Source organism: Lynx rufus, unplaced genomic scaffold (assembly GCF_022079265.1).
Source record: "Lynx rufus isolate CCGP_SWC_20201006 ecotype Redwood Valley unplaced genomic scaffold, mLynRuf1.p SCAF_9, whole genome shotgun sequence".
Classification (NCBI taxonomy): domain Eukaryota; kingdom Metazoa; phylum Chordata; class Mammalia; order Carnivora; family Felidae; genus Lynx; species Lynx rufus.
The window spans coordinates 107,201,611-107,257,164 of record NW_025814897.1 but is presented as its reverse complement, the minus strand read 5'-3'; the positions used below and the strand labels follow the sequence as shown (position 1 = coordinate 107,257,164).

The following is a 55,554-nucleotide window of genomic DNA, read 5'->3' as shown; positions in this document are numbered from 1 at the left end:
TTCGGTGCTGCCTCCAGCTCCCCCTGCGTGCTGGGTCTCCCAACTTTCTTTTTTTTTTAATTTTTTTTTTCAACATTTATTTATTTTTGGGACAGAGAGAGACAGAGCATGAACAGGGGAGGGGCAGAGAGAGAGGGAGACACAGAATCGGAAACAGGCTCCAGTCTCTGAGCCATCAGCCCAGAGCCCGACGCGGGGCTCGAACTCACGGACCGCGAGATCGTGACCTGGCTGAAGTCGGACGCTTAACCGACTGCGCCACCCAGGCGCCCCTGCCTGTAAAAATATTAAATAAATTTGTGTGTATTTCTCCTGCTAATCTGTCTTATGTCAGTTTGATTCTTTTTTAAAAAATTGTTTTCAATTTATTTTTGAGAGAGTGAGCGAGAGCTAGCACAAGCGGGGGGGGGGGGGGCGGAGGGCAGAGAGACAGCGGGGACACAGAATCCAAAGCAGGCTCCAGGCTCTGAGCTGTCAGCACAGAGCCCAATGCGGGGCTCGAATCCATAAACTGTGAGATCATGACCTGAGCCGAAATCCCACGCTTAACCGACTGAGCCACCCAAGTGCCCCATGTCAGTTTAATTCTCAGGCCATCCACAGAACCCAACAGGGCAGAGGGAAGTTTTCTTCCCCTGAAGATACATGCCCTTCCCCTCCCATCTAGTACCCACTCCTGTTCAGTTATACCAGAAAATATTTAATCTACTTCCTCTTGTTCCATAACTAGGAAAATCCCATGCAATGTACCTTCACTGCTTGGAATACAGACTTGGAATCATATCGGCTCCCCTTTTTTTCGGGGGAAGTACCAAATTTAGCAAATGTAAGTACAGCGTATTTGTATTTGTATTCAAAAAAAAAATTTTTTAGACGTTTATTCATTTTTGAGAGACAAAGAGCGAGAGGGGGTGGGGCAAAGAGGGAGAGGGAGACACAGAATCTGAAGCAGTCTCCAGGCTGCGAGCTATCGGCACAGAGCCCGACATGGGGCTTCAACCCACGAACCGTGAGATCATGACCTGAGCCGAAGTCAGATGCTCAACCGACTGAGCCACCCAGGCGCCCTGTATTTGTATTCAAATAAACGGGGAATAACTTTAGTATAACTACGGTCTATGCCATATTTTGGACATACTTATCCTAAAATATTATTTGTTATGTATCAGAAATTTGAACTTAATGGGACATCCTGTATTTTTTTCCAGGTTGCACATAAAAATACAAACCCTCAAGTAAGTAGAAATGTCACACAAACAAATAATTTTCAAACTATGTGCCATGCCACATTTGGGATATTATTATACAAAAATACTTGCTGTTTATCTGAAATTCAACGTTAATTTAGCGTCCAAGATATTATCTGGCAACCCTGTTTGTTTAGCTTCTGGAATCACCCGGAGTAGGGGAGCACATGCCCAAGGGTTGACCAAGGAACACACAGAATTCATGTATCCCGGTTCCATGCCTCTTGCACCCCAGGATCCTCTAAGACTGAGCGAGAGCTTATATCTTAAAGACAGAAAGATGACCAAACAATGCACAGAAACCACCAGCTGGAGGTGACGCCACCCTTGAATGGCCAAAAACAGACCTCCTAAGATGAAATGTCTGGAACTCCTGACATGGGTGGCCAGAGTCGTTCCCATGGCGCTGTCCACTCTGAAAAAATACACAGATGGGATTTGGAGTTCAAACAAAGGTGGGATGTCAATGTCAGAGTCAAGGCTTGGAAAAGTGTACGTACAAGGCCAGAAGTGTTGACTTACTGAGCATACAACTATTTGCAAAGGTGGTCAGGATAGAAAGTCCAGCCAAGAACCCAGAGAGCAGGAAATGAGAGCCACACAGGTGTCAGTCACGGCGAGCTGGCAGAAACCCCATCTGAGAAATAACCTCCTCCCAAACCTGAAGAATAAGTATATAGGTTCGATGACGGGAATGACAGCAGTTTATGGTAAAAATAAGTGTGAAAAGAAAGGCATGGCCATTTGGGTGATGTGTTATCAAATGAAACTTGAGGCTTGAAACAAAGAATCAACAGAGGGGCGCCTGGGTGGCTCAGTCGGTTAAGCATCTGACTTCGGCTCAGGTCATGATCCCATGGTTTGTGAGTTCGCGCCCCCCATCGGCCTCTGCGCTGACAGTTTGGAGCTGGGAGCCTGCTTCGGATTCCGCAGCTCCCTCTCTCTCTGCCCTTCCACTGCTCACACTGTCTCTCCCTCTCTCTCTCTCAAAAATAAACGTTACAAAAAATTTTAATAAAGAAAATAATCAACAGAGATCATCGGCAACAGATCTTTCCAGAAGCAACCCGCCTGTTTGCAAAGAGGTACCGAGTGTCACAGTTTCTTCCCCCATCTGTTACCAGTAGATCTTTGACACCAGTTGAAACTCAAACAAGGCACGTTGCAATATTGGGACTGTTAGCACATCATAAATATTCCTTGTATGAAGAGATGCCTTTGGCGCAGGAGAGAGTCTGTGTGGTGGCCAGAACTCAGTGGACCCATATCTGTTCTGGGGTCTCAGGGGCCCTGAAAGCTAAGGCTAAGCTGATGCAAAGGTTCCCTTCTGTTATTGATCTCCAGTTTCACGCCATAGTGGCCAGAAAAGATACTTGATAGGATTTCGATCTTCTAAAATTTTCTAATACTTGTTTTGTACCCTAACATGAAGTCCAATATTTCCTTATTGATTTTCTATCTGGATGACCTATCCATTGTTGAAAACGAGGTATTTAAGCTTTTTAATTAATTAATTAAAAAAAATTTTTTTTCAACGTTTATTTATTTTTCGGACAGAGAGAGACAGAGCATGAACGGGGGAGGGGCAGAGAGAGAGGGAGACACAGAATCGGAAACAGGCTCCAGGCTCTGAGCCATCAGCCCAGAGCCTGACGCGGGGCTCGAACTCACGGACCGCGAGATCGTGACCTGGCTGAAGTTGGACGCTTAACCGACTGCGCCACCCAGGCGCCCCTAATTAATTAATTTCTTTCTTTCTTTCTTTCTTTCTTTCTTTTTTTTAGAGAGAGAGAGTGCACAGACGTGACAAAAGGGGTAGAAGGAAAGAGAGAGAGAATTTGAAGCAGGCTCCACGCTCAGCACAGAGCCCAACATGGGGCTCGATCCCATGACCTCGAGATCATGACCTGAGCTGAAATCAGGAGTTGGTCGCTCAACCGACTAAGCCACCCATGTGCCCGAAAGCGGGTGTTTAAATCCCCTACTATTATTGTTGTTGTCTTCTTCTCCCTTTATATCTGTTAGTATGTGCTTAATATATTTTGTATAAGTTTAAGGCATAGAGCATAAAGACTTGAATTACATATATTATGAAATGATTACCATGATAAAGTCAGTTAACAGTAATCCTTTCATAAGTACACAAAAAGAAAAAAAATTTTTCTTGTGATGAGAACTTTTAGAATCTACTTTCTTAGCGACTTTCACATATATCATACAGCAGTGTTAACTATAGTCAGCATGTTATACTTTTTTTATCCCCAGTACTTATTTATCTAATAACTGGAAATTGTTCCTTTTGACCACCTTCATCCAATCCCTCCCACTGCCTCACATCTGGTAATCACAAATCTGATCTCTTTTTCTACGATTTTTTTCGCAGTCCACATTAAGTGAGATGTTATATAGTATTTGTCTTACCCTGTCTGACGTATTTCACTTTAAAAAATGCCCTCAGGGTCCATTTATGATGTTGCAAATGTCGGATTTCCTTCCTTTTTATGGTTGAGTGATATTCCATTCAACTTCTTTATGCATTCACCCATCAATAGACACTTAGGTTGTTTCCATGTCTCGGCTATTGTAAATAATGCTGCAATGAACGTAGGAGTATAGATACCTCTTCAACACAGTGTTTTTGCTTCCTTCAGATATGTACACCATTTGGATCATACGGTGGTTTTATTTTTAATTTTTGGAGGAACCCCCATACTGTTTTCCACAGTGGTTATACCAACTTACATTCCCACTAATAGTGTATGAAGGTTCCCTTTCTTCTATATCATCACCAGCATTTGTTATTTCTTGGGTTTTTTGTTTTTTTGTGTGTGTTTTTTTTATGATGGCCACTCTAAATAGGCATGAGGTAATCTTGATTTACGTTTCTCTAATGATTAGTCAGGTTGAGCACCTTTTCATGTACCTGTTGGCCATACTTAGTTCTGTAGGAAACCATGCAGTTTTCTAAGTCTTTCATGGTGGCTAAACCATTTTGCATCTCCTCTAACAATGAAACAGAATTTTTGTTGTTCTATGTCCTCACCAGGGTTTGGTGTTGATAATGTCCTGGATTTTGGCTTTTCTAACACATAGGTAGTGATATCTCATTGTTGTTTTAGTTTGCATTTCCATGATGACCCACAATGTGGAACATCTTTTCATTTGCTGATTAGCCATCTGTATATCTTTCGTGATGTGTCTGTTAAGGTCTTTGGCCTATTTTGAAATCAGGTTATTTGGGTTTTTTTCATTGCTGAGTTTTAAGATTTCTTTGTCTATTTTTAGCTAATAATCTTTTAGCAGATGTGGGTTTTTTTTCTTCCAAATGTTTTCTCCCAGTTCTGTCGTCTGTCCTTTCATTCTCCTGCCAGTGTATTTCGCAGAGCAGAAATTGTGAATTTTAATAAAATTCACTCTTCGTTTCTTTCTTTCATGGAGCACACCTTTTGTGCCGTATTTAAAAACTTATAATCAAACCCAAGTTTGTTTAGATTTTCTCCTATGTTATCTTCCTGTAGTTTGACAGGGTTGTGTTTTGCATTTCAGCCTGTGGTCCTGGGTTTTTTTTTTTATGTTTTAAGAAAAATTTTCATGTTTATTCATTTTTGAGACAGAGAGACAGAGTGCGAGTGGGAGAGGGTCAGAGAGAGAGGGAGACACAGAATCTGAAGCAGGCTCCAGGCTCCGAGCTGCCAACACAGAGCCCGATGTCGGGCTTAGACTCACGAACCATGAGATCATGACCTGAGCTGAAGTCAGACACTCATATCTTTGTTTCAGCTTGCTCCTTTGTCAGAGATCAATTGCTTGTATTTATACGGGTCTATTTCTGGGCTCTCTATACTATTCCATTTATCAATTTGTCTATTTTTTCACCAGTACTATGCTGTCTTGATTACTGCAACTTTATTGTAAGCCTTGAAGTCAGGTACAGTCCCCCAACTTTATTCTCTTGAAATCTGAAATTGTGGTAGCTCCCGCTTTGTTCTTTGTCAAAATTCCTTTGGCTCTTTGAGGTCTTCTGTGGTTCTACACAAATTTTAGGATTATTTTTTCTAGTTCCATCCATCAATGGATGAATGGTTAAAGACGTGGTATTTATACACAATGGACTATTACTCAGCCATAAAAAAAGAGCAAAATATTTCCATTTGTGACAATACGGAGGACCTCGGGGGTATTATGCTATGTGAAATAAGTCGGATGGAGAAAGACAAATATCATGTTGACTTCACTTATTTTTTTAAAATTTTGTAAATGTTTATTTTTGAGAGAGAGAGACAGACAGACAGAGCATGAGCAGGGGAGGGGCAGAGAGAGAAGGAGACGCAGATCTGAAACTGACTTCAGGCTCTGAGCTGTCAGCACAGAGCCCGATGCAGGGCTCACGCCCACGAGCTGTGAGATCGTGACCTGAGCCGAAGTCCAACCCACTCAACCAACTGAGCCACCCACGCGCCCCATCGTGGGATTTCGCTTATATGTGAAATTAAAACAAGACAAAACACACGAACAAACAGCGAAAACAAGCAGACTCTTAAACACAGAGAACAAATTGGTGGTTGCCACAGGGGACATCAGTGGGCGAAAGAGAAAAAGGGGATAAAAAGGTACAAAGTTCCAGTTGTAAAATAAATGAGTCATGGAGATGGAAAGTACAACGTAGGAAATAATAGCCAATGGCATTATTTTAATGTTGCACGGTGGCAGATGGTGACGACCCTTACTGGGTTGAGCACTGAGTAACGTATAGAGTTGTTGAATCCCTATGTCTATGCCTGAAAGTATCATTTTATATCAAGTATGCTTCAGTTAAAACAAGGCAAAGGGTGGCAGTAGAGTGGTGGGGGGAGGTGTGGAGGTGGCACTTGGGTCTTCCAGTGTGCCCACCGCCAGACAAGGGCTCCTCCAACTGGGGGGAGTCCCAGGAGTCCATGGGTGGTCTTCTTGCCTCCTGGGGCAGACAGCAGGAGATGCTTTCCTGTAGTTCTCTTGGCCTACTTCCCCTTTATTTCCCTCCTCACCCTCGTCACTGCTGTCCTTCTCCAGAGCAAACAACGGTTCTTCTAGCTACCGCCAGACCCCCACGGCTGCAGTCACCGTCCTCCTGCAGTTGCCAGGAGGGTCACGCTGGATTGCTGCCAGACCAGTCACCACCTTCTCTGCTGTCACCGTGTCTGCTGCTGCCAGCTCCATTACCACTTCTCTCGTTCTGTCGTCTCCTGGGCAGTCCAGTCCACCCACCTTGAGGTGCTCAGACAGATGGGTCTCACGGGTGTCCTGGTATGCTGTGCAGAGGCACTCTTTATTTATTTTATTTTTAAAAAAAAACATTTACTTATTTTTGAGAGAGAGAGAGAGATAGAGGAGAGAGAGAGAGAGAGAGAGAGAGCACAGCAGGGGAGGGGCAGAGAGAGAGGGAGACACAGAATCTGAAGCAGGCTCCAGGCTCCGAGCTGTCAGCACAGAGCCCGATGCCGGGCTTGAACTCACGAACTGTGAGATCATGACCTGAGCCAAAGTCCAACACTTAACTGAACCACCCAGGCGCCCCCCCCCCACCAAAGCACTCTTTAGAAAGGGTATGGTTGTTTGATTAGTTGCAAATCAAAAGGGAGAGGAAAAAGGAATGATGCTGATGGCCCACTACTTAATATTTGTCATAGCAAGGATACAGTTCAAAATCTCCTGATTGGTGAAGGACCATAGAAAATGGAGCCCTTTACCAAGGATGTGGAAATCTTTCAAGTCTTCTCAGATGAGACAAACTTTGGAGTTAACCAGTAAGTGTTTTAAAGTGGTAGCATAAGTATATCCTCAAAGACGGAAAACAAAAAGTGCTTTAATGCCGTATGAAAATCGCAGCTGAGAAACCGGCACTCATGGGGGAGAAACTGACACACACAGACCAAAATAGTTGAAATTCTAGAACTGAAAAAGTATAGTTACTTTTCAGTAGGAAAAAAACTACCGTATAGACTTAGCCATGGGGACACAAGGGAGAAGACAGAGCAAAAGAAGTTATAGAAAATGATGAACAGAAACATGCTTTTAAGAAAAATCAACACAGAGCCCCAGAGTGCTGTACGCCAAGAGCCAGCAAATATTTCCTGCAAAGGACCAGATAATTCTTATTGGATGTTTTGTCAGCCATATACCATATTTATCAATGTTCTTACTTGTTCTCTCTTTTTTCTTTTAATATTAATTTTTGTGTCTCTTTTTTACTACAGGAAAATATCCGTAAGATAAACTTTGCTACTTTAATCACGATTCAATGTGCAAACCAGTGGTGTTAATTACATTCTCAGTGCCGTGCAACCACCATGATTATCTACTTCTAAAACTTCTGTCACTCCCAACAAAAATTCTGTGCTCACGAGATAGTAACTCCCCATTTCTCCTTTCTCCCTGGTTGTTGGTCGCCTCTATTCTTTTTCTCTATGAATTTGCCTCTTTTGTATATTTCATATAAGTGGCATTATATTTGTCCTCTCGTGTTCGTCTTATTTCACTTGAGATTTGTTTGTAATCTAAATGTGAATATTCACATGGCATATCTTTTCCCCTCCTTTCTCTTTCTGTTTATTTGGGCCTTTAGAACCCAAATGTATCTATCTCTCAGGGCGCCTGGATGGCTCAGTCAGTTAAGCGTCCAACTCTTGATCTTGGCTCAGGTCACGATCTCATGGTTCATGAGATCAAGTGCCGCATGGGGCTCCGCACTGAGCGTGGAACCTGCTTGGGATTCTCTCTCTCCTTCTCTCTCTGCCCCTCCCCCGCTCACATCTTTTTCTCTCTCTCAAAATAAATAAACATTAAAAACACACAAAAAGACCAAAATATGTCTCTTGCAGACAGTATATGTAGTTTTCAGCATTCAAGTCTTACACGCCTTTTATTAAAATTAAACATATATTCTTTCTGATGTGATCGCAAATGTTACGATTTATTCTGTTTCACTTTGGGTCCATCTATTGCTAGTATATAGAAACATCATGATTTTTTGTATTCGGCACCCTGCAACGTTGAAGAATTCATTTATTTGTTCTTGTAAATTTTAGTGGATTCTTATTGTGTGCGTCTCAGCCAGGTAATGGTAATGGTATTATCTTGGAACGCCAGGGCACTTGCCTGGTCCCATATTACTTGTGGCAAGCCCCCCTCCCTGGACATTTCCTTGACAAGGGCCAATGTTCTGGACAGACTGGACCTTATGACTGTTACTATGATTGCAAGGTGCACATAGGGCTTCTCTAGGAACCAATACCATTCTTATCAGAAGAAACATTTTAAAAAGGAAAAGTTATTTGAAGACTAGTCTTATGAAAAAGCATTACAATCTCCCCCACAGGGGCGCCTGGGTGGCTCAGTTGAGCATCCGACTTTGGCTCAGGTCATGATCTCACAGTTTGTGGGTTCAAGCCCCGCACCGGGCTCTGTGCTGACCGTGTGCTCAGAGCCTACAGCCTGCTTCGGATTCTGCGTCTCCTTCTCTCTCTCTGCCCCTCCCCGCTCATGCTCTGTCTCTCTCTGTCTCTCAAAAATAAATAAATGTTAAAAAAAAAAAATCTTCCCCACAAATAATTAGTGAAAAGTTTAAGCCATCCGAGCAGGTGACCTTAACTTATTCCATCAGCCAGAAACATGATTTGGACCCAATGTGTCTTTTATAAACTAGTGGGTTTTGCATTATCATACCTGGACCATGGCTCAAACTTGAAAATGAAAGCCGTAAGATCTCTCTGCATCTGGGGGTGTGTGTATGGATGTCTACGTATGTGTGTTATAAATGTGGGATTTTTTTTTTCCTATTTCCAGATCTGTTGGCAAAATTAATTTTTGGTTGAAGGACAGACAAGCGCGTACATGAATCAAGTACATTCTTTTTTTTTTTTTCTTTTCCATATTTGGTTTGTTTTTTGGTTTTTATTTATTTATTTTTTAAATTTTTTTCAATATATGAAATTTATTGTCAAATTGGTTTCCATTCAAGTATATTCTTAGATATGCAGAAACTAACCTAAGTGTTTTTCAAATTCACATGATCTAGAATAATCTTCAGTAAATAGAAGGTAGTTTACATGTGTAGGTTTAATTAAAACAGGTCTTTCTTTAGCATTATTAGCATTAAGCATGACGCAGATGAACAATTCTTATTCCACCTAGGTTTTACTAAAGGTCACATAAGCTCCTGTTATCTGTTACAGGATTTGTTAGCAAGAAAATAACTTAAGACCACAGCTGTTTAATGTCTCGTGAAATCTTCATGAGTGATCTGAACATAACTGTGGAAACAAATAGCGAATTCAATAGGTGTGAGATAAAAGCTTATAAATGACCTTTGCAACAATAATTATGCATTATGGTATGTCTACTTAAAAATAGTTTCCAAATTTCCTATTTTGTAACTTGAAGTCTTGAAGATATATGGAGACAAGTTAAATGATGGTGATTCACTGAATATCTAAATCATTTCCAAATAATATAAAATACAGAAACATTACCGGACATTGGTTTATCCTTTTTTTTTTTTTTTGGCTTCCTTTTACAGAAGAGCTAAAGATATTGGGGTCTATTGTTAAACGTGCTTTGTGCCACACTGAAAATTTTCCTGCGAGGAAAAGTAAACTGCTAGAAATTAGGAAATGTATTTATAAATCTGCCAACCCACAGAACACCAGTGTAATAGGCATTCCACAACTGCCTACTTATTTTCACTAGGAATTAAAGATTATAGGTGTGCTCGCCCAAAAAGCCAGAGGTTGGGCCACAGTGGCCTTGGCGCCCCTGCGTCTGAGGGCGGGGCGGGGGCGGGGTTGCTGCTTTTTACTCAGGCGCTCCCCCTGGTGTTTATTTTTGGTATTGTGGCCTAGCTGGTGCTGTAGTAAATCACCACCCTTGGTCTCCATCTAGTGTCTATCTATGGTACTGCATATTCTGGTGACTTCTCAGAAACCCCCTAAAATTGGGCATACAATTTTCTGATTTTCCTCCCCAGAAAGAATACGGGAGTTAGTGGTTTCCTAGCCCATGCACCCCAGTGTTAAGTGTGGGGAGAGACCCTGACCAGCCAGAGTGGAGACCGTGAGGAATGCCCTACTGGTTGATGCAGTTGGCCTCATGGTCATGCGGGGTGAAGGAATCTTCTAGCTGGCTTTTGAATTCTCATGGGAGGAATTTTGTCATTTGGTCGCTGTTAACTCTGTGAGGAAGGCAGGTCTAGGGCTCCTTATTCTGTCATCTAGTTGATGTCACTCCCAGAATTCATAGAATTTTCACTTTGACTTGGTTGCTAGCGAGTTCCTAAAGAAAAGCGAGAAAAATCTTATTGGAAACTGGAAGAACGAGCCTTCTTATTATCTAGGGCAGAAAGCTTAGCAACACTGTCCCTACTGACACATGGAAAGCAGACAATGGGCTTCATGAGCTGGGTGACATAGCTAAGATCATTTTCAAGCGAAACATTGAAGAAGCCATTTGATTTCTTCTTGCTGATTTTAGGAAAAAGTGAAGGGAGAGAAACAAATTGAATCAAGAAATACTAAAGTAAGAAGATCCAGGACATGACAGTTTTCTAGGCAGCAAGTGAGCTACAATTTAGGATTGGGTTCTAAAGAAATACCAAATCCAGGATACTACCAGAAAAACATCTTTATACACCAAGTGGGGATGTAAGTATGAAACCATCTGAAAAGACCTCGGAAGGATCCAGGTGTGGCCACAGAGTAGGATTCAGCCACACAAAGTCCCTTTAAAGAGACTGAATTGTGCCTGACAGATCCTCTTGATAAAAATAAAATGATTTTATGAAGCTTCTTCATGTTGAACTCGGCTGATGATGCGAACATGGAAAGAACACGTACACAGCAACTGAGGATTGTTTCGGTGGTCTTTAAATCTATAATAAAACGCTTCCCTTCCTGGGATGAATTTATGTCACCTGCTAAGCAGCTAGGGATAGAAATATGGGGAGCTATCACTTCTATTAAGGGCCTTGTACCTTGAGCCTGGATTTATCATTGAAATAAGATAATGAGACACTCACCCAGGTTCAGATGGACCAGTTTGTGCAATCTGCAGAACCAGGCTACTGGGGACGATTATATTTTTCTCCTACTCCCCAGACAGTTACATATGCTCTTGTGTTTCTGGAAAGTGATTCCGTTCCTGGGCAACAAAACTCACAGAAGCATAGACACAAGCTAAGGTAAAGGCTCTTTAGGTTATGGGACAGTTAAACAGGCCAATTAAAGATCCACGCCATAGGATCATATGTATCTGATCATTCCATCAGGGGTTACCCACAGGAGCGATTGAGAGTTTACTCATCAGGGATATTCTCTCTGGGTTTCAGTCCAGGGGATGGCAGTACAGTTTTAAGAGCCAGACTGAAGATCATCAGTGACCTCTCACATTTACAGCACACAGTCTAGCTCCCCTCGGTAAGGTCAATGCCGTGTGGCCTAGTATTGATCCAAACGCTTTGATGTGGCGTCTCTGGTCAAACTTTATTCCCTTCAGCAACAAACAGAACTGGGGCAAAGTCCAAAATCCAGCAGCTTCTGAGGAGCACCGGAGACATTACGCACTGATCAAGGTGTATTGGGAGAATTTACGGCAACCAAGGAATTTTGTTCATATTTTGGGGATATCGAGGAACCATCCGCTGTGCTACCAGGGGGTATTGCATCGGAAACTGACTTTGATGGGATTTGGAAATAACTTTCAGATTGCACAATGGACCGATGCAATTTTGTAGGTGGGACTTTGGGGACCAATACACATTCAAGCAGTGGTGATTAATACTGCTGAGTGTATTGTGCGAATAGATGTGTTCTCTATGGGTGGTACTTCTCGCGATTGCCGGGGACGTGCCCCGTGGGAAAATGTCATAATTCGAAGTGTGTTAGTAAGATGAGTGTACTCCAGGAACCACCTGTCTTCCCCAGGATTGTCCTGTAGTCCCTTCGTATTAGTAGAGGATACCATGGTAGAGGGAAGCAGGTGACTGCAGTGATCGTGGAGATAGTGGAGAAAGAGAAGCTTCGTAAAAATATCCCATTATCACAAAAGCTTGGTGTGGTAAATCAAAAAGTCCGTTGAGGGGCACCTGGGTGGCTCAGATCGTGATCTCATGGTTCACGAGTTCGAGCCCCACATGGGGCTCGCTGCTGTCAGCACGGAGCCTGCTTTGGATCCCCTGTCCCCCTCTCTCTCTGCGCCTCCCCCGCTTGTGCTCTCTCTCTCAAAAATAAATAAAACATTAAAAATATTTATTTTGGGGTGCCTGGGTGGCTCAGTCAGTTAAGCGGCCGACTTCGGCTCGGGTCATGATCTCGCAGTTTATGGGTTCGAGCCCTGCATCGGCTCTGTGCTGACAGCTCGGAGCCTGGAGCCTGTTTCGGATTCTGTGTCTCCCTCTCTCTGGCCCTCCCCTGTTCATGCTCTGTCTCTCCCTGTCTCAAAAATAAATAAACGTTAAAAAAAAAAAAAAAGATTTACTTTAAAAAACTTTTTAAAATGTTTTTATTTTATTTTTGAGAGAGAGAGAGACAGAGTGTGAGTGGGGGAGGGATAGAGGGAGAGGGAGACACAGAATCCGAAGTAGGCTCCGGGCTCTGAGCTGTCAGTGCAGAGCCTGACGTGGGGCCTGAACTCAAAGACTGCGAGATCATGACCTGAGTGGAAGGGACGCCCAACCAACTGAGCCACCAAGGCACCCCCCCCCCAAAATTTTTTTCCAGTCCAATGATACTTGGTGCCCCACTGTGGACTGCTAAAATTTCCAACTGTGGTTGTGGATATTATAAAGTCATGGAGTCCATTGTGCAGACTGAAGACACGTGGTACGTGAGGATGACATTGCAGGGGTGCGTGGGTGGTTCAGTAGGCTGAGGGTCCGACTTCGGCTCCAGTCATGATCTCGAGGAGGTTCATGGGTTGGAGTCCCCGCCGTGGGGCTCTGTGCTGACAGCTCAGAGCCTGGAGCCTGCTTGGGATCCTCTGTCCCCCTTGCTCTCTCTGCCCCTCCCCTGCTTGCGCTCTCTCTCTTTGTCTCTCTCTCTTCCTCTCTCAAAAATGAAAAGAAACATTAAGAATTTTTTTTAGGGGCGCCTGGGTGGCGCAGTCGGTTAAGCGTCCGACTTCAGCGAGGTCACGATCTCGCGGTCCGTGAGTTCGAGCCCCGCGTCAGGCTCTGGGCTGATGGCTCGGAGCCTGGAGCCTGTTTCCGATTCTGTGTCTCCCTCTCTCTCTGCCCCTCCCCCGTTCATGCTCTGTCTCTCTCTCTGTCCCAAAAATAAATAAACGTTGAAAAAAAAAAATTTAAAAAAAAAAAAAAAGAATTTTTTTTAAAAAGTGGTGATGACATTGCCTGTTATAAGACAGTTTCTCATTGCCTTTGGGGTTCTGGTGAGGTCTGAGCCTTCCTGGCCCACCTCCCTGGGAATAGAGCTGCGGACTCTAGACCACATCTTGCTGGTTGTCATTCCTGTGCCTCTTGATCTCCTGGAAGGCATTTGGCAGGAGAAAGGCAAAAAAATCCAAGCCTGATTGACTTCGTTTCAAGTTCTGAGGCCCACGGGATACCTAGAGGCCTTGCAAGACAGCTAGTAAGAGAAGAGCTTGTGGAGTTGAGGGTCTAGGAAGCCTAAAGACGGAGGCTAGATGGCTCCGATGTGGAGGATTTGGGAAAATAACGAACGGATTTGCGCTTTTCCACCAGCCCGGAGGGACTGAGCGCGGTACCATTTCGTTGCGGGTAGAAGATAAAAGCGTGATGTCGCACGTGCACACGTGGACTGAGAACCCTACATCGGCTTTTACGTTTTTCTTTTTCTCATTTCCTCTTTGTATCCCGGGTTCCCAGCATATTGCTGGGGAGCTGTTATATGCTGCATAAATGATTACTGAATCAATTAAAGACTTTTAAAGCTCTTCATAATGACACCATCCTGTGTGTTGAATGTTCAATAGCATGTGTTATTTTATAGGTTGGCAGATCTCTATTTACAAACCTTTGGTCTTTTGGAAAGACCAAAGGATGCTACTTTAGTTTGACTGTCTTTAAATTCCAGTGGCTTTGTAGACTTTTTCATAGCTTTATGATTAGGAGACTTTTTTTTCTTTTGAAAAGTATATGCTCCTGGCTGTTAACTACCTAATACTAAATTATGTATTTTTTATGCATATTTTTTAGATATACATATTAATATATAGTCATTTTGAAAAATTTTCATTTCTCTTGCAATTTACTTTTGATGATACGTTAGAATATTTTTAAATGTTGCATTATCCTTTTTAAACTTAGAATACAAAAAATTTAAATCTCATAAAAGTACAGCACTAAAAGTGAATAGCTTTTATCACTTTTATGAATATTATTTTAAATTTTGCCTATTTCTCTAGGACTTGTCAATGGAGGTTTTAAATGAGTTTTCAGTCCAATTTACCTCTGCTTACATTCCTGGCGTTTGCTTGACTATTCAGAACATTTTTTTCAATCCCAAGAGCTCGTAGGCAGGTTTTGTACTGAATAACATGGCTTAATTGTTCCACTTATCTCTTTATTTATTTACTTATTTATTTTTAATAAAAATTATTATTTTTATTTTTAATTTTTATTTAAAATCTTTATTTTTAATTTTTTAATGTTTATTTATTTTTGAGAGAGAGAGAGAGACAGAGCGTGAGCAGGGGAGGAGCAGCGAGAGAGGGAAACACAGGATCCGAGGTAGGGTCCAGGCTCCGAGCTGTCAGCACAGAGCCCAATGCGGGGCTCGAACTCACAAACTGTGAGATCATGACCTGAGCTGAAGTCAGAGGCTTAACTGACTGAGCCACCCAGGCTCCCCCTCCACTTATCTTTTTAATTGCATGGAATATATTTTTTTGGCTTAGAGAATAAAATGAAATTATTAAGCATTTATTTATAAAGTGAGTTAATGGCACTTATGTAATCATTGATTTCTACTAGTGATTTACGATGCCCAAATCATCAGGTTTTAAGTATTATACGTGCTACCATATCGTTCTGGACTTCTTTTCATTTTTCTTTTTAAAGTTTATTTTTTATTTTTGAGAGAGAGAGCGAGTGCAGGAGGGACAGAGAGAGAGCGGGACAGAGGATCTGAAGCAGGTTCTGTGCTGACACCACAAGAGCCCAATGCGGGGCCTCAAACTCAAGAACTGTGAGGTCATGGCCTGAACTGAGTAAGGGGCTGAGCCACCCAGGCACCCCGTGGTCTTCTTTTGATTTGCAAATGCATCTGCTGTTGGTGTTTAGACACTCGCATCTCATTCTGGCAAACGCTGCCCCCCAAACCTGCCCCACCCTCCCTCTATGAGCCTCATTTTCCTGAATCAGCTTGTTTAGTATTAATTTGCAGTTACCCTTGGAACTCTTTTCTGAGCTGTTCCAAAAGAATGGAGTTTTCCATGGTAATTACTCCATCAACTACTCTACCATTAATTGAAGCAGAAGCAATGTCTTTTTTTTTTTTTTTTTAATTTACCTCCAAGTTAGTTAGCATGTTGTGCAATAATGATTTCAGGAGTAGAATCCCGTGATTCATCCCCTACATATAACACCCAGTGCTTGTCCCAAGTGTCTTCCTCAATGCCTCTTGCCCATTTAGCCCACCCCCCCAGCCACAACCCCTCCATCAGTGCTCATTTGTTCTCTATATTTAAGAGTCTCTTAGGGTCTGTCCCCCTCCCTGTTTTTATATTATATTTGCTTCCCTCCCTTATGTCCATCTGTTTTGTACCTTAAGTTCCACATATGAGTGAAGTCATATGATATTTGCCTTTCTCTGACTGACTAATTTGGTTTAGCATAATAGCCTCTAGTTCCATCCACGTTGTTGCCAATGGTGAGATTTCATTCTTTTTTTTTTTTTTCAACGTTTATTTATTTTTTGGGGGACAGAAAGAGACAGAGCATGAACGGGGGAGGGGCAGAGAGAGGGAGACACAGAATCGGAAACAGGCTCCAGGCTCTGAGCCATCAGCCCAGAGCCTGACGCGGGGCTCAAACTCACGGACCACGAGATCGTGACCTGGCTGAAGTCGGACGCTCAACCGACTGCGCCACCCAGGCGCCCCTAGATTTCATTCTTTTTGATCGCCCAGTAATACTCCATTGTATGTGTATGCCACATCTTCTTTATCCATTCTTCCGTCGATGGTCATTTGGGCTCTTTCCATACTTTGGCTATTGTCGATTGTGCTGCTATAAACATGGGGGTGCGTGTGCCTCTTTGAAACAGCACACCTGCATCCCTTGGATAAATACCTAGTAGTACAATTGCTGGGTCGTAGGTTAGTTCTATTTTTAATTTTCTGAGGAAGCTCCATACTGTTTTCCAGAATGGCCGCACCAGTTTGCATTCCCATCAGCAGTGCAAAAGGGTTTCTCTTTCTCCTCATCTTTGCCAACATCTGTTGTTGCCTGAGTTGTTCCTGTTAGCCATTCTGACAGGTGTGAGGTGGTATCTCATTGTGCTTTTGATTTGTATTTCCCTGATGTTGAGTGACGTTGGGTATTTTTTCACGTGTCTGTTAACCATCTGGATGTCTTCTTTGAAGAAGTGTCGATTCGTGTCTTTTGCCCATTTCTTCACTGGATTATGTTTTTTGGGTGTTGAGTTTGAGAAGTTCTTTGTAGACTTTGGATACGAACCCTTTAACTGATATGTCATTTGCAAATATCTTCTCCCATTCTGATGGTTACCTTTTAGTTTTGCTGAATGTTTCCTTCACTGTGCAGAAGCTTTTTATTTTGATGAGGTTCCCAATAGTTCATTTTTGCTTTTGTTTCCCTTGCCTCCGGAGACGCGTTGAGTAAGAAGTTGCTGCGGCCAGGGTCAAAGAGGTTTTTGCCTGCTTTCTCCTCGAGGATTTTGATGGTTTCCTGTCTTATGTTTAGGTTTTTCAACCATTTTGAGTTTATTTTTGTGTCTGGTGTAGGAAAGGGGTCCAGATTCATTCTTCTGCGTGCCGCTGTCCAGTTTTCCCGACACCACTGGCTGAAGAGACTGTCTTTTTTCCATGGGATATTCTTTCCTGCTTTGTCAAAGACTGAGTCCTTGATTTCTCTTTCTGTTGCTTCATTATTGGTGTCTAGGAATGCAACCAATTTCTGGGTATTGATTTTATTTCCTACGACTTTGCTGAATTCATGGATCAGTTCTAGCAGTCTTTGGTGGATTTTTTTGGGTTTTTCATAGAGTATCACGTCATCCGCGAGGAACGAAAGTTTGACTTCCTCCCGGCCGATTTGGATGCCTTTTACTTCTTTGTGTTGTCTGATTGCTGAGGCTAGGACTTCCAACACTATGTTGAATAACAGTGCCAAGAGAGGGCATCCCTGTCATGTTCCTGACTTTAGGGAGAAAGCTCTCAGTTTTTCCCCATTGAGGATAATACTAGTGGTGGGTCTCTCATATATGGTTTTTATGATCTTGAGGTATGATCCTTCTATCCCTACTTTCTTGAGGGTTTTCATCAAGACAGTATGCTGTATTTTGTCAAATGCTTTCCCTGCATCTATTGAGAGGACCACGTGGTTCTTGTCCTTTCTTTTATTGATGTGATGTATCACATTGATTCACTTGTGGATATTGAACCAGCCCTGCATCCCAGGTATAAATCCCACCTAATCGTGGTGAATAATTCTTTTGATGTATTACTGGATCCGGCTGGCTAGTATCTTGTTGAGAATTTTTGCATCCATGTTCATCAGGGATCTTGGTCTGTCGTTCTCCTTTTTAGTGGGGTCTTTGTCTGGTTTTGGAATCAAGAATCAGTGTCTTTAATACTATCCCATCTTTCTATCCAGAAACATGCTGGAGGTCTACAATTTTACATATTTTTTACTATGATTCCTTTAAAAATATTATGACTTTTAATATACAGAATTGTATCACTATGTGGTGTACCTGAAATTAATATAACGTTGTATGTCAACTAGACTTGGATAATAAAATCTTTTTTCAAAAGTATTACGACTTTTCTCAAACTTCTTATTTTGATGGATTGTAGATATTTTATCCATAGTTACTTAGTCCTGCAATTGTAAATGGGATCTGTTATTCCATTCTATCTTTTTCTTTTATTTTACAAACTTTTCCAATTTCTGGGAACGGTCCTGATTTTCCTTCTCCTATCTTACTCTTTGAGTAGCAGTTATTTCCTGGAATTCCTTAAAACTGTGTCACTTTCATGAAGGGATCTTCCTGCTTTACTTTTCTTGAGGCTTTTCTCCTGGTAAAAACACAATGAGACCGACAAACAAGCACAAAAGTGAGAAGACCTCAAGTCAGCGTACATGTCCTGCATTCTCCAGAGCAAGCTGATTCTTGACCCACCAGTTTTGATAAAATCCGTGACCCCTGCCCCAAGGGTTTGAATAAATTTTCTGAAGACCAAGTTTCCGGGGCAGGATCTGGGAGGGCAGCTTTGGTAGTTTCGATTCTCACTTTTGGACGACAGGGGATCCGGACGCCAAAGGGATTTGGAAAAGGCAAGGGCAGTATGCAAAGTTTTAAAATCCTCTCCAATTCTTGATCACTTAAAAATACCTAGGTTTACTACTTTCCTTCTTTTCTTAACAGGTGCATTCCTAGTGGACCCAGATGGTCTGAATGTCACAGACCACATAACAGGACTTCTCTGAGATGTACTGTCATCTGTGGGAGGGGCTCAGGTCCTCTCCCTGATCTCGCTCAGATTTCTTCAGTGGCCAGGACAGTCCACAGGCCTACAGGGACCGGCAGCCCCGGGGAGCTGACTGCACTCCCCGGGCTGGGGGCTGCCAGGGTCTGAGGGATGAGAGTCTGGTGTTTGGATGTGGGCATGCTTGTGAAATGCCTTCAGGCGTGTGTATGTCACACAAGGTCACCTAATGTTGGCCCCTGCAACCACTAAACCTACTGATCTAGGGAGCCATGGGGGAGTCTGCGGTGAGTGGCAGGAATGATGAGGCTGTAGCTAAACCAGAGGCACTGGCCACATGGAACAGTCCAGGTCTAAATCTTTCCCTGGGAGGGGCAGCTGGCTGGCTCAGTCAGTATGAGCAGGCAACTCTCGATCTTGGGGTCATGAGTTCAAGTCCCACGTTGGGCATTTGGCTTACTTAAAAAAGAAATGTTCATAAATCTTTCCCCGGGGACAGTGACCCCGAATGATGGCTTGCCTTCCTCACTACAGACCTAGAGCACACAGCTCCCCTCAGGGACAGCCGGGGGGTTTACTCACTCCTTTTCCACATCCTGGATGGAGTCAGGCAGAGGTTGATTCCTGGTTTCAGGAAGGAGTGAGACAATAAGACTGGCGAGGATGGAGAAGATTCCAAACATGATCCAGGGCAGGTGGGGAGAATACACATTCAGGATCATTAAGAGGGGAGACAGCGCTGCCCCAACATAAGCAGCAATCCCCAGGATTCCCGTGACAGTTGCCCTTGGGGTGCAAACAATACAAAAATAATTTGGTATAAATCCACACGTGTAGTTTGCGGTTTATTATTTTGCTTTGATTATGGGAGATACCACAACAGTGCTTAGATACATGAAGGTTGACAATATACTCTTACATTTCAAATATGCTCTGTCATTTGCTGGCAACTTTTTTCAAGTGCCATTAGGACAGATTTTCCTTATTTAAAAACTACTCTTAGCCGTAGTTCAGTGGATTTAGTGGTTCAATAGATTAGGTGAGGGATATGTTAAAAAAACTTAACACGGTGCCTTGCCAAAGCAGATTTTAATAATTTCCGGCTGCAATTTTTGTTACTGCCAATGCTATTATAACTGATGCTTTAGGGGCGCCTGGGTGGCGCGGTCGGTTAAGCGTCCGACTTCAGCCAGGTCACGATCTCGCGGTCCGTGGGTTCGAGCCCCGCGTCAGGCTCTGGGCTGATGGCTCAGAGCCTGGAGCCTGTTTCCGATTCTGTGTCTCCCTCTCTCTCTGCCCCTCCCCCATTCATGCTCTGTCTCTCTCTGTCCCAAAAATAAATGAATGTTGAAAAAAAAATTAAAAAAAAATAACTGAGATGCTTTGGATAATGACTCAGTTTTCTTCCTGCTATAAATGTTCACTAGCCGGGAATGGTCTGTGTTGCCCCTACGGGACCTTCCATGAGATTTGTACCTGATTATGGTAGGGATTAGTTCGTTTCCATGGGTAGAAGAACTCACAACAGCTGCTGCAGAAACTCCGACTCCCAGGGATGACAAAGAAAGACGCAGGGTCTGCATTTCTGGAGAGGAAGACCAGTGAGACTCGGGAAGAAAATTAGAGCCAAAGGAACCACCATCCACCAAGTGATAAATGAAAAAGACACAATTAGAATATTCGCATGTGTTAGACGCATCGCAGGGAAAGCACACAGGGCAGAGAATGTCTAGTGACCAGTAGCTGAGAAATGTGACCGATCTGTATGTTACAACTTCAACAGAGATGAAAAAACCTGAGTTATTTTCATTACCTCTCTCTTATATGGCAGAGATTTGCCAAAGGTGGAGAGGGGAACGTGAGTTTGCTTTCATTAATTCTGCCCAGTGTCTCCCTCTGCCTTGCATGTACAAAGTAGGACTGTGATATGAATAATTACTGAAGGATGTGAAACTTATCCACATCCTTGAGAAGTTTAAGCCCTGGGTACGCAATATTGACGTAGGGCTAGTACTGCAGTAGAATAATAAAGGAACAGGAGTTTCAGGGCACCTGGGTGGCTCGGTCGGTTAAGCGTCTGACTTCGGCTCAGGTCATGATCTCATGGTTCGTGGGTTCGCGCCCCGTGTCAAGCTCTGTACAGACAGCTCAAGAGCCTGGAACCCCCTTTGGATTCTGTGTCTCCCTCTCCCACTGCCCTCCCCCTCTCACTCACTCTCTTTCTGTCTCTCTCTCAAAAACAAATAAACATTAAAAAAAAAATAAGAACGGGAGTTTTATGGTATGGATAAGCTGGAGTGGAACTCGATCTAGAGTGCTATGTGTTAAAATCTTTTTTAATGTGTATTTATTTGTGAGAGTGAGAGACAGAGCATAAGCAGGGGAGGGGAAGAGAGAGAGGGTGACACAGAATCCGAAGCAGGCACCAGGCTCTGAGCTGTCAGCACAGAGCCCGACGCGGGGCTCGAACTCACCAACCGTGAGATCATGACCGGAGCCGAAGTCGGACAGTTAACCGACTGAGCCACCCAGGCATCCTGATCTAGAGTAATATTTGAAGATTTAAGAATAAAGATCCGTATTAGGGAAAAAATAGTTGGACTTTGGAGACCTCTGGAAGAAAATTTCAGGGTTCAGTTTTGTATTCGATAATTTTAAAAAATTTCATGAAACCGTCATATAACATTGGAGTAAGCTGTGTAGTCCAGCAGCAAACATGTATCATTGCTGACATCCAGGATCAGGGCACAGCTGTCCATTTGGGATCCTGTAAAGTGCACAACTTTGCTGGGAGTTGAAGCGTGGAGACCACCTGGGTTCCCCTATTCATTACATATGATCATTTCATTTAGCGAAATTGATTCTAAGAGAGGCTTTAACTCCTTAACTGCATATTCCTATGGTATACTTCTCCACCTGAAGACAAGATACTTTGATTTCCTTGAAGTCAAAAAGTTCCCAACACCAGGATGGCAGTGATGGTGACCTAATACAAGACTAGACATCAGGGAGTAAATTGTCACTGAAGCTGTAGTAACCAGAAAGCAACCAGGCAGAGGAAGTGATGGTAAATTGTGTCCTCATATGGGACACAATTATATATAATGGACACAATACCATCATTTAGAATTACAAGCGTGATTGGTCATAGCCAAAGGGCAAGTGGTCCACTGCTCTCCTAGAGAAACTTTTAGGAAGAAATGGCACCAATTACCAGATACTTCTCACATGTGATGAGGATAGCCATATGTCCGAGCCAACGTGTACTGACCTTTGACTCTTTCCCAGCCACCACGTTAATGGTAGAATCTGTCCTAAATCCTCAGATTGGTTTTAGGGGATCATTAGAAACATATTCTCCCTTTCCTTGTGTGAGCACAGTCCCTGAGTCCCTGAGCTATTTCCTTTCTTCAACCTGTGCTCTTTTCTCACCTTTGGGCAGAAATGTGGTGATCAGAATGGAGATTCCAAGGAAGGAAAAGAAAATCATCTGGCATATTCGACGGCCTATATGATTCAGTGCCAAAACCGCAATATAACTGGATACGATGTTGACTAGGCCAAAGAGAACCTGGGACAGGAAAACATTGCTTCCAATGTGCTGGATGTGGAGAATCAGGCCATAAAAAGACATGTAGACTGAAAACCTGTGGAACCAAAGAAAAAGATAGACGTCATGAAGTTTAGACCTTATTCTACAAATGACAATCGTAAATATTGTCAGACAGGCAGCCAGTGGTTGGTGGTAAAAAGGCACGGTCTGTTTTATAGAATATTCTACATGGTAATGATTTAAAGACTGTCATAAAATGCTGCATGATGATGGAGGTCATAATTGTTACCCTTTTTTGGTGGGTGAGGGTACCGTTATTAAGAATACATAATGAGGTTTTCTAGGGTTTTAGATTTCTTTTTCTGTATCCTCATTTGGGCGATTGTTGCATGTACGCATATGTAAATATTCATCGAAAAGAACAAGAGACATCAGGCCAAAGTCTTCACTGTGATTGAAGTTCGCAGCCTCAGTTTCCAGCTGATGAGCCTTGCAGGTGATGTAATAAATAAAACTCATTGTACAATTAGCTCTGGGTCAGTCTTTCCTTAACTAAAAGATGCAATTATCTTTTTTTTTAATGTTTATTTATTTGAGAGAGAGAGAGAGAGAGAGAGTAGGGGGAAGGGCAGAGAGAGAGGGAGGGAGAATCCCAAGCAGGCTCCACATCGTCATTGCAGAGCCCGACATGGGGCTCGATCCCACTACTGTGAGATCATGACCCCGGCCGAAACCAAGAATCAGATGCTTAACCAACTGGGCCACACAGGTGCCCCTAAAAATGCAGCTATCTTTATAGCATCCTCATGTTTTATCTCAAAATCTGTCCCCGCAACGGGTTGTACCCTTTGACAGGAATAGATTCACGTCTCCACCATTTGAATATTCTTCATGCACAACGTGAAACCCACCTCACAAAGGACATCAAACAGATCCTTCTGCGCAGCGTAGGCATGCGGAATATATCACGCAGAGAAATTTTTTTCTGTGCTGCCTCTAGCTCCTCTTGCATGCTGGATCTCAAAACCTTTAAGAACGATGGCAACAAGAAACTGTTCAGTTGTCACAAAATGTGGGCACCAGGAGGCCCGTCACGGAGGATAAGCTAGGCCATTTGCTATTATATTTAGTAGGAGATAGAGACACCGAAGATGTCCTTGCATGTGAAAGGTGAATTCAGGAGTGAAAGGAGCTTTAGGATAATTATGTAGCAACAAGGACTTTTTTAAAAAAAAATTTGTTTTAAACGTTTATTTATTTTTGAGACACAAGAGAGACAGAGCACGAGGAGGGGGAGGGGCAGAGAGAGAGGGAGACACAGAATCTGAAGAAGGCTCCAGGCGCTGAGCCATCAGCACAGAGCCCGACGTGGTGCTTGAACCCATGAACCGTGAGATCATGACCTGAGCTGAAGTCAGTTGCTTAACCGAGGGAGCCACCCAGGCGCCCCACAACAAGGACTTTTTAAACACTAGATCTGAGTGGGCTGCAGGGCATGAAAATGGATGAGTATGTTAGATATTCAGACCAGAAAGGGAATCAAATGCAAGTCACTTGGATTAAGGTCCAAAGCTCTATTTATGCTAAATGGGCACGAAAGACTTGGGAGCTAAGCTGGATTCCCGGCTGTCCTTGCAGAGAAACTGTTTATCTCAGGAACAATGACATTTCCTGAGAATCTTTATTCTGGTTCTTCAAGTCTTTTTGAGTGGCCCCTGAGTGGCTCAGTCTGTTGAGTTCCAACCTCAGCTCAGGTCACGATCTCATGGTTTGTGGGTTCGAGCCCCACGTCAGGCTCTGCGCTGACAGCTCAGGGCCTGGAGCCTGCTTCAGATTCTGTGTCTCCTCTCTTTGACCCTCCCCCACTCACACTCTGTCTCTGTCTCTCAAAAATCAATAAACATTGAAAAAAAATTTTTTTAAGTCTTTTTGAGGGAAATCCTGGAATATCGTGTCTCCATGAATGAGATGCCTAGAATTAAACTTGAGGATGAAACCAGGGTGGGGTCTTGGTGTAGAATAATTTATACCTGAGCTGGTGATAATTTGGAGTTATTTAATGGTCCTGCAACATGCTGGGTATATACCGTGCCCAAGGTGATTAAATATTTCCAAACCCCAATGTCCCTGTCATCAGGAAAATGAAGGAGGAGGAGGAGGAGAACGAGAAGAATGAGAAGCATAAGAAGAACAAGAAGAAATAGGTGAAGAAAGATAATAGCACCCTTTTCATGAGGCCTTCTTTTCTTTAAAAAATTTTTTTTAAATGTTTATTTATTTTTGAGACAGAGACAGAGTGTGAGCAGGGGAGGGGCACAGAGGGAGAGGGAGACACAGAATCCGGAACAGGCTCCAGGCTCTGTGCTGTCAGCACAGAGCCCAACACGGGGCTCGAACCCACAAACCGTGAGATCATGACCTGAGCTGAAGTCAGACGCTCAACTGACTGAGCCACCCAGGCGCCCCTCATGAGGATTTTCTAGCCATATGTGAGGTTGCAAACATGCATATGGAATTCTACCCAACACGCCTCGGGTACTTAATTATTTCTTAAATATTCAGATACTATCAACTTAATTCTCATCTCACTTTTACACACGAAACAATACTGGGGCACCTGGGTGGCTCCGTCGGTTGAGTGACCGAACCTTGATTTTGGCTCAGGTCATGATCTCATGGGTTCGTGAGTTCAAGCCTGGCATCAGGCTTTGCACTGACAGTTCGGAACCTGCTTGGGATTCTCTCTCTCTGCCCCTTCCCTGTTTGCTCATTCTCTCTCTCTCTCTCAAAATAAACTTTAAAAAAATGAAGCAATACCATGAAGTCCACTGGAAGAATTCCATGAGGAAGGGACTTGGGAGAAATACCCCCCCTCCCTCCCCATCAAATGAAGAACCAACCAGATCAAGAATGTCTTCGAGTTGCAGAGCTCGCTCAAGCAGCAAAATGCTGGACTTACCCTCTTGGAAGAGAAGAGTCATGATAGCATCTCCTTCCTGCATCTAACACTCAGAAACCCAGGACCACCGACCACTATCACAGGGGCATTCTAGGAATGGGCTCCAAGGACACCTTAAACTTGGGCCAGATGAGGCCTGTTGTACCTGTAAGGCTGGCCTCAAATCACAGCCGATATCGGAGTAAAAGTTTGGGAGACACTGACGTTACCTCACCAAGGCCATTCATTTTTAGTGAGAAAAGCAGAGATGTTTCCAGAAGACTTGAGGGAGGCAATGCGAAGTCATTTGTGGGCACTAAAGGAGCTACTCCTACCTGGTAAAAAATTCTTATTCAAGGAAGAGGAAGCCTCTATTCAAACGGAGAGCCCGCTGGATCTTTGTTTTTTAAACGCATCTGTTTCTCTGATTTTCCTTTGCTAGTAAATAAAAAAAACTGTGCCAATCATAACACCACGCTGGGGTGGAAAGCATGCAGTAGCCTCCTGTCTGAAGTCTTGCCCATTGGTGTCCTGGAATCAGTGGGTACAAATTCACAAAAGCCCCTTGCTAAATTTTTAGATAGTTTGTGAAGCAGTTGCCATGATGCTCGTGGCTTTGACTGACAGTGGTGGTGGTGTTCCTACTATAGAAGTTGACAATCACCAGAAATTTGAGATCTATGGATTTTTTATTCCTCCTATAATGTTAGGTGCTAAACATTTACCAGCACACCTCTGGCTCGGCCCCTCTGCAGTCATCTGGACTCCTCTAAATTGCAAAATTTTTTATAATATTTATTTATTTTTGAGAGAGAGGGAGGGAGGGGCAGAGAGTGAGGGAGACACAGAATCCGAAGCAGGCTCCAGGCTCCGAGCAGTCAGCACAGAGCCTGATGCAGGGTTTTGAACTCACAGACTGCGAGAGATCATGACCTGAGCTGAAGTCGGCTGCTTAACCGACTGAGCCACCCAGGTGCCCCTATCCCTGCCTGGTTTAAACCTGGCTAGTTCTACCTTAACCTGTAAGACGCATTTCAAATGTAACTACCCTCAAGTAACATTAAGTTCCTACACATCTGTGATCCAGGTTATGTCTCCCTCTTCGGTATTCACATACCACCCTTGCTTTATTTCAAAGAGGCTTTATCAAGCCCATAACCTTACCTATCTATTCATGAACTAGCAGTGGACCCACCTGCAGATTCTGGCAAATGGTCCACACACCCATGGACCCAGACAGCAGGCTCGCTGATGAACCCTGCTCACTGGTCTCCCCAGAATCCCACCCATGGTGACTGGTGGAGGGTTTATGTTTCCTGCCAAAGCCAGACTGTAAAGACTGGAGGAGGTGACTCCTTCTTCAAATGCACAAACACGAATTAGGGGGGGGAAAAAAACAAAACAAAAATATCGATAAGAGAGTTGATTCTTTTAAAAAAAAAAGATGAACAAAATTGACACACTTTTAGCTAGACTAACCATAAAAAAAGAGAGAAGACTCAAACAAATAAAATCAGAAATGAAAGAGGAGACATCACAACTGATGCCACAGAAATTAAAAAAAGATCATAAGGGACTATAATAAAAAATTACATGCCAAAACGTGGATGACCTAGAAGAAATGGATAAATTCCTGGAAGTGTACAAGCTACCAAAATGGAATCAAGAAGAATAGAAAACCTGAAGAAACCAATAACTAATAAGGAGATTGAAACAGTAATAAAAAGTATCCTAGAAATAAAAGCCTAACACCAGATAGCTTCACAGGTGAATTCTAACAAACATGTAAATTATCAACACCGATCCCTCTCAAACTTTTCCAAAAATAGAATAAGAGGAAACACTAACAAATTTGTTTCATGAGGGCAGTATGACTCTGATACCAAAGTCAGACAAAGACACCAGAAGAAAAGAAAACTACAGGCCAATATCCCTGATGAACAAAGGTAAAAAAAAATTATCAGCAACATATTAGTAAACCAACTTCAACAGCACACTGCATACCATGACGCCGTGGAATTTACTCCTGGGATGCAAGGATAATTCAACATAAGCAAATTTTAAAAATGTGATACACCACATTAGCAGAATGAAGGTTAAAAATCACATGATCATTTCGGGACGCCATGGTGGCTCAGTCAGTTAAGCATCTGACTTCAGCTCAGGTCATGATATTATAAATCGTGGGTTTGGGCTCTGCATCGGGCTCTCTGCTGTCAGCACAGAGACTGCTTCAGATCCTCTGTCTCTCTCTCAAAAATAAATAAACATTAAAAAAAAATCATAGGGTCACCCCAATACATGTAAAAAAGCATTTGACAAAATTCAACACACATCCACGATAAAAAAAATTAAAAAAAAAAAACTCTCAAGAAACAAGGTATTGAAGGAACTTACCTTAAAGGCCATCTATGAGAAGCCCACAGCTCATATTATACTCAATGGTGAAAAACTGAAAGCTTTTCCTAGACAAGAATGCCGCTTTAAATCAACATAGGGTTGGGAGGTCCTAGCCAGAGCAATTAGGTAAGAAAAAGAAACATGAGGCGCCCAAATCAGAAGGGAAGAAGTAATTATCTCCACTGGTGGATGACATCGTCTTATATGTAGAAAACCCTAAAGACACCTCCAAAATACTGTTAGAACTAATAAATGAATTCAGTAAAGTTTCAGGATACAAAATCAAAATATAAAAACCAGTTGCATTTCTATACATGAGCAACAAACTATCTGAAAATGAAATTAAGAAAACATCTGTTTACAATAGCTTCAAAAATAATAAAGTCCTGGGGTGCCTGGGTGGCTCACTAGGTTAAGTGTTCGATTTCGGCTCAGGTCATGATCTCATGACTCGTGAGTTCAAGCCTCGCATCCGGTTCTGTGCTGACAGCTCAGAGCCTGGAGTTTGCTTTGGATTCTGTGTCTCCCTCTCTCTCTGTCCCTCCCCCACTCGTGCACTCTGTCTCGCTCTCTCTCTCTCAAAAATAAATAAAACATTAAAAAAACCAAAGTCCTTAGGAATAAATTTAGCCAGGGAACAAAAGACTTGTATACTGAAAATTATAAGCACTGAAGAAAGAAATTAAAGCAGACATAGGAAAAAAAGGAATACATCCCATGTCCATGGATTGAAAAAGTTCATATTATTTTTTTAAAAAAAATTTTTTTTTTCAACGTTTATTTATTTTTGGGACAGAGAGAGACAGAGCATGAACGGGGGAGGGGCAGAGAGAGAGGGAGACACAGAATCGGAAACAGGCTCCAGGCTCTGAGCCATCAGCCCAGAGCCCGACGCGGGGCTCAAACTCACGGACCGCGAGATCGTGACCTGGCTGAAGTCGGACGCTTAACCGACTGCGCCACCCAGGCGCCCCGAAAAAGTTCATATTATTAAAACACCCAGGGGTGCTTGGCTGGGTCAGTCAGGTAAGCATCTGACTCTTGGTTATGGCTCAGGTCATGATCTCTCAGGTCATGATCTCGCAGTTTCATAAGTTCAAGCCCTGTATTGGGCTCTGTGCTGGCAGTATGGCACCTGCCTATGATTCTCTGTCTCCCTGTCTCTCTGTCCGTCTCCCATTCACACTGTTTCTCTCTCAAAATAAATAAGTAAACTGAAAAAAAAAAACACCCATTGTACCCAAAGTAACCTACAGATTTATTACAATGCCTATCAAAATCTTAATGGCATTCCTTACAGAAATAGAGAAAACAATCCTGAATTGATGGAAAGGCTTCCAAATAGGTAGGATTTGGGAATCTACAAAGTGCTAGGGAGCAGGAAGTCCAGGAAGAGTCTTGTAGTAAGAATGGCCAGGTCTGGGTGCTTGCCCCTTGGATGTCAACTTTCACCAACGTTCACATTCTTGGACCATCAATTGGCCTTGCCCTTAAGACATGCTTGCAAAAAAAAAAAAAAAATTCTTGCCCCATGCCTAGAAAAAAACATGGCACCTGACTGACGGTTCCACCAGACAGTGTCCAACGGGAAAGAGATGATTCCCTAAAAGAAAACCAGGTTGCAATTTGGAAGTACAAATGGATACTGGGCAGCTCAAAATCAACAACGGCCACTGGAGGTTGTCAGCACCAGACCACAAAAAGCTTAGTGGGCCATATTTAAGGACATGACTTTAATCCTAAATGCAAGAGGGAGTCTGTAGAGGCCGTTAAGCAGGAGCGAGGTGGTTAACAGGATCAGGCTTACATTTCTGAAGGATCCTATGGCTTCTTTCTAAACAATGGATGAGAATGGGGCAACAATGGAGGTGGGAGAGAAGCTAGCCAGAGGGAAGAAGGATTTGGAGTGCAGTGATAAAAATGGAGTTGAGAAATGGTTGGACACATTCAGAATATATTAGAGAATATACATATTTTTTTGTCTATGTGTTAGTGTTATTCTTTCTACAGTCTTAATGGTTTTTTTTTTAAATTTTGATTTCTATTTCCCTCACAAATGGTTCACATATGTGAATGTTGTAAATTGCATCAAATCCTTTGCATGATGAAGTGTCAACTTTTTAAAAAAAATTTTAACGTTTGTGTATGTATGTATGTATGTGTTTGTTTATCTTTGAGAGAGAGAGAGTGGGAGGCAGAGAGAGAGAGAGAGGGACAGAGGATCCGAAGCAGGCTCTGCACTGACAGCAGAGAGTCTGATGTGGGGCGTGAACCCACCAGCCGCAAGATCATGACCCCAGCTGAAGCCGGTTGCTTAACCGACCAAGCCACCCAGGTAGCCCTCAAATAAATGTTTTTAAAAGAAGAAGGAGGGGAGGGGGAGAAGGAAGAAAACAATCCTGAGTTCCAGTCCAAGGTGGCAACATAGGAAGACCCTGAACTCACTTTCCTCCACAGGGCACACTCATCTATACCTATTTTTAGAGAAATTGATCCTGAAGAAGAACTGAGGGTTGACTGAACAGCTTCTGCACAACAAATGACAGAAAGACCACACAGAGAATGGAAAGACAGATGGAGACACGGTAGCTAAGGGAACCCCCATCTCGGTCACACTGCAAACTGGAGCGAGGAGGGATAGTGCTGAAGGACTATGAACAGACTTGTCTGCCCTAGGGCTCAGGGGGAAAAAAAAGGCCAAAGTTGAAAAGAGCACCTAAAATAAAGTATAAAAGATTAAGATTATGTTTATTAAAAATAAAAGATTAAGCCCTACATCTCTGCCAAATGGCAGGGTTGCTGTTAGAACACTCTCCAGGTCAGAGGTGCTGGTGAACGCCAGGGTTTACATTTCCCCTCCACCTTGATAGCATAGATGGGAGCAGGGTCCAGGCGCCTAAGCCAGCTTACTGCCTCAGTGAGCCCTGGGCCCCTAGCCCATACCAGCTCCAGTGATCCCACCAAGGTGGCCCCAGTGTGGTGCACACCAGGACACCCCTGGCCAATGCTCACTACAGCTCGGGCTGTCTCTCCTACATGACACAGGTGTAAAGCACCTTGGAACACTCCAGGCCTGCACCACTTTGGCTCCAGATGACTTTCAAGGGTGCTTCCTGTGTGGAGTACCCTTGGACCCTCCCTGGACTGCACCCACCTCAGCTCCAACCACCTGCTGCGGTGTCCCCTGTACAGAGTGCCCCAGCATACCCTAGCTTGCACTCACTTCAATTTCAGCTGTCCTTCCAAGGACCAAGGTGGGACCACCCTGGCCCATGCCCACTTCAGCTCCAGGCATCCCACCAGGACAGCCCTAGCACGGAGTGCCCCAGGATCCCCAGCCACAGCTCCAGCCAGCCAGCCAGCAAAAGGCACCAGGTACACAGAGTCTACACAGGGGCTAACCATACACAAGATGATTCTTTCAAGTTTCAGAGAAATGGCTGTTCCAGCTCATTCATAAAAACAAACACAAAAAGTCAAGCAAAGTTAGAAGACAGGGAAACATGCTCCAAATGAAAGGCCAAGACAAAACCTCAGACAAAGAACTAAAGGAAAGGACATAAGCAATCTATCTGATGAGTTCAAAGTAGTGGTCATAAGAATGCTCATCAGACTGAAAAGAAGAGTGGATGAACTCACTAAGAACTTCAACGAGGAGACAGAAAATATAAGAAAGAACCAATCAGAGAAAAAAAAATACAATAACTGAAATGGAAAAAGACACTAGAGGGAATCAACAGCAGTATAGAGGATGCAGAAGAACATATCAGTGATCTGGAAGACAGGGTAATGGAAAACACTCAAGCTGAAGAGCAAAAATAAAAAAGCATTTTAAAAAATGAGGATCGGTTATGGGAGCTCTTAGATAACATCAAGGGAACAAACATTCACATTATAGAGATCCTAGAAGAAGAGAGAAAGAGAAAGGGGTAGAAAACTTATTTGGAGAAACAATAGATGAAAAATTGCCTATCCCGGGCAGAGAAAAACACACCTAAATTTAGGAAGCACAGAGAGCCCCCAAAAAAGATGAACCGAAGGAGTTCCACTTCACAACACATGACAATTAAAATGCCAAAGATTAAAGATAAAGAGAGAATTTTATTTTTTTAATTTTTTTTTTCAACGTTTATTTTTATTTTTGGGACAGAGAGAGACAGAGCATGAACGGGGGAGGGGCAGAGAGAGAGGGAGACACAGAATCGGAAACAGGCTCCAGGCTCTGAGCCATCAGCCCAGAGCCCGACGCGGGGCTCGAACCCACGGACCGCGAGATCGTGACCTGGCTGAAGTCGGACGCTTAACCGACTGCGCCACCCAGGCGCCCCCTGAACCACACTGCTGGTCAAGATCCAGCACTGCGCCTAGCACATTATGATATTTTGATAAATAATTTATACGTTCGTGACATGATGAACGGTTTACTTTATGACCCACATCAATATCTGCCTTCCAAGCCCAGGGTGAAAAAAAAAAAAAAAGGCTTCTCTGAGGCATTTCCACTGAGTCATGCTCTTGGAACTTGTAATAAGTCGAATGTAAACTCCAAAAAAGCAGAGATTTGGATTGTTGTGGCCAATGCCATATTTCCTGGAGAGAACAGAAGTGGCCCAGGGAGGCACTCAGTCATACACCATTAATGAAAGAGTGTATGACCTAATTAACAAATAAGTGATCCTCCTTATGCTCTATTCTGCATGGTCCCTAAGCCTCCCTTCTACTGATCTTACTATCTTGAACAAAGGCCGTCAGAATATTAGTGGAAAGAAATGGATTAGTCTTTGTTACTTTTTCTCTAACATAGAGACAAATACACAATCTTTACAACCATAAACACTAAGAGCTATCTGGTCCTGTTGAGTAAAATATACATGTCTCGTTCTCAGCAACAGGATACTCTCTCTTTATATTAACTCCAACAATGTTGACAGCCATTGAGAACCAGGACAATGAGGAGAGAAGACCCCAAACCAGACTTGTGTTCCCGCCCTTTTTTCACCTCATGGACACCACCTAGTGCATATGTCAGGTTGTGTCTCCCCTACATCCCATAACTAACTCTCTTTCCTATTCACCTCTATGGTTAGGGTGTCTCCAACATTCTTCCTTCCGTTCCAGAGTGCAGCTTTTCTAAGTGCCTTTAAGGCCTCCTCGGGTTTGTTGGTCATAATCAGCCACCGAGCAGACTCCATCAGCCACCTGATCAAAGAAGACAGACAGGTGCAGTCAATTCTCATGTGCCCATTTTTCACACATTCTTTGGCCTGAAACGCCTCTACCCTCCCATCTGATACCTACCTCTTGTTTTGTTGTGCCAGCCAATAGAAAAGCAGCTGATTCTGTAACTAGGAAACTGTAAGGATAACCTCTCCACGCAGTACACTTTCACTAATGGCAACATTGAGTAGGTGTCATATTGCCCCCCCATCTTATTCAGGGGGATGTTACCAGGTTTGGCAAATCAAAACAACGTACCTTGTTAAATCCGAACTTAGATAAACAGTGACTATGAGTAACTCTTGAGTATCACTATGTCCCATGCAATATTTTGGACACACTCACACTGAAAAGTATTTGTTGACTTGAAATTTTACTTTAATGAGATGCCCTGTATTTTATCAGGTTAGTAAATAAAAGCACAGAAATCTCAAATAAACAGAAATTTCATATAAACAGTGGATAATTTTTAGCGTAGCTATGCTTCCTGCAGTATTTGGAAGGTTACACACACACACAAATGTATTATCTATCTGAATTTCAAATTTAACGGAGTGTCCTTGATATTATCTGACAACCGTACGTGTTCAGCTTCTTGACCTGTACACTGGACGCTTATTAGGAGAGCGTGTGCTCAAGTGTTAACTAAGGATCAAACAGAATTCTTATGTCATCATTCCATGTATCTTGCATCCAGTACCCTCTAAGACAAAGGGAAGAAGAAAGCTTATACCTTGAGAAAAGAAAAAGGACAAATAATGGTACAGAAGACACCAGCTGAAGGGTATGCCAGTCTCGAATGGCAAAAGCCAGTCCTCCCAGGATCATCTGTCCCATGCAAGCACCACAGATGGTCATTGCTATTCCCGTGGCTTGGAATTGGGGCACTGTCCATTCTACAACTGAACAACGACAACAACAAACAAACAAGCAGGATTTTGACTTCAAAGTTGGGATCTCAAAGTCAAAGTTAAGTCTTGGAGAATGTCAATACCCAAAGTTTTTACTTACTGAGCATCACAGAGTTTGTCAGGACGGTCATGGTAGAAAAGCCAGCCAAGAATCGTAGGGTGCAATAAATGAAGAAGGTGGGTGCGAAGGCTGCACAGGTGTCAGTAACGGCGAGCTGGAGGAAACACCACCTGAGAATTAACTTCCTCCCAAACCTGAGGAGTGGGAACAGGTTAGCTACAGGAAGTATAACAACCTGATGGAAAAATTAACAAAAAGAAGGCACGCTTTGAAGTTTAGGGGGTGTTTTAATAAGTGAAACTTTGTCCTTGAGACTTGAAAAGAATCAACAGATCATCAGCCTTCCTGTTTATAAATAGATCCTTCTTCCCGGAAGCAACCTTCCTGTTTGTAAATGGATCCTGAGTATAACCAAGCTTCTTCCCCAGTCTTAAGCGTCCAACTCTTGGTTTTGGCTCGGGTCACGATCACGTGGTTTGTGAGACCGAGCCCCACATCGGGCTCTGTGCTGACAGCAGGGGGCCTGCCTGGGATTCTCTTTCTCTCTCTCTCTCTTTCTGCCCCTCCCCTGTTCATGCGCTCTTTCCCTCTCTCTCAAAATAAATAAATTTAAAAAAATGGACCGAGTTGTGTCCCCCTCTCCAAAATCATATATTGAAGCTCTAATCCCCAGTGAAATGGTATTTGGAGATGGGCTTTGGGGGAGGTAATCAGGTTTAGATGAGATCATGAGATTAGGGTCCTCAGGATGGGATTAGTGCCCTTATAAGAAGAGGTATCAGAAAGATTGCTCTCCTTCTCTTTCTGCCATTTGAGGCTGTGGCAAGAAGACAGCTGTCTTGGGGCGCCTGGGTGGCGCCGTCGGTTAAGCGTCCGACTTCAGCCAGGTCACGATCTCGCGGTCCGTGAGTTCGAGCCCCGCGTCAGGCTCTGGGCTGATGGCTCGGAGCCTGGAGCCTGTTTCCGATTCTGTGTCTCCCTCTCTCTCTGCCCCTCCCCCGTTCATGCTCTGTCTCTCTCTGTCCCAAAAATAAATAAACGTTGGAAAAAAAAAAAAATTAAAAAAAAAAAAAAAAAAAAAAAGAAGACAGCTGTCTTTAAGCCAGGAAGGGAGCTCTCACCAGGAACCAAATCTCTCTGCACCTAAATCTTGGGTTCTCAGTCTCTGAAACTTGAGAAAATAAATTTCTGATGTTTATGCCTCCTAGTCTATGGTATTTTGTTGTGGTAGCCTAAGCTGACTAAGACAGGATCTAAATCTGTGCCTGGGACTCCGGGACCATGCAGGTCATGGCTAAATTATGTAAAAGGAACATCCATGGAACAATACATCAAAATGGCTGATGGGTTGCCTAAGAGCCTCTCTCTGCCAAGTCTGGGTCTTGAACATTTTTTCCCTAAAATAAGATGGATGGGAGCCACAACCCAGACACAGAACTTAGAGCAAGTTCTCAAAGGAAAGGATTGGGCAAGATGAACATCAAGAAACAGAGAAGGAGCAGGTATTTTTAAAAAGGAAAGAGAATTCTGTGCTTCACAGTTTTCTGGGAGAAAGGGCCTTTTTCTAGACAACTTGGATAAGATGTCTGTTTTGGTTCTGTATGACCAGTAATACTTATAAACAGACAAACAAGGGGATCAGACAAGGGCTCTGAAATCCTTCTACCCTTGCAGAATATTTAAATTATGATGCATTGTTAAATCTTTTATATTCTGAGTACTTATATCACATGCATTTGTCTCTCCATTTAAAATGGAATAAAATCTATGTAAATAAATGCTATAATTAATGAAATGATGTCATGACAATCATTGGAAAGTCTGGTCCATCAAAACAAAAAGCAGCCGTATTAAAGAGAATGACAAATACATGATTTCACTCATACGTGGAATTTAAGAAACACAACAGATGAACGAACATAGGAGAAGGGAAGGAAAAATGAGATAAAAACAGAGATGGAGACAAACCATAAGAGACTCTTAAATACAGAGAACAAATTGGGGGTTGCTGGAGGGGAGGACGGTGGGGGGATGGGCTAAATGGGTGATGGGCATTAAAGAGGGCACTTGTTGGGATGCGCACTGGGTGTTGTATGTAAGCGATGAATCCCTGGGTTCTACTGAAACCAATATGACACTGTATTTTAACTAACTTGAATTTAAATAAATTAATTTAAAATAATAAAATAAAGATTATATCATGTAGGAGCACCTGAATGGCTCAGTCAGTTGGGTGTCCAACTGTTGATTTTGGCTCCTGTCATGACCCCAGGATCGTGGGATCGAGCCCCATGATGGGTTCCTCACTGAGCATGCAGCCTGCTTAAGATTCTCTCTCTTCTTCTGCCCCTCTCCCCTGCCTGGGCTTTCTCTGTCTCTTTAAAATAAAAAAATAATTAAAAAAAATTTTTTTAAAAGATAGATCATGTGCATTCTCACAGGGAAAAGTCACATATAAAACTTATTAAATGTAGCGCATTTAAAGTGGCAGGCATTTGGCAATAATCTGGTTGTCCATCACCAAAAAATGGATTAGAGCATCATGATGGATCTCCACTGTGGAGCACCATGCAGCAACCAGAAGAATGAACTAGAAGTATCTGTAGAAATGTGTATGTCCCTCAAAACCATAGCGGTGTTTGCACAAAAGAAAAAGAAAGAGATAATCACACATTTACATAAATATGTGAATTAAAATATATGTAAACCAAACAATGTCATTTATTTTGTAAAAACCCATATGAATGTAAAGACATAGAGTTAATGCATTATCATGAACCCTATATTGGGAAGAAGGAAACGGGGCTGGGGCATAAGGAAAAAATGAAACAGATACATACACCCATGAAAGGAATTCATGGCTAGACTAATGAGGACACCGTCTCACGAAATGAGCAGTACGATCATTCAGCCATCGATGGTTGATATTCAAAAGTAGAGAGATTTGTGCTGTGTAAAATATAAAGCTATTGTCTCATTAATTATTTTTTTGCTTATTTTTTTGAATGAAATTTATTGTCGGATTGGTTTCCATACAACACCTAGTGCTCATCCCAACAGGTGCCCTCCTCAACGCCCATCACCCACTTTCCCCTCCCTCCCACCCCCCATCAACCCTCAGTCTATTCTCAGTTTTTAAGAGCCTCTTATGGTTTGCCTCCCTCCCTCTCTGTAACTTTTTTCCCCCTACCTCTTCCCCCTGGTCTTCTGTTAAGTTTCTCAGGATCCACATAAGAGTGAAAACATATGGTATCTGTCTTTCTCTGTGTGACTTATTTCACTTAGCATAACTTTCTCCAGTTCCATCCATGTTGCTACAAAAGGCCATATTTCATTCTTTCTCATTGCCAAGTAGTATTCCATTGTGTGTATAAACCACAACTTCTTTGTCCATTCACCAGTTGATGGACATTTAGGCTCTTTCCATAAGTTGGCTATTGTTGAAAGTGCTGCTATAAACATTGGGCTACAAGTGCCCCTATGCATCAGCACTCCTGTATCCCTTGGGTAAATTCCTAGCAGTGCTATTGCTGGGTCATAGGGTAGATCTATTTTTAATTTTTTGAGGAACCTCCACACTGTTTTCCAGAGTGGCTGCACCAGTTTGCATTCCCACCAACAGTGCAAGAGGGTTCCCATTTCTCCACATCCTCTCCAGCATCTTTGGTCTCCTGACTTGTTCATTTTAGCCACTCTGACCGGTGTGAGGTGATATCTCAGTGTGGTTTTGATTTATATTTCCCTGATGAGGAGTGATATTGAGCATCTTTTCATGTGCCTGTTGGCCATCTGGATGTCTTCTTTAGAGAAGTGTCTATTCATGTTTTCTGCCCATTTCTTCACTGGATTATTTGTTTTTCAGGTGAGGAGTTTGGTGAGTTCTTTACAGATTTTGGATACTAGCTCTTTGTCTGATATGTCATTTGCAAATATCTTTTCCCATTCCATCGGTTGCCTTTTGGTTTTGTGTTTAATTGTGTAATTTGTGTTTAATTTTGTGTTTAATTGTGTAATTTGGCTATATGTTCACCATGACTCCGCCCACCAGCATCAGAGGAAGATTACTCTTCCCAGTCTTATGTTTTTTTATTTTAAATTGTTATTAATTTTTTTAGAGGGAGAGATAGAGTGCAAGCAGGGGAGAGGGGCAGCAGAAGGAGAGAGAGAGAGAGAGAGAGAGAGAATCTGACGCAGGCTCAACACTCAGCACAGAGTCCCATGTGGGGCTCTATCCCCTGGGATCACGACCTGAGCCAAAATCAAGTCAGAAGCTCAACCGACTGAGACACCCAGGCGCCATCCCCCTAGTCTTATATTTGTTACAGTCTTACATCTGCATTCTGGCCAAGGACTGTGGACAAAAGGGACCTAAGCCATTCCAAGGCCTGTCCATATAAGGTCTACTCGGGTCCTGCTCATTCCTTCTGACAACATGGCTGGAAACAAAAAATGTGCTGATGAAGAAGTCACACAATGGAAGGTGCTGGTTCCTTGAGCCACTGCCTAGAAGATGGGGGCCACATGACTCACACCAAACTATGATAACAGCGAGAATCACGATTTTATTAAAATAACCAATTATAATTCTTGGATTCTTACTGTAACTAGCTACCTTGGCTAACACAGTAATGTTTTAATAATTGTGTTTGACAAGGGGCACCTGGGTGGCTCAGTTGGTTGAGCGTCCGACTTCAGCCTAGGTTATGATCTCACAGTTCATGGGTACGAGCCCCACGTCGGGCTCTGTGCTGACAGCTTAGAGCCTGGAGCCTGCTTCGTATTCTGTGTCTCCCTCTCTCTCTGCTCTTCCCCAGCACATGCTCGCACTCTGTCTCTATCAAAAATAGATAAACTTAAAAAAAAATTTTTTTTAAATAATAATTGTGTTTGATGCAGGTAATTAGAGAAGCTTTGTGTGTGTTTCTTTTTTTGGCTATATGTTCATTCCCTAATTATTTGAAAAAGTATTTTATTTGAAAAGAAAATGTGATGTAGATCTGTAAACATAAGTGTAAAAAGAAGTTACAGGGGTGCCTGGGTGGCTCAGTCAGTTAAGCATCCAACTTTCAGCTCAGGTCACGATCTCGCAGTTCACAAGTTCGAGCCCTGCGTTGGATTCAGTGCTGACAGCTCAGAGCCAGAAGCCTGCTTCAGATTCTGTGTCTCACTCTCTCTCTGCCTCTCTCCTGCTCGTGCTCTGTCTCTCTCTCTCCCCCTCTCAAAAATAAATAAAAATATTTTTAAAAAATAAAAAGAGGTTAAAAATTACATACTCACTTTTACCAAATTTACTTAAAACATATATTTGTGATGTCTGTAAATATGATAAATTGAATGTTGGCTCCCACTTGAGCGGATTTGTTCTTAGCTTCTTATTTCGAAAATTTTTAAATATGGAAGTTTAAATGAATACTATAATTAACACTGGTATAATTCCCAAACAGATTCACCACTAGATAGAGTTTTGCTATATTTGCTTTATTTCTTTGCATGTGTGAACACACACACACACCCCACTCACAGACTCTTTTTGTTGAACCATTTCAATGGCAGTTCCAGACTCCTAATTTTTTTTTAGCATGCGTGTATTAAGAATACAAGCGGTTTCGAGAGGCGCCTGGGTGGCTCAGTCAGTTAAGCATCCGACTTCAGCTTAGGTCATGATCTCATGGTTCATGAGTTCAAGCCCTACGTTGGGCTCTGTGTTGACAGCTCAGAGCCTGGAGCCTGCTACAGATTCTGTATCTCCCTTGCTCTCTGCCCCTCCCCTGCTCGCACTCTGTCTCTCTCTCTCAAAAATAAATAAACAATTAAAAAAAAAAGAATACAAGCAGTTTCTTATATCATTACAACTCTGACATCACACCTAAAGAAAACTAACAATAATTCCACCGCCAGCTATCAGACAATATTCAAGTTGCCCAAAAGGTCCTCCAAATGATTTTCTCGTTGTTATTTTTCTTTTTTTCCGTCTATGCTCCAGTATTTACACATTGTATATGATTGTTATGTTTTTGTGAATCTTTTAAAATCTAGAATGATCACTCCACTCACTTTTCTCGGGACATTACCTTTTTGAAGAGTTTAGGTCGGTTGTCTTGTAGAATGGGAATTATGAACGATTTAAGGTTTTTTAATTAAAAAATTTTTTTAAATGTCTATTCTTGAGAAAGAGGGAGACAGAGCACAAGCAGGGGTGGTCAGAGACAGGGAGACACAGAATCTGAAGTAGGCTCCAGGCTCTGAGCTTTAGCACAGAACCCCATGCAGGGCTCGAACTCTCGAAGTCTCCAACTGTAAGACCATGACCTGAGCGGAAGTCGGATGCTTAACTGACTGAGCCACCCAGGCGCCCCTTTTTCTAAATTGTTTTAATGTGTATTCATTTTTGAGAGATAGAGAGCATGAGGGGAGAAGGGGCAGAGAGAGAGGGAGACACAGAACTTGAAGCAGGCTCCAGGCTCCAGGCTCTGAGCTGTCAGCACAGCGCCAGACTCAGGGCTCAAACCCACGAACTGTGAGATCATTATCTGAGCCAAAGTCAGATACCTAACGAACTGAACCACTCAGGTGCCCCTAAAATATATACATATATATGTGTGTGTGTGTGTGTGTGTGTGTGTGTGTGTGTGTGTGTATTTTATCTACGTTCTAATTTTTTACCATGAGCACGTGTTTTTTGGTCTGAAAATAACAAAAGGTTAAAAAAAAGTAAAGTACGTGTTTGCATCTTATTTGCTGGCGGCTCGGAGAGTCCTTTCAATGTGAGGTGAGAATAGGGAAGGGATATTGTTGCTGATGGTCAGTAAAGAACAAGTAGACAGTTTCAACTCTATCAATTTCTCCTCTTCAGCCCAACTTCTTAATGTTCCTGTGACCCAGAAAGAAGGTAGGCAGAAAATAACCTCATGACATTCTGTATATTCTCAAAGTCGGTATGATGGATCAAGGGGTTACAATAAAGTCTTTCTTCACCATCAAAGTGCTTGAATGTGCCAGCAATGATCACTTTTCTCCAAACCCTGAGAGGCAGGGGTCCCGCTCCCATCTCTTGCAGTCTGGAATAAGTAAGTAGGGTGAACATAAAATTTTCAGCTTCAGTGGGGTACTTTTGAAACCAAGAAGGAGTGTTATTACTCATTAAGCTGAGAATGTACCAGCAAATGGGATGATTGGTCTCTAAAAAATAAATAAATAATAGAAAATGGGCGATGACATTGGATATTTCAAGGGAAGGGGTTCTAGGAACCAATGCTGAGTAAATCTATCTAAGCTCAGACAAGTGTTCCTTGAGCACAAGGACACTATGATCACGCTGCTAAGGTAGTTATCTGGATTTCAATAGCCCATGTCTATAGCTTTGGCTACCCTCACCAGGGGTTTAGACTGTTGGCTTCTCCTGGGGTACACCAACAATGTACTTCTGAATTGGAACTAAGGAGAGAAGTTCAAGTTGTGTGAGAAGTTCAAACCAGTAAGTTTTCACTTGCTTTCCATCTGAACATGTAAAATATCTATTCAACACAGGAAAGGAGGAACATCCCCAGACAAAAATATGAAACTGATCATTTTAAGTTGTAGATGAATGTAGTATTCGAATGGGTAGGAGGGATATTCACATCATAATGGATGCTGGCCTTGACACTGAAGCAGCCATTTAGAATCTCCTTGCTTGGCCGTATATTGTTCCCCCTGTCCCCCTTTAATGGGAGGGTCATGGGAAGATGGCTACTTGGGTATTTATTGAGTACAGCCTTGGCTAAGGGTTATATTTGGGACAGATTGCTTTCAAGCAGGTCCATATTCTTAGTATCGTTTTGCTCTACCTGGTATCTCCTGCTGCGTGACTAATAGGCACTGCCAATACATTATGCCCAAAACAGAAATCTTGACTTTCTCCTCCCCGTGGGCTGCTTTCTCTGTTTTCCTTCATATCACTAAACAGTGTCAGCATTTATCCATTTTCTCAGGCTGAAGATATAGATACCATCTTGACCTTCTATTTGCCACACCAAAGCCTCCTCCTTAAGAATCCAAAACCATCAGGAAACTCTGTTGCCTTTACCTACAAAATACGTTCCAAATACAGCTGCTTGTTACCATTTCCAAGACACCTTCTTAATCGATCAATTAATTAATTTTTTAAATTATTGCTACCAAAGAAGGCCTTTCTTCTTCTTCTTCTTCTTTTTTAAACATGTATTTATTTTTTGAGACAGAGTAAGCCAGGGAGGGACATAGAGAGAGTCACAAAATCCAAAGCAGGCTCCAGGCTCTGAGCTGTCAGCACAGATCCCGCCAGGGGGCTCGAACTCACGAACTGCGAGATCATGACCTGAGCCGAAGTCGGACACTTAACCCACCAATGCAGCCAGGCGCCCCTACACCTTCCTAATTTAAATGCCCACCATTTTCCTAAGGATTATTTTGAGAGCCTCTTTTTTTTTTTTTTTTTTAATTTTTTTTTTTCAACGTTTATTTATTTTTGGGACAGAGAGAGACAGAGCACGAATGGGGGAGGGGCAGAGAGAGAGGGAGACACAGAACCGGAAACAGGCTCCAGGCTCTGAGCCATCAGCCCAGAGCCCGACGCGGGGCTCGAACTCCCGGACCAACCGCGAGATCGTGACCTGGCTGAAGTCGGACGCTTAACCGACTGCGCCACCCAGGCGCCCCTTTGAGAGCCTCTTAAACCGTTTCCCTACCACCACTCTGGCTCTCCCAGTGAATTATCAAAGGAGCATCAAGCATCAAGAATAAGATTTAAAAGGGGCGCCTGGGTGGCTCAGTCGGTTAAGTGTCCAGCTTCGGCTCAGGTCATGATCTCGCGGTTTGTGGTTTCGAGCCCTGCATCGGGCTCTGTGCTGACAGCTTGGAGCCTGGAGCCTGCTTCAGATCCTGTGTCTCCCTCTCTCTCTGCCCCTCCCCTGCTCATGCTCAGTCCCTTTTCTGTCTCTCAATAATAAATAAGCGTCAAAAAAAAAAAAAAAAGAATAAGATTTAAAAGATCCTGTCATAATAATCCTCTTAAAAGCCTCTGATGGATACATTTCAGGTTCCAGGAATAAAAGCCTTAAATTCTACTGCTTGCCTTCCACTCCCCCGGAAAAGACACATGAACAGAACACAAAAAGGAACTACCTGAGCTTACTAGAGAGTGAACAGAAGCAGGTGGACTGTGGGGAGGAGTGTTTGCTCTCTCCAAGGAGGGCAGATGGAGAACGATACAGGGAGGGTCCTATTTCCATGGCTATTAGACTGGAGTAAGGTGCAATCCACACAGTAAGCAAAGTGAACGCCATGCATCTTGTGGTCTGGGGAACAAGGCCACCGATGGTGGGGTACTAGAAACAATGAAGAGAGTGAGAGTTCCAGCAAGGGAAAGTGGCAAAGAGGGAATCCTTAAATCATGTCTACCACGCATCCCCTAAATAGCCACTAAAGCATGCATGTAAAGAATAAGCTCAAAGAAGGTCAACTCTAGACAACTTTCTGAACTGAGGTTGGAGCTGTTGTGTAAGAAACAGTCTTGAGTTCAAAATCTGAGGCTTGAAAGTTATTTGCTGAAATAAAGGAATCAGGGGCACCTGGGTGGCTCAGTCGGTTAAGCTTCCGACTTCGGCTCAGGTCACACTCTCGTGGTTCATGAGTTTGAGCCCCACGTCGGGCTCTGTGCCGACCGCTCAGAGCCTAGAGCCTGCTTTGGATTCTGTGTCTCCCTCTCTCTCTGCCTCTCTCCCCGCCCCGCCCATACTCTGTCTCTGTCTCAAAAATAAACACTAAAAAAAAATTAAAATAAATAAATGGAATCAGTGTTACTGGTGAGTAACAATGGCAAATAGAATCTTCAAGCTTAATATTATCATATTCAAGATATAATTCATAGTATCCTGGCATGGGAAGAACCAAGAAAATGGAAATCCATTCCCAATAGAGTGGAAATCTGGCGGACCTTCTGCTAAGAGGAGACAAAGTTTGGAACTAACCCACAAGGATTTTAAAGTGGTGACATAACTATCCTCTAAGACAGAAATAAAATATGATTTTAACATATGAAAATCACAGCTCAGAAATCAGCATTCTCAGAGAGACGGCAACAGATAAGCCAAAAATAATTGAAATTCGAGAGCTGAAAAAGTAGCTTCTGATATAAAAATTCACTAGATGGGCTTAACGATTATATTGACACAAGAGAGACTCTTTGAAGACAGATCAGTAGAGGCTGTAGAAGGTCAAGGGCAGAGAGAAATGATTTAAGAACGCGAACAAAAAGCCTCAGAGTGCTATTACAGCACGAAGCAGCAAATAGTTCCTGTAGAGAGCCAGATAACTATTATTTTAGGCTTTATGAACCACATGTTCCTATTTTTTCTTTGTTCTATTAAACTACTTTGTGTGTGTGTGTGTGTTTTAAAATAGACTCTATTTTTTAGACCAGTTTTAAGTTGACTGCAACACTGAGCAGAAAGTACAGAGATTTCCCCCCCACTCATGCACAATGTCCCCACCTATCAATATCCTGCACCAAGTGAAACAGTTGATACAATTGAACCTACAACGATACATCATTATCCCCCAAAGTCCCCCGTTTACATTGGGGTCCACTCTTCGTGTTGAACATTCTATGGTTTTTGACACATGTGTATTGACAGGTACCCACCATTACAGCATCCTGCAGAGTAGTTTCACTGCCCTAAAGCCTCTGTGATGTGCTTATTAATTTCTCTCTCTCTCCTTCCAACCCCTCATCTTTTTACTATCTCCATGGTTTTTTCACTTTTAGCACTGAATAATATTCCATCGTCCGGATGTACAACAGCGTGTATGCATTCATCTACTGAAAGAAACGTTGGTTGCTTCCAAGGTTTGGAAATTACAGAGAAAGCTGCTATAACCGTAGGTAGACTTTTGTGTGGACATAAGTTTTCAATTCCTTTGGGTAAATACCAAGGAGCACGACTGCTGAATTGTGTGACAAGAGTATGCTTAATTTTTTTCCCTTCCCTTATGAGAGCAAGAGAGAGAGAGAGAGAGAGAGAGAATATCTCAAGCAGGCTCCATGCTCAGCCCAGAGCCCAACGTGGGGCTCGATCCCAAGACTGTGAGATCATGACCTGAGCCCAAATCAAGAGTTGGATACTCGGGGCGCCTGGGTGGCTCAGTCAGTTAAGGATCTGACTTCGAGTCAGGTCATGATCTCACAGTCAGCGAGTTCGAGTCCTGCATTGGGCTTTATACTGACAGCTCAGAGCATGGAGCCTGCTTCAGATTCTGTGTCTCCCTCTCTCTCTCTGCTCCTCCCCCAATCATGCTCTGTCTGTCTCTCTCTGCCTCTCAAAGATGAATAAATGTTTAAAAAAATTGAAAAAATAAAATAAAACGCATTTAAAAAAAAAGAGTTGGATGCTCAACCGACTAAGCCACCCAGGTGTCCCTGGCTTACCTTTTTTAAATATCATGATGTCAAGCATCTTTTCATGTGTTTATGTACCATTTGTACATCTTTCTTAAAGAAATGTATATTCAAGTCCTTTATTCATTGAAAAAAAATTTTTTTATCTTTTTGTTGTTGAGTTGTGGGAGTTCTTCATGTATTCTGAATGTTAAACCCATTCCATTGGTCTATTTGCCTATTTTTATGGCTTATATATAATTGACAAATATCTTCTCCCATTACATAGGTTATCATTTCACTTTCTTGATAATGTGCTTTGATGTACATAAGTTTTTAATTTTTAACAAAAGTTTTAATGTTTATTTTTGAGAGAAAGAGAAAGAGAGAGAGAAAGGAGGGGCGGGGCAGAGAGAGAGAGGGAGACACAGAATATGAAGCAGGCACGAGGTTCCGAGATGTCAGCAGAGAGCCTGATGCAGGGCTCGAACCCACGAACCGGAGATCATGACCTGAGCCGAAGTCACACGCTTAGCCGACTGAGCCACCCAGGCGCCCCCAGAAAGTTTTTAATTCTTGATGAAGTCTGATCTATCTGTCTAGTTTTTGGCCACTCAGGCTTTTGGTGACATACCAAAGAATCCATTGCCAAACCCAAAGTCATGTAGATTTACCCTAATGTCTTCTTTTAAGAGTTTTATGGTTTTAGCTCTTATCTTTAAGTCACTAATCCATTTTGTGTTAACATTTGTTATGGCTTTAGGTAAGGATCACACTTTATTATTTTGCATGTAGGTATCCAGTCATCACAGCCCCCTTTGTTGAAGGGGCTATATTTCACCAACTGCATGATCTTGGCACCCTTTTCAAAAAGTGAATCAGCCACAGATATGTGGTTTTATTTTTATTCCTGTACGTGGGTGGCTCTGCGTTACAGAACTGTTAGACATGGGCCCACTGACTCTGAACACTTTTATAAGCTACATTTACTGTCATACATTCAGAGTTCCCAGTTTTGAGCTGCCCTAACAGATAACATTATGCTGGTAGGTGGTAAAGGGAAACTTAATCCCCCATAATCCTCAGAGGAGAGGTGCTCAGTGCTGGCAATGGTTGGCTGTGTATTTCAGGAGATGTACCGTCAGGCATAGGATACACCCACGCAAATGGTAATGGCAGTTGTCATTAGATTAACTACATGGTTGATTTTTTTAATGTTGATTTATTTTTGAGAGAGAGAAAGAGAGAGAGAGAGAATGAGTAGGAGGGGCAGAGAGAGAGGGAGACACAGAATCCGGAGCAGGCTCCAGGCTCCGAGCTGTCAACACAGAGCCCGATGTGGGGCTCGAACTCATGAACCATGAGATCATAACCTGAGCCAAAGTCAGACATGGTTGAAAACTTACCTTTACATGGTTGAAAACTTACCTTTAAAGTGCTTTATTTTTGGCAACAAAAATATCAATCGAGGTTACTGGAAAAGGTTTTTTCTATACACCATCAGAACACATTGCTGTGGACACCCCAAGTTTAATGGGAATGCCTGCCCATCACACTTGGGAAACAGGGACATGATGACCATGCTCTGGAAATCCATAAGCGCTCAGTTCACAGGGTCCAGGAGGGACTGAATATGGCCTCCCAGGCCAAAATCTGCAACACTGTTTTACATATGTGTGCCTTCAGACAGGCTGGATCTTTTGTCATGAAGCATCTTCCTCTGTTCCCACGGCTAACTTTTTCTCACCTTCCTAAACCACATGTTGTGTCACCTCCTTCCTAAACCCTGTCCTAAAATGTCCCCATGTCTGCTGGAGCTGCTGTTTCTGTGTCCTGTACACTGAGCTCACAGCTGACAAAATAGCATTTGCTATACTGACTGTGATTCCCCATGTATTTCTAGACCCCTCAGGACTAAGGAAACCCCAGGACAGTGTAAGTAACAACAAGTGTTGCTTAATGGAAGAATGGTATGTTGGTTCATGAAAATACCCCCGAGAAAATATCCCAGTGATCCAGAGACACTCACCTGTCTGATAAATGGCCAAATATGATGTTTCCCATCAACATGCCAGCCATGAATAAGAATTTGGTCACTGATTTCAGTGACTGAGATTCACACACCAGGTCCCACTGGAAGAGAAGGAAACCAGCAAAGGAGCGCTCGATAGCAGCCTATAACCAACCCCTCGTGGAAACCTGATTGAAACAGCTAAGATATAGGGCGCCTGGGTGGCTCAGTCGGTTGAGCGTCTAACTTTGGCTCAGGTCACGATCTCACGGTTTGTGAGTTTGAGCCCCACATCGGGCTCTGTGCTGACAGCTCGGGGCCTGGAGCCTGCTTCAGATTCTGTGTCTCCCTCTCTCTGCTCCTCCCCTGCTCACGCTCTGTCTCTCTCTCAAAAATAAATAAAGATTAAAAAAAAATTGTTTTTTAAAGAAACAACTGAGATGATTTACAAGCTTCTGTATATCAGCCCCCCTTCTTCCAATTTCCATTTGTTTTTTGCATTAGCTGACCGTTATCATTCAGGTATCAGCTTAAATACAACTTCCTGTAGGAAGACTCATCTAAACCTGTTGGCTATATTCATGCCTTGTTTTATTTCATATGAAACGGTTCTCAGCCTGGGCCACAGAATGCAATCCTTTGAAGAGCTTTAAACGTTTACCGATGGCAGAGTTTCACTACCAATCTCCTAAGGCTGGCCGGAGACACAGTCAGTGCTTTGGGAAGTTTTGATCAATATCCCCAGATGTGTCTCATTTGCAAACAACACCTTTAACACATTACACAAACTATGTGTTTAACCTTTGGTCTTCCTAAGAATAAAAGCCATATAATCTCAAGGTCACGTCTACTTTTTAGCTCATGAGACTCATAAAATATGCAGATTGGTGGTATCTAAGAAAGACGTAACTACTATTTGCTGAAATAATAAAGAACGAGCACCCAAACAGTGATTCAAGAACTTGGAGCATGTTCGTTATTTGCGCTATTACCTCTAAACACCCGGACCTAGTACTCGCAAGAGGCAAATGGGGCCTCTTACCTCCGTCACGATGGTGGAGAGAAAGAAGCTCTGGTCATACACCCAGCCGTCCACACAGGGTTCCGTGTCCAGCTCATTTGTGTTAGGGAAGGTCCCATTCAGGTGAAGGAGCCCCCATTGCAGGTGGAGGAAGCGATGACACTTGTCTGGCCTCAGGTTTGAGTCCAGTGGAATGGAGATTCTCAGGAGGGCGTCTTGGTTGAGGATCCCAGTGCTGTTAGCAGAGACTGTGTCATTGTCGAGGATGTGGACCCAGCAGCGGTGACCAGGGACGATTGCAGTGAAGCTCTCCAATAAAACGTGAGGGTACACTATGAGGTTGAGGATGCTGTAGAAAACCACCTGAAGGGTGTGGAATCTCCCCCAGCCTCCAACTTGATCCAGGAGGTCCTGAAAGGCCATCGTGGCCGAACAAGCGATCTCCAACGTGAGCAAAATGACTTTATTATGCAAAGTTCAAAGGGAGAAAGTTCTCCGTTCAGTACGTCACAGTAAGCGTGTGTTGATCCTGATCCCACTTTTTCCTCGATGGGCCCCGCCTCACCTTCACAACTGGGCCCCAGAAGCTGTTTCTCCAGGCTCTTTGGGGGGAGCAGGTGGGTAACTGCTGTCTTTAAAGTCACCAAGCGGTATTTTGCTGAGATACTTCCAACAGCTGACAGCCAACACTGTTTAAAGGTGTACTTTGCGAAAATTCTTTTCGTCAGCAGTGCCCTGAAGTGGCATTGAACTTTGATCCCCACGTCTGTAAATAAAATAAACCTACTGCGTGGGTTGCAATGCCTGTCAGGACGTGTCGCTTGTGAGACCTCACAGCGAACGGCTTGGGAATTGTCCTGTGAAAAGTACTGAAGGTCAGCGCACGGCTTGTGTAGTCCTGAATTTTGATTAAAAGAGAGTTAATGAAAGTCACTGTGAGTTAAACTCAAGCAAGTGCAATGTGGTGCAATCCTTCCATTTTGGAAAGTAACATTCTGCTTCACTTCAGATGCAACCATGGGTTCACAGGGAAAAGAAATTACTTGAAATGCGGGCAGGGTGGGTAGCGATGAAGGGCGGGGGCTAAGTCAGTGGTAAGCTCAGAAAGGCATTTACTTTTACAGGCTTATTGATTCCTTCGGGTAATGTTTGTGAAAACCTGTTCTGTTCCAGGAAGACAGCAATGGGTAAGACAAGGTCTTTAAGGGTCTCCTGCTGTGGTGGGTGAGGGAGGGGCACATAAATACACTCTGCTATTATATTATATTATATTATATTATATTATATTATATTATATATTTTTTAACTGTTTATTCATTTTTGAGAGAGAGAGAGACAGACGGATACAGAGCACAAGTGGGGGAGGGGCAGAGAGAGGAAGACACAGAATCCGAAGCAGGCTCCAGGCTCTGAGCTGTCAGCACAGAGCCCAACGTGGGGCTCGAACTCACGAACCATGAGATCATGACCTGAGCTGAAGTCGGACACTTAACCGATTGAGCCACCCAGGCGCCCCCACCTGCTATTATAAAACACATACATAGCAAATGCACAATATGCCAGAGAAGAATTGAAGAGAAAACATGGGGACCCTCATGCTTCTTGGTATTTACCCAAATGAGTTGAAAACTTATGTGCACACAGATGTTCATAGCAGTTTCTTCATCATTGCCCAAATATCCGTCAGTGGGTGCATGGATAAAGAGTCCATTGTCTGGATGGACCATTACCTTAAAAAAGAAGAAAAGGAAAAAAAAAAAAAAACAACAACGAGTTATCAAGAGAGGAAAAGACATGGTTGAGCCATAAATGTAAATTATTACATAAAAGAAGCCGGTCTGAAAAGGCTACATTCTGCACATCAAAGGTGTTATGCTGTCTTGGAGAATTCAGTAGTGTTTTTTCTTCCTGCCCTTTGGGTGTCATAATCTCTATGGCCCTATCTTCACGTTCGAGAATTCTTTTTTGCTGCCATTTCAAATCAACTGTGGAGACACTTGGGTGGATTTAGCGCATCAGCAACTGTACTTTCCAAGTCACAAATTCTCTTTGTTGATATCTTCTATTTGACAAGCCGTCGTTCTCATGCCTTTCGTTCTCAAATAAGAACGTAACATCTTTTTAATACGTAAAAACGTAACGCTTTAAATTATGTAGTGTGTAAAAATATAAATATGTTTTTGAACGTATTTAATAGCTGCTTTGAAGTATTTTTCCGCTAAGTCTAGTATCTGGGAAAACTTTGAAACTGTAATGATCACCTAGTTTTAGAACATTTTCATCACTCCCAAAAAGAAACCATTCCATTAACTATTAACGTGCAATCCCGATGACCTCATCCAAACTCTGGCAACCAACAATACAATTTCTGCCTGGATGCATTTGCCTCGTCTTGAAAGAAATCAGTCCCCTTAGGGCCTTTCCACTGATTTTTGATCTGTCCTTAATTTGGGAAGATGCTCAGGCATTGTTATTCTCAATTTTCCTTTCGCCCTCTGGCATTCCCAATTGCAGGGATATCACACTGCTTGCTGCTGTCTCACGGTTAAAATTCTGTTTTTTGTTTTGCATTTAAGTTTGGAAGGTTTCTGTTAACCAGCCTTCAAGCTTATGGATTCTTCACTTGGCCGTGTCCAGGCTGCTGTCGAGCCCATCAAAGGCATTCATCATTTCCATTACAGAGTTTCTGCTTTCCAGCATTTCCATGCATTCCTTCTTAGAGTTTCCAACTGTCTGCCTTATATTATCTGTCTGTTCTAGCGTATAGCCCGCTTTTTCCATTAGAGCCCTTAGGATATTAATCTCATTTCTTTATTTCTTTTTCTTTGTGGTGGGTAAGAGTCCCTGCGCTGTGATCTTCAGATGAGTTTCATTTTTTTGTTTTTGTTTTTGTTTTTTTTTTTCTCTCCGGATATATGAGATAGAAAGGCTAGAGGGTCTGAAGTTGACTGCCTTTCTCCAGGCCAGATAAGGCTTTGGTGACATCGTTTCTCTTAAGGACCCTCCTTCCTTACAGAAAGTAGAGCCAAGAACAGTTTCCCGGGCTCTGGGTATATTTCAAAATGTTTACTTTGTTTCTCATCCTCTTGGAAGGAAAAGGCATTTTATTCTTCTTTTTTTTTTTTTTTTTTCTCTGCATAGGGAGAACTTGGGGCTCCATGAATGTGTGGGAGCCCCACAGCCTCAGAGCTTTTAAATCCCAAACTGGTCTACTGCTGAGACTTTGACAAAATTCTTTAATTAAGGTGTAAGTCTTCCTGCCAGCTCCAGCAGGGCGCCTCTGCTCCCGGGAAGCTGTGATTCTATGTAGCTTTCTGTCTCTTCAGTTTGGCAAGTGGTGGGTGCCCTGGGACCTAAGTTCTCTGATGGATCTAAGAATAGTTTTCAGTTTATGTAGTTTCTTTTCTTCTTTTTGTGAGGACAGGAATGACATCTTTCATGCCCTTTACAAGTCAGAGCAGAAACCTGAAGTCTTTTCCTCTAACTTTCCTAGACTGAGTTCCAGAAGCCTGGTAAAACCAGCCCATGTGAAATTCAGAGTTGACAACTGTAATGTATTTTGCTTGGCAATACGAATAGTAGATTTGGTAATTTTTCTGTTTATTTAAAGCAAATGCCATTGTTTGCTCAGCAGCATTGGAATAAATCTGACCCTGGGGCGGCTGGGCGGCTCAGTCGGTTGTGTCCGACATTGGCTCAGGTCATGATCCCGAGGTACCTGAGTTCAAGCCTCATGTTGGACTCTGTGCTGACAGCTCACAGTCTGGAGCCTGCTTCAGATTCTGTGTCTCTCTCTCTGTGTCTCCCTTGCTTGTGCTCTGCCTGTCTTTCTCTCAAAAATAAATAAACATTAAAACAAAATTTTTTAGGGGCGCCTGGGTGGCTCAGTCGGTTAGGCGTCCAACTTCGGCTCAGGACATGATCTCGCGGTTTATGGGTTCGAGCCCTGCATCGGCTCTGTGCTGACAGCTCGGAGCCTGGGGCCTGCTTCGGATTCTGTGTCTCCCTCTCTCTCTCTGCCCCTCCCATGCTCATGCTCTGTCTCTCAATAATAAATAAACGTTTAAAAAAAATTTTTTTTTAAAGAAAGAAATCTGACCCTAACGGCCCTACTTAGACCAGATATTCTACTAAAATATATATATGTATAATAGATACACACACACACACACACACACACACACACATCTATGTATATATAGAAATCAGCTTTTTAGAAATGATTAACATCAGGGATACATGAATTTAAGAAGTCAGATAAATAGTCCATAATATTAGATTATTTATTATTACCTCCAACAATACCTCCTACAGCATAAACTCCCAAACGCCCATAATGGCATTCATGTGAAAGTGGTCTTCTAAACAGAAACAATCCAGTTCTCTACCATTTAAGTACATAAAGTTTGTAAACAAAGTCATCTTAATCAATGATGGGAAAAAATCTTAGTGCATTAGAAATGGCTATACAACATCAGTCTGTAAGAATTAAATGCTTGCTTTTAAAAATTAGCTGGAATGCATAAAACTCTGTGCGAAGAAAACTAGAAAAATTTTGGATGGTCATAATATAAACCACGCCACTAGCTGAGAATGAAACTGTGTTATTTATTCAAAGTTATTTTCCGGGGCGCCTGGGTGGCTCAGTCGGTTGAGCGTCTGACTTCGCTCAGGTCACGATCTCACGGTCCGTGAGTTCGAGCCCCGCATCAGGCTCTGTGCTGACAGCTCAGAGCCTGGAGCCTGCTTCAGATTCTGTGTCTCCCTCTCACTCTGGCCCTCCCCCCGTTCATGCTCTATCTCTCTCTGCCTCAAAAATAAATAAATGTTAAAAAAAATTAAAAAAAAAAAGTTATTTTCTACTTTATTCATTCCTTTGACAACACAAATTTGTGAACCAAAGATTAGATTCTGTTCCGCCGCATTTATGAAGTGAACAAGATTTCACTTTCGAAACAATGTTATGAATTTTCCTTAATGGTAACAGCCGTCAAGTTTTAGCAACAATTATACTTTTGAAAGGGTAATAATTTGTCGAGAAAATATTTTAGTTGTAGTTATTGCTTCCTTACTCGCCATACACCAGTTATATTTACAAAATGGTTATATTACAGCTGGAGGTTTAGTTTATTTATTTGTTGCTTATTTATTTATTTTACAGCTAGAAGTTTTCGCTTTTTAACGCAAGCTTGATTCTTCACAAATGTCTGTAATTGAGGCACAGAACAACACATTGCACCCCCCATTGACCTGTTAGTGGATACAGGCAGTGCCCCTGGGATACAACATTGCAGGGTATACCTTCCTTTCACCAAGGGTAATTCCAAGAGATAGATACTGTTATGAGCCACTATCTGTTAAAACTCCTAACAGTCTGGGGTATCTAGGTGGTATCCCACAACCCACATAGCCCATCTCTTGTGCTGGATCAATGCATATGATGTGTGTAATAAGTTCGATCACCACCATGGAAATGCTCCTTCAGGGAGAACTTACCAAAGGAAATAAGTCTGATGAACTATAGATCCCATCGTTGCTCCTAATCTCAGTTCTGTGAGTGTGATTCCTTCTCTCTCTGCTATAACACCTCCTAGGTACCACTGACAGTCCTGGTGTAAGAGCCATAACCAGGAGGCATAACCAGGATTGGCCTAATCTTTGAGAGGTCAGACTTCCTACATTCCATACTTTGCCATGTCCCTTTACCATCAAAGTGGGGCAAGGAGGTACCAAGAGATACCCCAGTGGAACAACTCTGGAGGAAAAGAATGTGTAGGCATACTGGAAAGATCGGCTTTGCGTCTTGCTGATGCCGAGGCTTTATTAATCCAGTCAGGTTGGTGACTCTTTTCCTTGACTTCTGGCCTCTTAGCCTAGGAAACTGACACGATGGTGGAGTCAGCAGAATCTGACATATGATGCTCTTCCCGTGTTTCCTGGTGGAAATGTTCCCATTCTGGATACCAAGACCCCCATGTTATACACATAGTCTGATATGTAGGGATGAAGGGAACAAAATCCCCAGGTAGGGTACTAGGAGTTCGGTACATGGGGCTATTTCAATTTGTACCATTTTGTTCCCGGAACTATTTACTCTACCTATGGGGAATAAAGAACCGTAGTGGGGTCATTGATTTAGAGTATGTAATTCAATTTGGAAATAGTTGTCTGTCTTTGCAGAGTATCATCTCCTAACTGGCTCTCGGTGCACTGTAAATTTAACAAAGCTATCCCATTGCTCTATGATAGTGACAGCTTCTGTGTGGTAGAGTGCGAATTTGAACCAGGGGGTTTGGTGGTCATGATCCCCCTGCCATGCCTTTTTTCACGCTCCATGCATGTCTTCTTTGGCTCAATGAACTGTTATGAATAAGTCTGTGTGGGTGAATCATGTGCTTCTCTGTGCCTTGGAACGGTTATTCTAGCGGAGTCATGAAGGCGAGAAATACTTAGCCAGAATACGGGTTGATCCGGGTCAAGATGAATCACTGCCCTTTGGTCTTGAAAGTGATCTAATGTGACCAATTCGGCATCCATATTCTAGTTGGTCTCTTTGAGAAATGGCCTCACATTGTTGATCCAACATTGGCATATTATTGACCCAGCACATTGACATTCAGCTGTGATGGTAGCTAATTCAGACTTATTCAGTGGGAGTAATGTTGTTGGGTTTATGCATAGCTTCTATCCCTACTGTTCTTTGTACCAGATAGTGGTGCAGATTTTGGCACTGGGATATGGAGTTCTACTTCCTGGTAACAAATACCTAAAAATATAGAAGCAAGTGGCCTTAGAAGTTGGTAATGGGTAGAGGCTGGAAAGGTTTTGAAGTGCATGCTAGAAAATGCTTCAATTGCCCAGAAGAGACTGTTAGTAGATAAATGTATGTCAAAGGCAATTCTTTTGAGAGCTCAGGAAGAAAAAAGGAGAGGGCTTTAGAGACAGTTTTTTTTTATCATCTTAGATGATACATACACCATCCTGAATAGAGTATTGGTAGACATGTGACTGTTAAAGATGCTTCTGGTGAGGTTTCAGATGGACAGAACATGTCATTGGAAATTGGAAGAGAAAAAAGATCCTTCTTATAACGTACCAATGAATTTGGTTGAATTGTGTTCTAG

General features: G+C 42.8%; 1 protein-coding gene across 1 annotated transcript; it reads right to left on the bottom strand.

Moving 5' to 3' along the window:
- Positions 1–18,454: 18,454 nt before the first annotated feature.
- LOC124504593 (solute carrier family 22 member 9-like) lies at positions 18,455–48,853 on the bottom strand. Its single transcript, XM_047070031.1, has 10 exons — positions 48,452–48,853; positions 47,428–47,531; positions 34,046–34,200; positions 33,768–33,936; positions 32,893–33,016; positions 23,391–23,506; positions 22,359–22,573; positions 20,403–20,511; positions 19,509–19,712; positions 18,455–18,515 (listed from the first exon to the last, which is right to left on the bottom strand). The coding sequence occupies exons 1-10, from the start codon at positions 48,851–48,853 to the stop codon at positions 18,455–18,457; spliced, it is 1,659 nt and encodes a 552-aa protein (XP_046925987.1).
- Positions 48,854–55,554: the final 6,701 nt, after the last annotated feature.

Coding starts and splice junctions, on each gene's coding strand:
- LOC124504593 (XM_047070031.1), bottom strand. CDS start 48,853: ATGGCCTTTCAGGACCTCCTGGATCAAGTTGGAGGCTGGGGGAGATTC. Junction 33,017..33,767: donor GTCCTTTTTCTTTTCTCAAG/GTATAAGCTTTC, acceptor TTCTTTGATCAG/GTGGCTGATGGAGTCTGCTC. Junction 22,574..23,390: donor TGTTTGATGTCCTTTGTGAG/GTGGGTTTCACG, acceptor TTGGTTCCACAG/GTTTTCAGTCTACATGTCTT.